This window comes from Bidens hawaiensis, unplaced genomic scaffold (genome assembly GCF_021521415.1).
Source record: "Bidens hawaiensis isolate Kalapana, Puna unplaced genomic scaffold, B.hawaiensis_p1.1 tig00027968_1, whole genome shotgun sequence".
NCBI classification, from domain to species: Eukaryota; Viridiplantae; Streptophyta; class Magnoliopsida; order Asterales; family Asteraceae; genus Bidens; species Bidens hawaiensis.
In genome coordinates, this window is record NW_027494532.1 from 2,888 (window position 1) to 74,976 (window position 72,089).

General features: G+C 37.9%; 1 protein-coding gene across 1 annotated transcript; it reads right to left on the reverse strand.

Annotated features, from left to right (window-relative positions):
• Positions 1-30,210: 30,210 nt before the first annotated feature.
• LOC143576084 (uncharacterized) lies at positions 30,211-34,086 on the reverse strand (the record flags this gene model as incomplete). The annotated part of the gene is made up of 4 exons (XM_077060274.1): positions 30,211-30,843; positions 31,191-31,789; positions 33,351-33,494; positions 33,579-34,086. Coding segments are annotated over 4 exons (1,866 nt in total), but the record flags the coding sequence as incomplete, so codon positions are not given.
• Positions 34,087-72,089: the final 38,003 nt, after the last annotated feature.

A 72,089-nucleotide genomic window follows, 5' to 3' on the forward strand; every position in this document is an offset into this window, starting at 1 on the left:
CTTCTTCTTAACAAACAGTACTGGAGCTCCCCAAGGTGAAAAGCTTGGGCGTATGAAACCCTTATCCAAAAGTTCCTGTAACTGATTGGATAGCTCTTGCATCTCAGATGGAGCTAATCGATAAGGCGCTCGGGCTACTGGCGCAGCTCCTGGGACCAAATCAATTCGAAACTCGATTTGTCGCGGGTGGCGGCAATCCGGGCAGATCTTTAGGAAAAACTTCTGGAAATTCGCGCACTACAGGTAAGTCTTCAATTCTTCGCTCATCTCCCTTCTCTATTACATGCGCCAGGAAGGCGTAGTACCCTTTCCTTAGGCACTTGCGCGCCTTTAGGCACGAAATCAGTTTCGTCGCAACTCCCTTTCTTTCCCTTGAATCATCAAAGTTTCTCCGTTCAACAGTGGAATCCGAACCTGCTTCTCATGACAAACAATCTCCGCGAGGTTCTCGACCAACCAATCCATACCTACCACAATATCGAAACTTCCCAAATCTATTGGCAACAAGTTTATATTGAACTCATGACCTCCCATGACTAATACACATTGCTCAGTCCTTTCATTCGCGCATAACTGCCTACCATTGGCTAGTTCTATAGTATAAGGTTTGTCTAGCCTACTGGTCGCTAAGCCCAGGGAGTTTTTAAACTCATGGGATATAAAACTTAGGTCAGCGCCAGTATCAAATAAGACAGATGCATAATGACCGTTAAGCAAAAACGTACCGGTTACCACATTCGGCTCTTCCTTTGCTTCACCCGCGCCGATCACAAAAGCTCTCCCGCGAGCTTGGTTTCCTTTCTGTGGGCAATCCCGACTGAAGTGTCCAGGCTTCCCGCATGCGTAGCAGCTGTCGCTCGATCCAGCTTCTCTGATGCGACAATTCATCGCCTTGTGTCCTGGTCTGCCACATTTGGCGCATTCGATTTTTGCGCATTCACCCTCGTGGTGATACTTGCATTTGCTGCACCATGGGCGAGGCCCGCTGTATCCTTTCCTTGATGGTTCCGCGGCTTGAATCGCGTAAACCCTTGTGCTTTCCTGCTTCTTGGGCGGTGGCTGCTTGAAGTCTGACCCTCGGTGGGAGTTCCATTTCCTCTTGGAGTCAGAGGTTCGCTGCTCGTTCAAGCGAGCGGTCAACATACCCGCACGAACCGTATCCCTTGTAAGGGTGATGGCTCGCGCAACCGCCTCGTCAAAGGTCGGAGGTGCGGCGGCGTTGAGCGGGACTCTAACGACAGGAGGTAACCCAAAGATGTACCTCTCGATTTTCTTTTCTTCTGTGTTTGCCATGTCTGGCACCAGCTGGCAAAGCTCGTTGAAACGATTGGTGTAGGCATCGATATCCGTTCCTACCATGGTGTGGTTCCAGAATTCTTGTTGCAAGCTCTGAATTTCTGCGCGAGAGCAGAACTTTCTCATCATCATTTCTTTCAATTCTTCCCAGGTCTTGTGAAGAGCAACTTCTCGCCCCAAAGTCTTTACTTGGAGCTTCCACCAAGACGAAGCTGCTTCTTGGAACATGCAGGTCGCGTAAAGGACCTTCTGGTTTTCACTACATCCGCTGATGGAGAGAACGGTCTCCATCTTGTCAATCCAATTGTAGAGCCCAATGGCTCCTTCGGTGCCTTTGAACGGCCAAGGCCTACAGGCCATGAATGTTTTATAGGAGCATCCTTTGTTCAAGGCTCCTGATTCGGGTTCTGGGGTCTCGTTCTCTTGGCGACCCTGACTAGATTCGGCCTTGCTGGCCTCATGCGTTGCAATCGCCTGCGCGATTATTTCTGCGAGCCCCTCGGGTGTCATGGTAATTCCCTTGGCTCTGGTTGGAGGCATTCTTTTCATAAAAAGAAAATATAACAAACTTAGCGCATGTACTCAGAGCACATAATGTTCTTATCTCTAGACACTGTGACCCGTGTTCCTAAGTGCGTGTGTGATTTTTCTTTTGAAAATATTCTTTTGAAAATATTCTTTGAAAAATATTTCATGCGATTCCCCAAAGGTTATAGTCTAGGTTAAAAACTTCTTTTCCTAGTTCGCTATAACCAGTGCTCTGATACCAATCTGTCACACCCGGCCCTGAGCGGCGGAAACAGCCGGGCGCGCACGAGTGGGGATTGATAATTAAGCACGGGCCATTGCAAAACATTCAAAGATTTTTATTGCGCATGAGAAGTTTAGTACAAACACATTACATTGTTCAAAGATTACAAAAAGAAACATCCAAGTATAACACTGAAGATTTCCTCGCCATATCCCCTTGCGCGGCGGGTAACCGTGCGCATCGAGGGGATAAAACCAAAATCTTCCAAAAAGCTTGTTTTAGATGTTCAGCGTGTGGTGCTCTAAGTGTGACTCCATGCGCTACCTAGTTATCTCCTGAAAGACACGTAAAAACATTTGAATCAGTATAAACTGAGTGAGTTCACAAGTTTTAGTAACTTGATAAAATCATTCTGAAACATTTCTGGCAACCTCATTAACATCTGCTTGGTAAAATCGTATTAACACATAATTCTGACAATATTCTGATAAAAATCGTTCCGCGGGTTACGCGTGAACAAATTCTGGATACGGTGCTCGTCTATGTAAGTGGCGCAGCCACTACGAGCTAAAATAACGTAAAACCGTCCCACGAGTTACGCGCAGACGTTTCTGGATAACTATGCTCGTCTATGCAAAGAGGCATTGCCCCTACGAGCTAAGGATACTGTCCCGCGGGTTACGCGCGAACAATTCTGAGAAACTGTGCTCGTCCATGCAAAGAGGCATTGCCCCTACGAGCTAAGGATACCGTCCCGCGGGTTACGCGCAGACGTTGTGCCGGAAAACAAGGCGCTCGTCCATGCAAAGAGGCGCGACCCCTACGAGCGGGCTCAACCCCATAGTACTGCCCCATGCCAGGCACTCGTCCATGCAAAGAGGTGCGACCCCTACGAGTGGGCGGATCAAACCAGCAGTCCCTACCCTTAGAGTTCCAATGGTAAAGTGATCACTTACTCGAGTTCTAGCGCACATACATTGAAAACCTTAGATAACCGTTCGCATTGTTCATCATGAAACATAACTTAAACACATAATCGCTTGCATAGCTTGTAAGTATACCATGATAAAACATTATTTAAGTACGTGTCCCTCGCCCCGAAAGCAGTTTAAAAACAGTGAAAACAGTGAAAATAGGGGCTGTGAGACTCACCTGTGGTTCTTGTTAAGGGATTAATCGAGATTCGGGTTTTCTTGGTGTTGGCCTCGGAATCGAAGGTCTAGAATACGATTAAATAACAAGTATATATATTAAGATCAAGAAATAGGAGAATATAAGGGTTGGATAGTAGGTCTCAAGGTTATATTCTTGGCTTACCTAGTAACAGGATCGGAGCTGGAAACAACGGATGCTTGGGAAAAGATTAGTGCAAGTTTGTAGTTCTTTGAAGTGTGTTTTGGGTGATAATTTAGGCTACAAATTTATAGGCAAACTCAAGGGAACACAATCCCTTGCTTTAGGGGATTGAAATCTTTTCATATCTAAATGTAATGATGATAAAGTATGGAAGTTATTATTATTTACTTAAGAGTGGAGTGGTGGATAAAAGATTTTGATTTGATTTGGACAGAACATGCAGATCTGGGGTTGGTGAGAATAGGGTGGCTGACAGTTGACTTTTCATGTTACAGTGTGCTTTTTCAGGTACTTTTGTCAGTGTACAGTAAAAAGTGGAAAATCTCTGAAACACGCTACTGTTTCCTTTCGGGCGGGAGTAATCTCCTTAACTGGAGAATAGACCAAGTGTTCTGCGCGTATAACTTGGTGCGCATAGCTTTCTGCGTATAGGACATGTTTTTGCTGCGGGTAGGTGCGTAACCTTCTCGCAGTTAGGGACATTTGAGTTTCATTTGTAGATTCTCCAGGTGGTCTTGGTATTTCAACATAGTGATCAGTCATGTTGAAGTCAATTCCATCTTGGAGCTTCAGACAAACTAGCTCTCAATGTTCCCGCCATGCGGGTAGGTTAGTTCCCTTCCGCACGCGCATAAAAGATGTAGGATGCACCCGCCTTAGCATCATGCGGGATGGTCAACCCATAGACAACATAACGTTTAAGTTACATGAGAACATAAAGCCAAATCATTCACGCATGGCGCATATAACATATGCTCACGCTGGTTCTTAACATGGTGCGCTCGCGCAGGGTGCATATAACAAATGCACGCGCTTAATATTTACAATCACCTAATTATTAGGTTGATTACTTAGCATATGGGTTTGGGAAATTACCGGTTGTCACAAGAACACTACGTCTAATGTCATAACTTATAGCCACGACTCTGATACCAATATATAACACACGGTTAAAGCGGAATACAGCCGAGTATGATGTACAGATTGTCCAAAGCACATGTGCCACTATTAAGTGATATTATTATCGTTATTTCATTGATGATTCAAATAACAAGTTGATGTACAAGGAAATGAAACATATCAAACACTTTATCAATAATCCCAAGGCTAGTGTCTTCACTTGTTTCATCATCTAATAAGCATACCTGTAACATATGTATAAAATAATGTCAACTTACTTTATAGTTTGTGAGTTCACACATTTTTATATCATACATAAAAATCATACAATTCCATGAAAACTCGTGGAAAGAAAATAAGGTCATTTCCCGATGGAAACAAGCAACGTACTCTGATAATAAGGCATTTTTCCGCTCATAAAAACAAGGGCGTAAAGGGGGCGTATGATCATACTATCTTGAAGTAATCTATGAGCAAGTAATATTGAGCAAGTAACAAGTAAACACATAAGTCCATGTAGGGAATTGTAGTTTGTAAGCAAAATCATAAGTAATTCGATTTTGTAAGATACATATGTTACCCCCCAAAAGTAATAAAAGAGTAACAAAAAACCGGGTGTGAGAAACTCACCTTTGAATATGGATGACAACTTGGAAATGAAACGAAAATCACGTTATATGAAATCAAACGATCGAATCTCAAGAGCTAAAATAATAAACACGAGAATTACTAACTAAATAACGAAAATAAACTGTTGGGTTTAAAGTTCATATGTAATTATTTATATATATACTTTTACACATTTTAAAGTATATTATTTTAAGTCTAACGGATTGTAACGGTGTATTATTATAATATTACTTATACGATTAAATTTGAATATAATATTGTTTACATGATTTTATCGTTACCGTTATATTTTATTTTAGTATAAATATTGTCGTTTGGAATTTATAAAGTTTACGACGATATTATGATATTATATATATATAGGATGAGGTTAAAATAAGAAGTGGGTTATGTCTAAAAAGTGTAAGAAGTAATCTGGTGCGTTAGATATGTTGATCTGACAGTGGATATGGAAAGTGTGTTTATTGTGCGGTGTGTTTTATTAGATCTAATGGTGAAAACACACTTTCTACACTTCTTAGAAAAAATCTACTTCTTATTATAACCTTGCTCAATATATATATATATATAATATATAACATATATATATATATATATATATATATATATATATATTACGAGATTTAACGAATGGTTCGGGTTTGTAAGAGTTTCGTTTTTTTTGGATGAAAATGCTAGAAATAATCTAAAACAACTTTTATTTAACTTAAAATGATTATATTTGATTTATAATAATTTTCATAAATTTTATTTGATTTTTAATAATAAAGGAAAAGGTTTTAAAAAAAATATAAAACACACATGCACTGACCAGGGTTTAAACCCGGGTCCCTTGGACCACACTAACCAGACATAACCACTAGACCAAACCTGTTTTGTGTATAAAAGATGGAAACAAATAAATATAAACAAACTTTCAACTTCATCTTCTTCCTAACAAACCCTAGATTCAATTCCCTTAATCAATTCCATGTTTTCTTGATTTAGGTTAGGGGTTTTGCGGACGCTTAAAAACAATTCGAATGCTTATAATACTTACTTGATTTGGTGCGGGAATGAGGGTAAACGGAGCTTGGCCGGTGTAAAACTTGGATGAACGATTTGATGATATTAGAGAGTTTGTTTGTATAATTTTATGTTTGCAACAAGTTGAGATGAAGATTATCATCCTATTTATAGCTTCAATTGGATCGTTTGATAAGAAATTCGTGTTATTAAATCTTTGATTATATTCCGACGGGTTGGTGATTAATACGAGTTAATTGATTGTTAAATGATGAAATTAATCAGGTAATAATGTTTATGATTAGTGGGGAAGTCGTTTGGGATGATCTAACGGATCAAACGAGGTGTAAAACGATGGTTGGGTTATCTCCGGCGCCGGTTTCCGGTCGTCGGAGTTCTTCACCGGAAAAATGAACGGGGACGGGGGTTGAGGGCTGGGTTATTTTTTTATTAATTTATTTAAATAATTTACACTTTAACCCCTAAAGTATCAAAACCTTTAGGTTTGGTGTTAATAAACTTTATTTACCCTTTGAACCTCGAACTTTGTAAATATACAAAACTTGATTAAAACCTGATATACTTTAATAACTTTCGATTGTTTACGTTTTATACTCGTATAGTTTGAAACTTTTATTATTTTATAAACTTTTAAGACTCGGAGATTTCTTTTAAGTAACATGCTAGAACTTGAAATTTAGATAATGAATTACACGAAATAAAACTTGAATGAATAATGATTATAAAACGTCCTAATTATTATAAATCAACGGAATTTAATTACGAATACGTTGGAGCATCAAAACATTTCGGTTAACGAACATTATAAAGATACATAAGAAAAAACTTCAAATATACATATTTATATTGATACACGTTTTTATAAATAAATAAAACCGAAAAATTAAAACGGGTTGGATTTCCGGGTTTGAAAAGTAACGAATGTTACAAATCCAAACCTGAGTCATCCAAGATTGCCTCTTTCTTAAACTACCGCAACAAGAAGTGAAAGAACTACGCGCTAACCCAACAAACCGCACCTCAACCCCAACCAAACCTTGCACCACCTCTTCGGAAATCGTAAAATGGACCCCATCCATTGTGCAACGCCTGTCAACGTCACCATCCCGCCTTTTTCGGTTTTCGTCAATGCACTCGTTGAAACTATTTTGGGCACCTTAGTGCCACTTTCCGGGAGAACTCTGTCATTGCTCCTCCAAGGTTGGTTCAACCAAACCCCCGTTCTGTGCCTTATGCCCAATCAGTGAATCAAGTGCGAGCTTTCTACCATTGTGGTGATCCTAACCACTTTTGCAATGCGTGTCCACGACTCACAACTGTGAACTCGCTTCAGCTTGCTCTAGCTCCGCTATATCAAGCGCAAACTTATCAAACCCAACCAGCTTACCAGCCACAGGTTCATGCACCACAAGGTGGCAAACCGTTCAAGATGCTCAAGTTCCTCAAGATACTTGTGGGCGTGCTTTCACGATTAACGCCAACCAAGCTCAGCAATGTGGCGGCGTGGTGAATGCTATGTTCCTTGTAAACGACCGCTTCGCATCTATTATATTTGATACCGGTTCCGATATGAGCTTTTTGTCTTTTGAATTTGAACCTTTGCTTGCTAAACCCAATCTAAGCTTAGAAACTCGTATTTTGTTGAGGTAGCTAATGGTAAATCTGTATCAATTGACTCGGTTATTCGAAATTGCAAGTTATATCTAAATGGCCGCAAGTTTTCAGTCGGTCTCATTCCTATGCAATTAAAAAGTTTTGACATCATAGTAGGCATGGACTGGTTATCCGCTCATCGTGCCAAAATTGTATGCTTCGAGAAGTTCATTCGTATTCCCCTTGCCGATGGTCAACTCCTTCGTGTCTCTGGTGAAAAGCTTTCTCCCTCGAGCATAAATCTTATCACTTGTTTTCAAGCCCAAATGTACTTACGCAAGAAGTATGTAGCATTCGTAGCTCATGTGGTGGAAAAGAAGGAATGAAAAATTGAAAACATTCCTGTTGTTCGCGAGTATCCCGAGGTGTTTCCCGATGATGTTTCCGGTCTTCCTCCTATTTGTGAAGCTGAATTTTGAATCGATCTTGTGCCTGGTGCAACCTCGATTCCTAGGGCTCCTTATCGTCTTTCACCCTCCGAGATGCAAGAGTTGTCTAATCAGCTCCAAGAACTTTTAGACAAAGGGTTCATTCGCCCTAGTTCATCTCCATGGGGCGCACCCGTTCTTTTCGTCAAGAAGAAAGATGGATCCTTCCATATGTGCATCGATTACCGCAAGCTCAACAAGCTCACAATCAAGAATCGTTACCCTTTGCCTCATATTGACGATCTTTTCGATCAACTTCAAGGAGCTTCCTGCTTCTCAAAGATTGATCTTCGTTCGGGTTATCACCAACTAGGCGTGCATGAAGATGATATACCCAAAATCTCTTTTCGGACCCAATATGGGCAATACGAATTTAGGGTTATGCCTTTTGGGCTAACCAATGCACCCGCAGTGTTTATGGACCTCATGAACCGCGTATAAAAACCTTACTTAGATAAATTCGTAATTGTTTTTATTGACGACATTCTTATTTATTCTAAGTCCAAAGCCAAGTACAAGAAACATCTTCATTCCATCCTTATTCTCTTAAGAAAGGAACAGCTTTATGCTCAGTTCTCAAAGTGCGAGTTCTGGTTGAAAGAAATTCTATTCTCATGGCATATTGTAAACGAAAAGGGTATCCATGTTGACCCAGCCAAAATCGAAGCCATTAAGAATTGGAAAACTCCAACCTCTCCCACCGAAGTTTGTTCATTTCTTGGTCTTGTGGGTTACTATCTTCGCTTCAATTTTAATTTTTCCAAGATCGCTTCACCCCTAACCGCTTTAACTCACAAGAAAAAACCTTATGAATGGGGGCCAAAGAAAGATGAAGCTTTTCAAACTCTTAAGTGCATGCTTTGCGATGCATCGATCCTTACACTCCCCGAGGGCAATGAAGATTTTGTTGTCTATTGCGATACTTCCAATAAAGTCCTCGATTGCGTCATTATGCAATGAGGTAAATTTATCGCTTACGCTTCACGACAACTTAAGGATAATGAAAGGAATAATGCAACACACGATCTTGACCACGGTGTCGTATTCACCAACAACAAGAGTCTTCAACATATTTTCGACCAAAAAGATCTAAACATGCGGCAACGAAGATGTGCCGAACTACTTAGCGACTACGACCGTGAAATTCGTTACCACCCTGATAAAGCGAACGTTTTTGCCGACTCCCTTAGTCAAAAGACCCATGTGTAATTAATTCTACTTCATAGCATGACCGTTCAAACCGATCTCCAACTTTGTATCTCTGAAGCCCAACATGTCTCTATCACCGAGGGTAATATGTACGATGAAATGTCATGTAGTGCTGAGAATCAACTTGAAACTAAGCGTGATGTTTTGTTTTATTACCTCAATAATTTTTGGGTTCCTAATAGTGTCGATCTTCGCACATTCATCATGGACGAAGCTCATATGTCTCGATATTCCATTCATCCCGGTGCGGATAAGATGTATTTTGATCTACGGTCCACATGTTGGTGGCCTGGTATGAAAAAAGACATCGCATTATATGTGGGAAAATGCCTTACTTGCACTAACGTTAAGGTCGAGCATCAATGACCTCCTGGTTTGCTCGTTCAACCGCACATTCCCATTTGTAACTGGGAGGATATTTCTATTGATTTTGTGTTGAAGCGTCCGACTACTCGAAACCTCCACGGCGGTATTAGGGTTATAGTCAACCATTTGACTAAATATTCTCATTTCATCCCGATCAAAGAAAAGTTCTCGATTGATCAACTCGCTCAGATTTATGTTCAGCGTATCATGTGTCGTCATGGTATACCTTTGCGTATCATTTCTGATCGTGATAGTCGTTTTACTTCTCATTTATGATCATCGCTTCAAACCTCGTTGAAAGCTCGATTGGATCTTAGCACAGCCTATCATCCTCATACCGATGGGCAATCCGAGCGAACGATTCAAACACTCAAAGACATGCTTAGGTCATGTGTCATGGATTTCGGTGGAAACTGGGATTCTCACCTTCACTTGATTCAGTTCTCTTACAATAAGTCTTCATTCGAGTATCGGTATGGCTCTGTTCCAAGCTCTCTATAGTTAAAAAAATCCATTCTCCTATCTGTTTGAGTGAGATCGGTGAAACCCAAATCACCGATCCAGAACTTTCTCAAGTATGACAAAATCTCTTAGCCGCTCGTAGCCGTCAAAAGAGTTATGCTGATAACTGATGACGACCTCTCGAGTTTTATGTTGGTGACCGTGTTCTTCTCAACATATCCCCTTGGAAATGTGTTGTTCGTATTGTCAAGAAAGGCAAGTTATCTCCTCGATTTGTTGGACCTTTTAAGATTCTCGAACGTGTCGGAAGTGTGGCTTATAGTCTCGAGCTTCCGCAAGAACTTTCGAACATTCATCCAACGTTTCTTGTTTCTAATATAAAGAAATGTCTCGCTAAGGAAAATCTCCACATACCACTCTATGAAGTGCACGTTAATGAAACAATGCGCTTTGTTGAGAAATCGATGGAAATTATGGATCACAAAGACAAGGAAACCAACCGTAGTCGTATATCTTTGGTAAAGGACCCCTTGGCAATCCAAACGTGGCACTGAATTCATTTGGGAGCGGGAAGACCAAATGATAACTAAGTATCCTCATCTTTTTTACACGGATTCTTCTACTTAATTTTGGGACGAAATCCATAAAAGTAGGGAATGCTATGATATTTGTCGATTTTTATTCGTATTCGTATTTGTATTTGTATTCGTTAAACCGATCCGTTGTGTTGTTTCAATGTATTCTTATTTTTCGTTAATTATTTATTATTAATTACGACGATTAGTTATTATTCGTTCATTTTCTCTTTGTTTTGTTCATATAGCGAAACTCTGGGATTTAAAGTTAATAAATAATCAATCTTCAAACTATGCGAGTATAATATAAAAATAATAAAAAGATATTAACTTTTATCCAAGTTATATAACATTTGAAAGTTCAAGTTTCATTGGGTAAATAAAGTATAGAATCAATTTATATATTTATAAAGTCCAGGGGTTTAAAGTGTAAATATAATTTAAAATATAATATAATAACAGTAATAAATACCAACCCATCTCCCCGTTCATGTTTTTCCGGCCGTGAATCCGGCGACCGGAAAACAGCTCTGACAATTTTAAAACCACACAATCTCGCGTCCTTAATTCAATTGATAGCTTGTAAAACCGTTTGACCATAACGGCAAATCATAATATTCGATTTATAACTCGTAATAACATCTTAAAAGGTACGATTTGGCCGGGGAAACCTCCGAATATTATTTAAAATCAATAATGATCAATCAATTAAACTCTATACGCTCCAATTAGAATTATAAATACGGCGCATAATACCAACTAAAACTGTTACCAACATCAATTTGTACAAACGAACTCTTTATAATCATCAAATCATTCGTTCAAGATTGTATTCCGGCCAAACTCCGTTCATCCTCTTTCTGGCACCATTCCAATTAACATTTATATGCATTATAATCATGTTAAGCTGCAAATCAAAACCCCTAAACTATTTTTATCAAACATTGAACATAGATAATCAATTTGAGATTCTAGGGTATCAGTTGATAACTGGTTTGACAACCTAACGTACCCTATACTAATTAACACTTTTTTGAAAATATTAATTAATCTTTTAAAAAACAAATATGGAACACCCCGCACCTCCTTGCATAATATATTCAATTTTGTCAAACTAACATTCAATTCTCGATTTCTTTGACTCCAATTGTCTTGACTGTCGACGGCCACCAGCAACCATAGTTGTCTTCACTTCAAGTCACGTTCTAGGATCATCATGATTGTCACTAAGTGTGACAGCCGAAAAAATTATTGGTAAATCCTAGTGTTGTAATCATTGACATAAATCATAATTACGAGTTATTTAGGTTGATTGCATTTATTTTCAGTCATGAAGGTAGAGAAGAACATTCGTTTATATATAATTTCATTTCATGCAATATGCGTATTCCAATGCAGTACAATACTCGACATGTATACTGCCAATAAATATTAGAAACCCAGAATATAGTCAGTAAGTTAGAAAATTCATAAATTAATATGTTTTGTGAGAATATATGTGGTATGGTGTGAAAAAACTTGTGTTAGTTTCTTTCTATTATGTTTAAAATTTGTGTGCATTGCCTGTCTACACCGGTTGTTTAGCCAATATATGTTGTCCAACACCTAGTACAAAGATTAATATGTTAAATATACATAAAATTACCTATTAATAATTCCATGTATATTTTCAGTGAAAATGCCAAAAACCGAAAGGATTTATAAAAAAACATGGGATAGCACCCGCTATAATACTTATTTTATATTATAAAATTAGTGGACCCTACATGTGGGACCCACCCAAAACCATTGGCCACTATCTCATTGTTTTTGCATAACCATTTCTTCCACATGAAGCCCATGCAAGTGCCTTCTTCCACTTTTCATCCATGAAAGTGTTATAATCATTGCAACGCGTATTTCCTTTCCTGTAAATAACTTTATTGCTATCAGAATTCAACACCCTCACTAACTCATCCACATCTCTCCCATAACTCCACCAAACAACCCCATTCCATTTATGCAATATGCCTTTATGACTTACTTAAAGATCCACACTGGTTTCACTTCATTACATGAAGTATTCAACCCCAACTGATGCATTCTTCACCTTCGTGTCAGAATCGGAGCTACATTGTTACCTAGCAGTATCTTGTTGTTTTGAAGTATCAAACTAAGTCCAAATTCATTGATTTTTTCCCTACTTTTAAGGACTTTTATTGTGTTCATCTGGGTCTAGAGAAAGAACATGAAGGAGCCTCTGAAGCAACCTTATTTATGCCTTCAACCGAAGAGGAATTTTCTAGTAAATCTTTTCATCATGCAAGCAAGCAAAGATGAAGTGATTTGAAGGTGTTCTTGATGGATTAAAGCCACAATAAGCTCAAGCAAGAACAACCACCTTTGTTAGGATCTTGATCACAATCTAATCTAATGAACACACTTACACTAAAGAAGCAGTAAACACTTGATCTAATCCTTTGAGCGTATTAGTATCACATTAACTGAATACGTACTTGAATTATGAACTAATTAGTGTCGTTAACTCAGATAAGCAACAGTAATCATAATGATATTTGAGGTTTCATATGGAAGAAAAACTTTGCATTAATTATAATCAAATGATTACAATCTATTGCTCCCCCTCAACCTTAGCTCATCATTCACGCTGATTTTCTCGTACAAGAGTACACTGATCAGGTGAATTTTGTAATGTGTAATGTGCTAATGAAGAAGAGACTCTCTTCTTCATTATATACATGTGTGAAACTACTGATGAGCTAAATGTGAAAGTGAAATCTAAGAAATTAGTGACAAACTACTAATGAACAACGGTCTATTAAAATAATCATATGCTAACTATTGATCTTTGCTGAAACAGTTAATGTTTGTGCCATAAGTTGTTTGGATCTTCAATAGTTTGCTTGAGCGGTCGTTGTCTCTTCAGTTCTTTCATGTCAGCTGTTTATAGGGTCAGATGTTTGGAGCAGTAGTTTGACGAAACACCATATGGGAGAATATCATTAGTTGTTTGGCTTTTGGGCATCAGTTCTTTGCTAGGTTCAACAATCTCCCCTGAACCGATGACGCCAAAACCATTTACTATTTTACTCCATTGTATTATCTTGATAGTCTTCTCTTGGTTGATTCTTTAATAAACTTCACAAATTCATCACCCAGACTATAAACATTCTCAAAACATCTTCTTCCAACATGGGTACATCTTGCAGATATACCCTTTTTGATATACCCTTTTTGCAGATATACCCTTTTTGATATGCCAGTATCAAATTCCAAAGTCATGAAGGAACTATTGTTGAGTTTACTCCATTTGATAACTTTTGAATCTGATTGACTCTGATCTCTAGTTGGTGAGACAGTAGATATAGTCAGAGATGATGAAGAAGGCATAAATTGAATGTCATAATAAAATCCCATCTTGGCATCCCTATGGATATCCTTGATGGTTTGAAGTTCTTCTTTTTCAGTCAGCCTCCTTCTCTTTGCTTCCAGGGCCAGTTTCCATGCTTTAATCCCCTCTTGTGCTGATATAGGTGCGTTTTGGTGAGTTTGATTTCTGATAAGGCTTTTGGCGCAGGGAGTTTTCTTGGATTCTTCTTTCTTTGTTGTACAAGATCCCTATAAGCAACCCTAATATTATAAATCCCCCACTTGGAAGTCTCTTTTCTTGATGGAAATTAGCCTTAGCTAGTTCCATCCTCATCTTTAGAATTTCTCTCTCCTTTTCTTAACTAACCCTTCCTTTTACAACATCCCAATCAGGTTCATGATGATCATGATAAGGGTCTTCTTCAATAAGTTTATCTATTCTTTGACATTCAGCTTAAATTTCTTCATAGGTCCAACCTATGATAAAGACTTTGTAATTAGCATGCTCTTATGCTATAAGAGAGCAGCTTTCTTTGCTTAAATCAATAGTTGTTTGCCAGCTATTGGTCTTTCAGAGACAATTAAGCATCTTTTATAAGCTTGTTGTTCTAGATCTCTTGTCTTTAGAAGCTCTTGTTGATATATCATTGCAGCTTCTTCATCCAACATGATACTCGCAGCCTCTACTAAAGTTCTTGCCGCCTCTTGCTATTGATGAGTAATTAGATCTTTAGCATATCTAGGCTTGAACTTTTTGATACGAGAAGATGGTGGTGAGTCATCTCCTGTAGGCAGGATCAGCTTCTTCTCAAACAACTGTCAGAAGCCTTTTGATGAGCATGCTTTGATTTCAAGGTATCAGCAACCTTTGAAATGGTTGTCGGTTCTTGTGGAACCTTGGGTGCTGTTGGTGCATGATGCCAGTAGTTCAGTATCTCGTGTTTATTTGTGTATGTAATCGTTTACGTTGTTCGTTTTGTTTTGAACGTGTTAAGTTCGGTTTGTGTTTAAGCAAACTTGGTAAAGAAGCGAAGTTAAGACAGCTTCGCCTAGCATGTTAGGCGAAGTTGTCGTGATATATATATTCCTAACTTCGGCTTCTTTGGAACAACTTGAACGGCTGGTTTGTGACACTGTGTGTTACGTGTTTTGTTCTTTGACTATTATAGTTTGAAATATAACAAGTATTATCTTACTTACTCGTGTGATTTACTTTTTAATCGTCTCATCACTCGTATCGTATACGTGGGGATTCCGCACGCTCGTGTTACGAGATACTCCTGTGTAGATCCGGCTGGGATCCTACAATTGGTATCAGAGCCAGGTTGCTCGTGATTGTGTGGTTCGGGATTATCACACGAGTGTTAAAACTCATTCCGTTCAACTATTCATGGAACTGTTTTACGTAGAAATATTGCTTCTCTGTCAGTTTCTCAACAATACTCATCAAATACACCATCCTATCACATTCAAAACCTTCAAAAATAGCCGTAATCAAACCTGTAAAACCATCCGTTCTTCTGGCGAAGTTGCCGTCACCCAAACTAGGGTTTTGGCGAAGATATAGGGTTTCTGCGAAGTTAAGGTACTGGACAAGTTGTGACTAGCGAAGTTGTGTAGCCAGCAAAGTTGTGTAGCAAGCGAAGTTGTTAAGTAACGAAGTTTATAATCAGCGAAGTTATCCTTAGCGAAGTTGGCAAGCGAAGTTGTATTAACTTCGCTGATTACTGCACACAGAATCTTGTTTTTAAGTTCTAAGTCTCGTTTCTTTCAAGTATGACTTCGATAAACATCACTGAACTGGTAAAGATGGAGGTTGAAGCTGGTTCAGCAACTAAAGCTCCAAAATTGCTTAAAGGTACTGATTTCGTTGCACGAAAAGATAGATTTGAACAGTTTGTGAAGTATCAAGACGCAAATATGTGGGTCTGCATTCAAGATGGGTACATCCCACCAACAGCCATGTTTGAAGGTCGTGAACAGATTAAGAAGTACAATAAGATGGAGGATGATGAAAAAAAGATGTATGAGGCAGAAAGTAAAGCACATGCAGCTATAACAATAGCACATCCACAAGAGATTCTTCATACTTTTAAAAAATACAAAACTGCTAGAGAACTATGGGAAGCACTAGAGAATCGATATGAAAGAAATGTTGGGATACGTACCTCCAAAACAAAGCTACTTAAAACTCAATTCTCAGTGTTCAAGTACATGAAAAATGAATCACTTAATGACATCATCACACGATATTATCATCTTATGACCTAGCTGAATAACTAATCCATTGAATGCAAGGAATAAGAGATAGTAGAAAAGCTCCTTGATGCTCTTCCACCAAAATGGGAGATGTACACAGTGCTGATGAGAGAAGATAAAGATTTTGAGAAGAATGATTTGGAAACGGTGGTAAATAAATTACGTAATTTTGAACTTAACATGACTCAAAAAGAGACACCTACTGATCAGGTTCAGGATCCGGGAATGTATGGTGCTAAAGTCACTCCAAACTCAAGTTCAAAAACTGAATCCACTGCCTACTACTCAAAGGGGGAATCAAACGGCACTCAGGATGGTCATATGGTACTTAATATGGATGGCGACGTATGTTTTGTAGAAGGAGGTAGTAGTTCCTCAAAACCTCAAACCACAGCTGGTAATTTCTCAATCAATGCTTCTAGCAAGAACTACTCACAGATGCCAATGAGTGTGAAATCAGCTGAACAACAGTTTGCTCTCGATGCCTCGTTCATTGCCTCTTATGAGAATTACATTAAAGGAAAAATAGTCGACCCTGCAACCTTGGATGAGGACTATGATCAGATTGATGCTGATGATCTGGAAGAAATGGATCTGCAGTGGCAGATGGCTATGATAGTTAGAAGGGTAAAAAGGTTTATGAAGAAAACTGGTAGAAAGTTTGTTGGAAAAAGACCGGGGTTTTACAAGTCAAAGGTTCGTTGTTATAACTGTCAACAAAATGGTCACTTTGCTAAAGAATGTACAAATGAGAGAGTCGAACGAAGTCAGAACAGGCCTACTCAACAGAATGGAAGTGGAAGTGAAAACAAGGCTATGGTATCTCAGCAAAACGGTGGATACAACTGGAATATACAAGTTGAGGAGGTGTTCGAACAGGCAAATCTGGTAACTATCGAAACTAGAAGAAGTGACAAAGAGACAGGGGAAGATCAAGCATACATGGCAGAAGTGAACGATCAACTCTCAGAGGTATATTCTGAATCTCATTGTGAACAATGTGAAAAACTTTCTGATCAATTGAAAGCATTAACTGATCAGTTTGTTAGTTTGAACACTCAATTTAAAAATTTAAAAGAAGAACATCACTATTCAAAAACTAAAGAAAATAGCTACTCGGTAAAAATAAAAGCTAGTGAAAAAGATATCAGAAGTCTTAAAGCCACCCTAGCTGAAAAATACAAGTAATTGATCTTAGCTATGAAGTGTTAGAAGAAATGAAAAAACTAATAGCTGAAAAGGATAAATAGATAGCTGATTACCAGGTAAAAGTGGTGGAACTGAACAGGAAAATTGAACAATTTAGAAATTCTTCAGCTATGCTGGACCACATTATAAGTGTTCAACGTTCCCCAATTAAAAAGGAGGGAATTGGGTTAACAGAAGTTCCACCACCTTATAACAATAACTATACATATAATCCTAGTAATCAGCAATCCGTGAATGTTGAAATTAGTCAGACAGTTCCAATAAAAGTCTCTGCTAAAGAAACTGAATTAAATGAGAGTGAAGCGAGTAAGACAAGTACTAATGTCACAAGTTCTGTCATAAGTTCTGTCTCGTCAAATTTGGACAAATCGTCCGAATCAGATGAGATAAAAGAAGAGGTCGTGTAACTAAAACGAGGGGAGGACTATAAGTTCGATGAAAAGAAATCTTCTCTAAATCCGTTTGTCCCACCATATGTGAGGCAAACTGATATGAACACAACCTCGACATCTACAGCAACTTCTGAGACGAATGCTCAAAACAACAAGAATAAATCGAAAAAAAGTTGTTTTAGATGCAACAGGATAGGACACTTTGTCAGTGACTGTCCTTTGAAATAGAGGAAATCTAGAAATATGAGGCCAACTGAAACTGAGAGTAAAACGAATAATAAATATGATGCTGGTAAGAATACTAAAACATCAAATTTCAATCATCGGACTAATCCAAGATTTCAAATAAACCAGTCTCGTTTTTTCCCAGTGAATTACCAAACCAACAATTATAATTCCATTAATGCCAGAAATTCACGAAGGTTTGGATGGCCTCATAGCCAGTTATCTAGATGTTTTCCTTACAGAACTTATAGTAACTCTCCTAAAAAGAACATTGGGCAACCAAGATACTGGATGCCGGATAACAGGTTTAATCAACCCAAGACCAGTAGGTCTTGGGTCCCCAGATTTTAATATATTTCTTTAATTGTGCAGGAACAGTCGAACAGGTCTGTAACCAATATGTGGGTTGTTGACAGTGGTTGCTCCCGGCACATGACTGGTAACAAGAAATTGTTACGTGATTGGAAGCCTGTTCAAGGAGAAAGGGTTAGTTTTGCAGGGGAAAGTGGAGGAAGAATTACTGGTATTGGGACTGTGACGAATGGAAGAATAAAGTTCGAAAAAGTGAATTTTGTGGAAGAGTTGAAGCACAACCTGTTGAGTGTCTCTCAGATCTGTGACAAAGAATACACTGTTCATTTTACTAAAGATGAGGCACTCGTACTTTATCCTGGTATCAAGATAACAGAGACCTGGATCGTGATAAAGGCTCCAGGAGAAAGGAACACGTATGTGATGGATATGCGATCAACCGAGATGGCAACTGAAGAGTCATGTCTTCTGTCAAAAGCAACAGAATCTGAGTCAGAGTTGTGGCACCAAATAATAGGTCATATTCACCTTCGCAAGATGAATTACATTGTCAAGAATAGGCTGGTACTTGGGGTCCCCTTGAAGAACTTCAATTTTGAATACCAATGTGTGTCATGCAAGAAAGGAAAACAACACAAGAAGCCTCATCACTCCAAGAAGATTAACTCAATTGTCAGCACCCTGGACTTGCTTCACATGGATCTCTTTGGTCCTGTGAATGTAAAAAGTCTAGGAGGAACTTCATACTGTTTGGTAGTAACCGATGACTACTCACGATACTCTTGGGTCTATTTTTCTGAAGGCAAAAGATGAAACAGTTCAGTTGGTAATTAACTTGATTACCAAGGTGGAAAATATTGTTGGGAGAAAGGTTAAGTACATCAGAAGTGATAATGGTACAGAGTTCAAGAACTATCAGATGGAGATGTTTTGTTTGCAGAAAGGGATAGAACATCAGTACAGCGCCCCATATACTCCACAACAAAATGGAATGGCTGAAAGGAAAAATAGAACTCTAATCCAAGGCGCCAGGACCATGCTGGCAGATGCTAAACTTCCTGTGGTGTTCTGGGATGAGGCTGTTGCTACAGCCTGTTATATCCTTAATCGTGTTTTAACTGTTAAAAGATTAAAGAAAACCTGTTATGAACTTATGCATGGTAGAAAGCCAAATTTGAAAGGTCTTGAACCTTTCGCGTCCTCATGTTTGATATTAAAGACTAACTCTAAATTTGGTGAGAAAGCTGACGAAGGTATCCTAGTTGGCTATGTTGTTGGGACATAAGAGTCTTTAATCTATCAAACAGCAAGGTTGTGGTAGTCTGTAACACAGACATTACTAGTTACAAATCACCAAGGCCTAGCATGGGACCAGCAGAGGCTTTCGACTATGATAAGCTATTCAAATCTTTTAATGTGCCTTACTTGAATTTTGCAGACACAGATGAGAAAATGGCCACACAGATGCTGTTTGACGAAGAGGAGACCATTGTACAACGCCCGCTATATAATGAAAATCAACCAACCTCGTCAAGTACGGTTGAAAATCCGGCTGTCTCGAATGAAGATGAAATCTACAATCCATTTCACACTCAGCATCACTCACATGAACTCTCTCCAAATCTAGAAAATGATCTGGAAGTCGATACGGTACAAACCACCAAAACTCACAAGAATCATCCCTTAGAAAATGTGATCGGCAATCCTTCTGATGGTGTACGTACTAGAAGAAGTTTGGATGAAAAAACATGTGTGTATGCAAGCATGAAGGACTCTAGTATTATAAATGAATGCTTGTACGCCTGCTTCATCAGCCAGATAGAACCAAAGAATTATCAAATGGCACTTAAGGATAGCTCGTGGGTTGAAGCCATGCAGGAAGAACTGGCTCAGTTTGAAAAGATGGAAGTATGGCAGTTAGTTGAAAAACCACAAGATGTGAACGCTATCGGTACAAAGTGGGTATTCAAGTGTAAGAGAGATGAGAAGGGAGTAATCATTCGCAACAAGGCAAGATTGGTAGTCAAAGGGTTTAATCAACAGGAAGGAATTGATTACAATGAAGTGTTTGCTCCTGTGGCAAGATTGGAAGCAATTCGACTGTTCCTAGCCTTTGCTGCACACAAAGAGATGAAAGTATTCCAGTTGGACGTGAAGAGTGCGTTTCTAAATGGAAAAGTCGATGAGGTGGTATACGTTAAATAACCTCTGGGTTTCCCTGACCCAGATTTTCCTGATCATGTGTACAAGCTGAGCAAAGCATTATATGGGCTACATCAGGTACCTCGGGCCTGGTATGCAACTTTGTCAGATTACTTGCTAGAGAATGGGTTTGAGAGAGGGAAGATCGACAGTACCTTGTTTGTCAAACGGAAAGGGGGTGATTTTCTACTCGTTCAGGTTTATGTGGACGATATCATTTTCGCTGCCTCAAGGGTTACTATGTGTCAGGATTTCGAAGCTGTCACGAAAAAAAGGTTTGAGATGAGCGCCATGGGCGAATTAACTTTCTTTTTGGGATTGCAGGTATATCAGAAGAAAGATGGCATGTTTATTCATCAAAATGAAGTATGTCCATGATGTGCTTAAACGCTTTAAGATGGATGATAGTACCCCGTTTGACACTCCAATCTGCGTCAACCACAAACTGGGTGCTGATTCCGACAGTGATGAAGATGTGGATCCCACTCAATATCGGGAAATCATAGGTTCTTTAATGTATCTAACTACATCTAGACCTGACATTATGTTTGCAGTTTGTCTTTGTGCTCGTTTTCAGGCAAACCCGAAAGAATCACACATGAAGGGAGTGAAAATAATCTTACGATATCTTAAAGGAAGCCTAAGTTGGGACTATGGTACTCGAAAGGGGGAGAACTGGATTTGGTAGCATACACCGATTCTGACTATGGAGGTTGCAATCAGAACAAGAAGTCAACAACCGGTGGATGTCAGTTTCTTGGTGGAAGATTGGTGTCGTGGAAATGCAAGAAACAGAATACATGGCAGCATCCAATTGCTGCTCCCAGGTTTTATGGATACAACAGCAAATGCGCGATTATGGTCTGAATTTCACTCAAACTCCTATTTGCATTGATAACACTGTTGCTATCTCAGTAACTAACAATCTCGTTAAACACAGTTCAACTAAACATATTGACATTCGTCATCATTTTATACGGGATTGTGCTAAGAAAAAATTAATTTTGCTTGAAAAGGTTGATTCTCTGGATAATTTTGCCGATCTTTTTACAAAAGCGTTTGACCGATCCCGTTTTCAAAACCTTGTTGAGCTAAATGGGATGATCAATCCCGAGTAACCTTGTTTTTCTTATTTTCTTAGAAAAAACATCACTATCGCTTTAATTATGTCGGTTGCTCAAGTCTGAAGGACATATTCCATGAATATGTTTGGTCCTTGCATCTACTTGTAGATTATAAGGATAGCCATTAGCCATATGACTGAAAGCGACTGTGGCGGTTTATGATGGGTTTTTATTCTTTCGCTTAAAATTAGTCGTTCATACTTAGTCAGAGGGACACATATTAGTATGGGGTCGGTTCGGCTGATCCACTGGATCATCAGGATAGCCGTTTACCTAAAGACTTTGACTTGATCGGGGTGTTTGAACTAAAATTTCTTTTTGGGGAAATGATATAATATTTTCAGTCTATAACTTCGCAAGAAGTTTCTTTATTGGTTTTAAAAATGAAAATTGATCCAACCTTGGAAAGTGATAGATAAACTGATCCAACCTTGCAGTTGTGTTCTTGTTAAAAAAAATACTTTCGTTATCATCATTGAGCCTTATGAATATTATCTGATTGCATATATTAAGAAAGGGGCAAGAAAGAATACTTCAAAGTATAAGAAAGATCGGGAAGACGAATCGGAAGGTAGACATGTGAATATAGATTAATCAGACACTACGGTTCGAAGTCAACTCGGGGTGACTTGGGGAAAGCCAAATACGCTTTGAGAATAGATAGGAGGCATCACAATCTCTCATGTGATGTCCATCTAAATTTTGAGCTTAATTGAAACTAATCCGTATCACAGAAGCAATGAAAACCATACTAAGTTTTATACCTGCTTACAACCTGTTTCTCTATGTCATAATACCGCTGAACATGGATCTGTGTGACAGCCTCTTAATCAATATGATTCCTGTTCGGATCTTTTTTAAAAACATGCAGGTTTCGATCAAGACTAAAATTTGATCTCGTTTATCCATTTTATTTAACTTTTATTATGAGTTTTGTCTTATGATTTGTTTTCATAAACTCTTGGTTACTTGTTTTTGATCTCATATTTTTTATTTTATTTAACTTAACAATGGGCGAAGTTGACTTTGAGCGAAGTTGTTTTTAAGAGAAGTTGACTTTAGTTTGACTTTATGCGAAGTTACCTGGTTGGGCGAAGTTGCTTAACGGGCGAAGTTAATTTAACTTCGTCCCTGGGTTTTTCAAAACTATATAACAGGGGACTGTGATCAAAATTAGTCAAACCTTTAAACTCATAAACCCTTGGCGAACTTACCAGTAGAATCACACCTTCTGTTTATCTCTTTTTAATCCATAATCAAGGTTGGTCTGATCGTTGCTATTCACAATTCGTATTGCATATTGTTAATTGGTTTTCAAATGATCTGTTTTGAACCCGTGTTTTGGATCAAACCCTTACCTCCTTGTCGGTCCGATTGAAGGCCCTTTTGGTGATAATATGTTACCGGACACTCTAATCGCTTTAATCTTTTCATATTGATACTCTCTGATCAGCCTTTCCTAGACATTAGTGGGTGTCGAATAATTCTTCGTTATAGTAGCGAAGTTAGGGTTTCAGCGAAGTTAATCTAACTTCGCCATAACCTCAACATCGCTAAAGCTACAACTTCGCCTATACCATGCAAGGCGAAGTTGTAAACTGCTACCATACGTGTCTGATTTCATTCGTTTATTTTACAGATATGGCTGCTGTGGCAGGTGCTGGGGGAACTGGTGGAGACGGAGGAGACAATGATAGGAGACAATTTTTCCTGGGTCACAACATGTATATCACCTTGGATCCGGATGCTCGTGGAATTGAGGACTATTGTGAGATCATTTCATTTCTCGTTCGCTCACGTATTTTTCATGCCATTACTACTACTCTTCCGATTTCACGACCAAATATTGAAGACTTTTGGAGAATCGTTGAATACGACTGTAGAGTTGAACCTTCAGTTATGCGTGCCACTGTCAATAACCAAGTGGTACAGTTCTCGGCTAATTAGATCAGGGAAGCATTAAAGTTCGGGGTTGAGACAATTGAGGATCGTACTGAGTTTCTGGCTACGTTCAGAGATGGTGCGTTTCTGCGTATGGGGTATTCGGGTCCGTTGGGAGACTCTCAGAGGAGAAAGGGGTTTTTGTTAGATCAGTGGCGGTTCCTTATGCACGTGTTGATTGTGTGCATGTCTGGTCGCAAAGCTGGTACAGATGGTATGGGTGCAACAATGCAATCGGCGATGACTGCGTTGACTTACAACAAGCCTTACAGCTTTAGTCAGATAATTTTTTATGAGATCGATCGTCAGAGATGCGCGGTGGCTCGGGAAAGATTTTTGATGTACCCAAGATTTTTACAGATGATCCTCAATCATGTAGCTCCAAATCTGCCACAACGTCGTCCCATTTCTTATGTGGAGAGTGTTTCTAAGAGAATCTTCTGAAATGTCGATCTTCTAGTGCACGTAGTAAGGAAGAGCTACGCCCACGGCACACTGCCTTGTTTGGGTACTTATTGAATCCTTCTTATGTTTCTCCTCTGGAAGATGAGTTCTTGATCCAGCACCTCAACAGGCCAATATCCCTCAACCACCTCCTGTGGTTCAACCACCACCTCTGTCGGTCAACCTCCGGTGGTATAACAAGCACCTCTTGTTGACCCTGTGGCAGCTCCAGAAGAACAAGTAGATCTTGATGTTGCCTTTGGTGGGAATGATTTCTTTGATATGGGTACGGTAGATTCTATTGAACTTCCAGCCTCAACGGCAGCAGTGTCTGGTGTAAATGTTTCCATGGTCAGTACATCTGTGGCGGATTCTGAGGGAACTGTCTCTGATTCCTCCACTGACGATATAGTCGAAGCACAGCAAATTCTTGCCAGACAAGAAAGAATTCATGGAAAACGAAAGAAAGACTCCGATGATAGTGAATCAGATTTTGAGGAGGATTTGTATCGTTTGGTATGAAGATCAAAGAAGGCAAAGGTTGGTGAAAGTTCTAAAGTTGGTGAAAGTTCAAGGGTTGTTCAGTTTACTCCACCATCATTTTCGGGTATGTCTATGTTACCGGTCTCTTCGGCAGTTACTTTACCAGTCACCTCCAGTGTACCCTTGGTGACTGTATCATCATCCTTTGGTATTCCTCCAACCACGTTCCAGTTTACATTAACGGGGATTGTTTCTTTACCGCCTCCTACTCTTACTCCATCAGAGGTGGTCGCTAGATTTGTTGAGTCGACACTGGTAGCGACTGCTGGGTTACCTGTCTCAATACCACCCACGGTTACTATTCAGCCTACCTCTGATATTCCAGCTAGTTTAGGAATTCCACCGCCGTATGCTCAAGATATTTCTCATATGCGGTTTGACTTTGATGCTACCTTGTCTAACTCTGAGAGAATCGCGGCTCTTGAAAGGGTTGTTGCTGAATAGTCGCGGATTAATCTCATTCATACACACGCCATTCAGCGCCTTGTGGCAGATAATCAGATCCAATCATCACTTCTCATTGAGCACTGTAAACTCTTTGATATTCTTAAACAGTTCTTAACATCTCAGGGGGAGACGAGTTGCAAGGGTGATGAATTGAGGACAAAGAAGAGACAAGATAGGGACGATGATCCCAATGCATCGAAAGATGCATGTGGTGAGTTGCCAAGAACTGAACAAAATCTTGGGACTTCCACATCTCAGGGGGAGTCTGCTGGTCCGTCAGGCAGTACAGGTGGTGAGAATGTGGTGGTTGTAGACGATGAGAAAGTGGTGGGAAATGATGATGATGATTTAGTTGATGATGTATTGACGGCTAGTGAGATTGAAAAGATTGGGGAACAGATAGATATTGATAGTGAGTTGGAAGAAGGAGAGATAGTTGATGATGGTGTAGAGCATGGTATTCCAAGTGTTGATGAAGTAAAGTTGAGTCAAGATGAAAATGTTTCGTGTGATTCTGAGTGGGAAGAACAGTCAAGATGGAAGGAAGGTTGTGCGCAATGGTTCTTTAAGACTAAGAAACCTGTAGTTCCAACAATGTTCAAGAAAAGTTACAGTGTCAAGGGCTATGCTGAATCAAAGAAAAGTATTATCTGTTGGTTGTATAATGAGCAGCTAAAATTGTTTGTGATAAAGCGATATGATGGGGTTCAGTATTTTAAGAAGGCTTTGAGATTGCTCAACACCTTGCCTGAGTGTGAGGTGAAAGATTTGGCACATCTGAGATTGATTAATCGAAGTGATGACAACTTTGCGAGATGGGTTGGAAAGATCGTGTGGAAGGAAAGTGTGAAAGAGAAAAAGTTTGAGTTGTTGAAGCCTCAGAAAGGGAAGTTGGTCGAAGACAAAGAACGAGGCATGAGGGCTGACGGTAAACCCTGGATGGTAATGAAATACAAGCCAATTCGATGTTTGAAGGAGGTTCCAATGAAGGTGATGCCCAAGGATGTGTTGAAGGATCTCAAGTGGTGGTATGTTGACTGCCAGACTGCTGAGGCCGTGATGGAAGATGAGGATGAACAGGAGATCCTGAGAGTGTATGATCCAATGCACTTGGTTAATTTGTCTCAAGCTGATTTGCATGTACTTAATGATAAGAAGATTTTCTATCTTCCTGCGTGGAAGGATGAAGCTAAGAAGTACCAGAGGGTGGTCTCTGTCTGTGTAAGACAGGGAATTCATGCTTGAAGACGATGGGCACGAGATTTTTGGATTACAAGACACGAGAAAGAAGATAGAGATACGAAGCTACTGCCAAGGGGGAGTCTGTTGGTGCATGATGCCAGTAGTTCAGTGTCTCGTGTTTATTTGTGTCTGTAATCGTTTACGTTGTTCGTTTTGTTTTGAACGTGTTAAGTTTGGTTTGTGTTTAAGCGAACTTGGGAAAGAAGCGAAGTTAAGACAACTTCGCCTAGCATGTTAGGCGAAGTTGTCGTGATATATATATTCCTAACTTCGGCTTCTTTGGAACAACTTGAACGGCTGGTTTGTGACACTGTGTGTTACGTGTTTTGTTCTTTGACTATTACAGTTTGCAATATAACAAGTATTATCTTACTTACTCGTGTTCTTTACGTGTGATTTACTTGTTAATCTTCTCATCACTCATATCGTATACGTGGGGATTCCGCACCCTCGTGTTACGAGATACTCCTGTGTAGATCCGGCTGGGATCCTACAGGTGCATCAACAGTCTCTGAAACTATTGTTGGTTCTTATGGAGTACCAGTAGTTTATTGAATTTCAGCAGGATCAATAGTTTGTGAAACTATTGGTCTAGTATCAGTTGTTGGTGAAATAGCTGTTGGTCATCAGTAGTTTGGGAAACTACTAGTATATCTTCTGATTGACCAGTTGTTTGAATAACAATTGGTCTTTGTTTACCCTTTCTTCCCTTTTTACAACCTTTAAACATACACTTTAGTCTCTTAGACTTTTATAAGCTTGTTTCATTCGGCTTTTCCCTTAGTTACCTAACTAAAGCCTTGTCATTGGCCTCCTTTTCTTTCCTCAGCCTTTTTTTTAACCGTGCAGCTTGTTCAGCAGCTATATTGGTTGTGGTTTCTTCTCAGTTGCCTTTTAAAAGGCTTCAAGAATATTCTCCCCCTTTTGGCATAGCATTAGCTTCAGCTTGCTCCTTTGATATTCATCACTTCCTCACTATCAATTTAGGGTTTTAGTTGTTAATTACTTAACTTCTTGACGGTTGAACTTTCAAATGTCAAGACTTTGACTTTTTGGTTTCTGCCCACTCCGTCCATTTTCCGGGTAAGTGTTGAATATGAAAGATGTTCATTTGTACATTCTAAATGAAATCCCTCAATCAATTTCAATGATTAATGGGATTTCGGTGGTCAATTTCATTTTGGCTTGTTAGGGTTTACGTTAAAGTTACTTTGGGACTTTTCAATTTCACCATGAACTATTCCGAATTAGCCTCTGACCCTTTTATGTTTTAGTCTTATTTCATTTTGGCTTGTTAGGCCTTAATCCAGTCTTATACCAACATCCGGGTCAGTGACGAACCAACACTCGTTTAACTCTAGTTTTCTCCATAACTAGAGTTAGGGTAGGAATTAATTAATAATAACTTTTTTTCGGTTCAGTTCGGTTTCAAAAGGAGAATTGTTGTGTTTTTTATAGAATATTTTATTTTCAAGTCAGTGGGCTCGCTTATTCCTCGTTTTCTTCATAAATGGAGTTATAACTTGTACTTTAAATTAATTTCAGTATGTTTATTCTCGATTTGTAATATAGTTTGTTATTCTAATTTTTAGGGTATTTTATTTAAAAGTGGTCGACATGCTTAATTACACGCTTATCTCATCTTCTCGTTTTTCGCTCGCCTAATTGCCAAGGTGAGTAATCACATCCCCTTTTTTCTATTTTTGTTTTGGGAGCTTTATGTATACACAAAACCCTACTTAGTGTTATTTACACAATTATATACTGAAACACAATTTCAATATTTGCGTATTTGTGCTATTGCTCAATTGTTGTTAATTATTACATGCCTATGTGTTACTGCTCTTATAGTTGGTTGGTATCTCATCCTCATAGTATGATCATATACAGTCGGAGTAACTCGACACCATTTTTGGGTCGATGGGAAATGACACTGATATATTTATGTTATACTAGTTGATGTAATTCACATGTTGCAAGAAGTTGTAATTTTTATTTATTATATTACTTAAAATTGTGGTTGCTCGCTCAACTTTATGTTGACAAAATACATCTATTTTTACACATATCGCATGAGATGATTGAAGATGCAAGACTTAATTGGACCTTAGGTTTTGAATTAAAAATAAAGAACAATGTTCGGTTTTGAGATGATGTAATTATGCTTTTGTTTTCTTTGTTGAGACAATGTGTACATTGATTTGAATAAACTAATTAGTTATTCTCTATATTTATTTAATGTATTTTGAGCTATGATACAAATTATGTCGTACTCAACATGTTCTGTAGTTAGGTTGGGGTGTGACCCCGACGAGGCGGGCTTTTTGGAGGAAAAAAGGCCGGGATCCTAGCCAAATATGCAGACGAGGGCAAGTTTTCTTCTAGTTAACTTATGCAACTTTATTGTTTATTATGGTTTTATTTTAATTTAGCTAGTTTAAGTTTTTTTTAACTTTCTTTATTGGGTTTTTAAATTTTATTTAAAATAAAAAGCTGGTTAAAGCCCCACGTGAGATAGGGGTTTTAAAGCCTTCAGTGCTCATGTGACAGTGACATGGCACTGTCGAGAGGCTTTAAAGCCCCTTCCGCATCAAACATTCTTAGTTTCATACATTGCTAGCAAGATGATTGCATGTTGTTCGCTGTGAATATAGAGCTACAATATGATGATTATAACAAGTAGAGATTTAAAAAAAGTGCATTTAGAGTATAAAGTTAGAAAACAAATTGATAAAATATCTCCGATCTCTACCGTATAGACAATCAATGATCTACTTTCAAACGGTGAAGGTTTTAGAAATCGAAAAATCATATTGTTGAATAGGCTTTGGTTGAGAGCTATTCAAATTTATAAATCTGGTTGTTGTAGATGTTGGGAAAAACGACCACCTAGCCACGAATGATAAATAAAAATTACGGAATTAATTTTCGTTTGGCTAAATTTTTTTCCCGACCCGAATGAACCAATGAGGATGCAAACAAATAAGGGTTATTTAAAAGTAAATATGACACAATAATTTTAGCGTGGAAAACCACTCAAGACGAGAGTAAAAACCACGGTACTACTAGAGCCGCTTCAAATTCACTATCATCAATAATGAGCAATACAAAAGTTCTTCTCTAGGTAAAGCTAGAGGCATACACAAATCATCATATATTTGGTACAAAACAATCTTCAAGTATATGGAATCAAAACTACAAAAGAATACAAAGTAAGAGATATCACCAACGAGAGAATGAATCGATCTCTGGCACGTTTCTTATCTTCACAAAACACCATAGGAATAAAACACCAAAACTTACTTTCTCTTTCTCTGATGTATTCGGCAGTAGCAAAAGAAAAAAATTCACACCAAAAACCTTGTGAAAAAACAAAACCAAAATCACCAGTTTGGTTTTTTTTTGGTGTATGTAACGTAAAGTAACAAAATATATAGTATTATTATTTTTTTTTCTTTTTAAACATTATAATAATAATAGTAATAAATCCAATGATGGTTAAGATTGTTGTTAGGTTTTCTCATGGACAAAAATTAACCCAATAGTAGATACACCTTAACTTTAACTCATTTGCTTTGCGTTGAATCGAAGACCTATATTTAGGTCCTCAAGAAAGTAACATGATCCAATAAACATTTATACGACGTGACATTATTTAACTAAACAAATGCAGGGAAAATGGACATTAAACACAGATTTGTTTTCTATCAAAATGATTAGAAGTTAAAGGTAACTTATTAAACAACAACGTTGTTTATTTTACTCAAAATGATTGTAGGTTTACAAAAGAAATAAGCATATCGATCAAGACAAACGTGGGTGAAAAAGTACGTGAATGTTAGAAAAAAAAATATAACATAGATTTTACTAGTAAAGGATGCGTTTCTTGGGCCTAAAGAGATGTCTAGATCCATATGTCGAGTAATAAATATCCTTTAGAAGACGGAATTGCAGTATGGCGAATAGAATGACCGGCATGGCAGCCAAACTGGTGATAGTGATTGGCACCCACTCTACCTTTTTATCATAAAGTACAAAGAAGCTCGCACTAAATGCAATCATCATGGTTACAATAGAGAGGAAGAGCGTCGCAATACCAAACATTAGTTTATTTGGTAAAGAAGCCAAGTAATCATTTTCAGCATAACGTGATGTGAGGATAGATAAGAATATGAGGATCGAGGTTGATGAGGATATTAAAGAAATTGCGTCTGAGATCACAAAAATTATGAGGGCTGGTTCTTTGCGGAAGAAAGGAATACCAGTGCCCTGGTTGTATCCACCTGGAAGTGTAAAAGCGGCTGCAAATACGATGGTGGCTATGAGGGTTGCAACCACCATACACTGAGATGCCGTATCTTTCATCCATTGCTCGCCTTTGTTTACCAAGTCTGCATGTTTCTTGGTGAATAACTCTCGTGGCGTTTCACCAGCATTATTCTTCCTCTCTATGTATTGAGGTGGGATCATGTGCTCTACCTCCTGTAAAATATATTAAATCATCTATTCCAAACCTTTCCCTCCATTGGTGTCCATCAAAACAGTTAACATATCATATCATATCAAATTGGCCTACAAACATTCTTTGTTACTTTAAATTGACGTAAGTAGTGTAGGTATTATATATTTACATATGATTTACTAAACTAATTTCTTAAATAAAATGATTTAGAAGGTTATGTGAATAGTATATATTTATTTATGCTTAGGTTCTATTTTTTGAGGTTTGAGTTTGTACAACATCATTAAATGTTTGGCATCTAAGTTGACCTTACGAACATATGTAGGAAGAAAGATGTTATGCAAGATAAAAAAAGATAAAGACGTACCTTAAACCATAATAACTCTCGTTGCATTTGTAAGGCAACTCCAGAAACTTCTTGAAATCGAGTTTGCTTACCACTCTTTGAAACCATATGCAACATGTTATTACCGCTTATGTCTTTGATGGAAGTTATTAAGTCTTTCATTGCACCAATCTCATATAACAAATTATAGATCTTTGCATGACGACGTTTGATCGCCAAGTGAAATATAGTTTTTCCTTTATCATCTATTTTCCATATCGCATCAGGATATAAGCGAATGAGCTCGGTTATAAAATGTATGTTGCCCTTTTTTGCAGCAACAAAAAGTACTCGGGAAGGGTAGGTATCTGTTGTATTTTTTGTTTGTATTTGTACTTGATTTTCCTTTTCAATCTCGATCTTAAGCTTTGTGTCCATTTTCTCCAAAAGTTTTCTTAAATATGGCAGAGCTTCACATTCTTTTTCTTTATTTTCCTTTTTAACCACAACAAGCGGTCCTCGGAGTATATCATCAATATCCTTTTTGGACAGCTTTGCAGCTTTTCCCCAAATTATTTTTAATAATTGTAGGGCTTCACTTTCTTTTTCTTTATTTTCCTTCACACCAACAACTGCAAAAACTAGAAAAAGAAAAAAACAAGAAGACTATCATCTTACATAAAGGTGGCAAGATTAGGTTGTTTTTGTTGGATCGGGATGAATGCAGGTTATGAAGTGCCATTTAAAAAAAGGTTATGATGAGTTGTGATCAAGATGGGTTAACTTTTAACTTTTTTTATTTTTGAAATGGCGATTAACCATCTATTATAAAAATGCTTACTGGTGCCACGGCACGAAGTTATTTGTCACACGCGTACGTACCGGCGCTGGGTTATGCATTACGCATGTACCGATGCCGCGTTAAACACATATATCACGCCGGGTGACACGCTCTGATGCCACGTTACGCGCGTATTGCGTTGTTTGACTGCGCTCTACGCAACTACGCATTAGGTGCGTACCGGCCACCCAACTGCGCGTACCCGCGTTCTGGATAATTGCTATGGACGTACTGGCACCGGATTACTTTCTATGTGCGTAACGGGTCGATGACGGTTGGTGACAGCAGTGAGGATGGCCGCTTACGATGACTACGTTGGTCTATTGCGGTGGCCATTGACCCGCTGAATTCAAATTTCAATTCAATTGAATTTCTATGAATTCCTACCAACGAAACAGGCCCTAGGTCTAAATTATTTTGTTCCTCTTGACCCATGAACAAAAGTCAGTTTTATCTTGTCAACCCATACGAAACTCGTAGAGAATTATTAAAAGAATGTGTATAGGTCAGGACGGGTATGGGTCATGATAAATTTTTAAAATAGAGGGTTAGGATGTGTATGGGTCAAGATGGGTAAAGCTAACCCATCTTGACCCAAGTGTAGCTTAAAATACAAAGGGTTTCACAAACCTCTCAAAAAAATTAATAAAAAAAAATAACTCAAAGTATAAACCAAAAACGCAAAATGTAGAATAACTAAAATGTTTCCCCCGTCATCCTCGTTCAATTAAAAAAAACACAGTTTTGTGTCTGTTCAGGTTCAATTTTTTTGGTTTTTTTGTTCGGTTTTTTTTTTTCATTTCGGTGGTTTGGTACCTGTTCGGTTTCGATTTCTCGGTTTCGTGGGTTTTGTTTAAAACAAAATTGGATGGAGCTTGTTTTAGTCCATTCTAAGTTTCTAACCCATAAAGAAACCCATTCTAACCCATAACCAAAAGTCATTAGCATTTCCCCAACCCATCTTGAACTCACTGAAAATTTCTTTTGATCCATCCTGACTCATTCCACTTTTAAAAATTATCCATATTGACCCAAAACAACCCATTTGAGTTTGTTTTGCCACCCTTACTTTTAATCCATCCTTAACCATTTTACTTTTCAAATTACCCACATTGAAACAAAAACAAACTCAAGGTCTTGTTTTGTCAGTCACATACTTTTGAGAAAATTTACACTTACAAGTTATAACTACTTGAAACTCTAGTCATCCACACACAACCCCTGACCACTTTCTTTTTCATTCTTTGGCTGTATACTCTATTAATCTACTTAATACCAGAAGCATATGCATATATAATGAGTGTTTATGGGTTGAATGTATAATGAAACAAAGAAAATACAGTAAGAGAGCACAAGCTTACATGACTTGATGACTCTGAAGACAACATTTGGTTTTTCTCCTTCAAACGCCTTAGTCTTCCCAGCCAAAGCTAATAGAATATCTCGAACTAAGACCTTGTTTTCTAGTACGTTGGGGATCTCGTTAACTATTTTTATAGCAACATCTACAAAATAAACGATTTTGTTTATGAGAATAATTGCATAGGTTGATGCATAGATTAAATGGACCTGTAAGAATTACGACGTACCGAAGATTTCAGATTCAACACATTTTTGAAGGACCCAACCCCGATTAGTAACTGTCCAAAAATCGCCCGCCATTTTTTTCGAGATACCATACAAATGCCTTACCATCTCAGGGTAGGCAAACAAAGCTGCCATATAGAGCGGCATAAGTCCTTGTTTATTAGGGATGTCAATCAATCCCGGATTCTTTTCCAGCATTGTTTTTGCTATTTCTATATTTCCCGCTACGGCTGCTAAACTGAGGGCGCTATCGTAACTTTTGTTTTGTACTTCCAAATCATCTCTTTTCATAAATTCTACCAGATTTTTCACAAACTCCACAGCCATGGTGCTTTTTGCTGATGCAGCAATGTGAAGCACTGTTTCATGGTTTTCTGTGATAGCAAAACCTACCAGAGCTGGCCAGTTTTTAAGAATGGGTTCAGCAGCCTTCCAATCTCCTTTGAGTGCTGCTTCATAAAGCGGAATACCAACATTGATGTATTCTTCTCTACTATTTCCTTCATTAGAAATTTAATTAATTATTCAAACAAATGTTAGCTCGTTTCGGGTTTCAACTATAGATTATTAACCACTCTATATTATATTCAGTGAGCGCTTAAACTCAACGTTACTTCACATATTCTCTACTCTTTCCTTCCATATAATATAAACAATGTAGCAAACACACAGTTAGCCTCATTTTGGTTTCAACTAGAAGCCCATATTGTTTTGATCAATATAGGTAATTTAAAAAAGTGAAATACTTCAGGATTGATCACAAGAATTTTGAATTCTTCAAGGAAGCCAGGATGGATGGAAAAGATATAAGGTAATGTGTAGTGGGGCTTGGGCTTGGGCGATTTTGGGCGACAATGAGCGCGAACACCGCCCCCTAGGCGAATTGGGGCGGGGGCGGGATGTTTTTGTCGCCGGAAGGAGGGGGGAATATATTATTATTTTATGCATATGTGTGTGTAATGTGTTATATATATACATATATATATATAATATACATATATATATATATATATATAGGGTTAGTATCCTTTAAGAACTCTAAAAAAGTAAGAACTCTTAGGAACTCTAAACAACCAAACATCTTTAAAATTTTTTTTATATATTAACATTATTTAAGAGTAGTTTTATCATATTTTACATAAAAAATGTTCATTACATATATTAATCACAAGTTTACATATATGTAATGTTATGTACTAACAAATTTACATAAATGTAAAACAAAACATAGATATGTATAAAAACTAATTTTAAAACTGTAATCGTAAATATAGATATAAAAAATGATAAAGCTACACTTATATAACATTAACATACAAAAATTTTTACAAAAAACGTTAGTTTTCAAGGGTTCCTTAAAGTTCTTAAATAATTTAACAGTTCTGTAATGATACTCATCCTATATATATATATATATATATATATTATATTACTATTTGTAGCCCCTACACCATTACACCTCAAAAACAAATTCTTACCCTTTGCTGACTGGACGCCACACGACGCAAAACGCCCCATTTTATAGCCCCTCCACTACGCATAGCCTAAGAGACTTTTGTTTACGGATCAAGGTGGGCCAAAATAATTCCAAATCCAGGGCCCGCTGGTTGTTAGGAATTCATAGAAATTAAGTGGAATTGGAATCCGAATTCCACGGGTCAACATCACAGACCACTGACGTCATCGTCAGCAGCCAGCCCCGCCAACGCCACCAAACGTCAACAACGGTATGGACGTACCGACTAATCCTGCGCTAGTACGCGCATAACGCCTAACCAGGCGACCGTACACTTGAAACCCATAACCAGGTGCCGATACGTGCAACCGGGCATTGCTACGCCTTAAACACTTAACTGAGCGCCGGTACGCACGCAACACGTAACTTGGGCGCCGGTAACGACTAATCCAGCGCTAGTACGTGCGTAACGATAAACCAGGCGCATGTACACTCGAAAACCGGAACCAGGCGCCGCTGGGTGCATCCGGGTGTCGCTACGTGCAAAACGTGTAACCAAGCGCCGGTACGCACGCAACACGTAACTTGGGCACACGAAACCTGTAACCAGGAGTCGGTACTTGCGAAACGCCTAACCAGGGGCCAGTATGCGCATAACACGTAACCTGGACGCTGGTATGTGCGCTACGCGTAACCCAGGCGACAGTAGGCGTTTTTATAATATATATATATATATATATAGGTAACTGCCATCAAATAAAAGTTAATTTAACCCGTCTAGACTTGGGGTGTTTGGGATTCCTTATTTTACCTCCTTATAATTTTTCAATAAACTTTTCCCTCACACATCATAAGCAATCCCAAATACCTTATTCATTTAAAAAATAAATAATAAGTTATAAGTTGGTGAAAATAAGCAATCCCAAACACCCCTTAAACCAATCATAACCTTTTTTCTATATAAAATGGTTCATACCCGTCATGACCCAAACCTATTCCGACCAGCCAACCCAAGCCATCCATCTTGTGACCTCTAGATTCAACTATAGAATATTGAGTATTTATTAACCATTCTTTAGTCAATGCTTCATAAATTCAGTCCACATAACAACATTTAAAGAAAGAAATAAAAGAAGAGCTGATCGAGAAGTAGTTTCGGTGGTGGCCGCGACGGAGGTGGAGGAATAGAAATAGAATGGTTCTCCGGAATTGTTGAAACTGCAGGACCAGAGCTTGTACTTGGTTGGCTCATCCTTTCCGCTGCAATGTCATATATATCGATTATATAGTAGATAACACTTTGAATATACCTGTCTGTCTGATTATTAGAGTTTCCTTTGAACTCCGGTCAAAGGGGTTCTTTCTCAGTCTCTTGTCTCATCCAATGGCAACTGAACTTCCACTAATAACTACAGTAATTATTGACGAACTAGTGGACAAAACTATTAAATAAGAAAAACATTATTCAAATCATTTGTTAAATATAAAATAAATCAAATTTAGTTTTCCAACACCCTACCTCCGGCTCCGGTTTGTTATTAAACCACTTTTTCCACCAACTGTGAGGGTTAGAGGTGCATAAACCGGTTTAAAACTCAAAATCGGTTTATGTTAAAACCGGTTTGGTTTAATCAACAAAACTTAAAACCGGTTTATGATAGGTTTCGGTTCGGGTTGAAACGGTTACATACCATGTTACGATCGGTTTTGGTTCGGGTTTTGACCTGTTTCGGTTCGTTTTGACCGGTTTTGGTTCGGTTAACCGATTTGGAACCGGTTTTGATAGAGAAAATTAAAACCGATTCCAAACCGACGGTTTCAATCGGTTCCAAACAAGTTTCTACATAATCGATTTCAAACCGGTTCTGTTTCGGTTTGATTTTCAGGTCGGTTCGGTTAACCCGTTTATTTGCCCACCTCTGGTGGGGTGTTTCCCCGTGTTACTTTTAAAGTTAAATATTTTAAGAGTATGTGTTTTTGTTAGGCCCATTCTGTAATTAGTCTTTCGTATTTGTATTTTATGTTTCGTTTATGTATTTGTTAGCTTGTTGGACTTTTATTTATGTATGTTTGGGCCCAAGGCCATTTGTATTTGAGCCCATCGGGCCATTCATAATCAATAGAAAGCGTGTGAGCACACACACTATATATAGTGTGTGTAACTCATACACACATAACATTTTTGTCAATCTTATCCTCTACAACTCTCAAACTCTCTCTTTCTCACGACAATAATAAAAACCAAACAAGATCCGAGATCTCGGTCCTCACTAGTGATTTCCGCTAGCTAGTTTAGAGGTTGATCCAAGTAAACTAGTAATAGTGTTGTTAGATCTGGTCAAAGGACCAACAATTGGTATCAGAGCTTTCGGGCTGTACTAGTTGTAGATCTTGGGTCACAAACTTGGATTTTGGTCTTGTTTGTGTTGAATACGGATTTTCAAGAAGATTTGTGGGTTACGGGTTCATAAAAGTGAAGAAAAGTGTTCATAAGTTCATAATCTTCAAGTGTTCAAGATTTGGGTTCAAGTTTGTGTGTTAAAGTACAAGATTCAAGTGATAAAGTGCTTAAAATCTTCAAATTTGGTGTTTAAAAGTATTATGTTATGGATAATACTTAGATCCATAAAGGGTCAAGGTGATTGAGGTGACATCCTCAAAAACGGCAATCTTGGAAATGTGACCGAAAGTAGCTTTTGTACTTTCCACAAGTATAGTGTTCAATCGAATAGAAAAGCGTGTATTCGAATTGAATTCCGTATTCGATTTGAGTCTCAATTGCAATGTAATCGAGTTCAAGTCTAATCGAATATAATCAAGTTAGCTTAATCGAATCGAATATCAAAGTGTTCTAATCTAATCACATTTGTAATCGAATCGAGTCCAGATTACATTCCAATCGAATCACAAACCTAATCTAGTCGAATCACCATTCGATTAGATTAGGCCATTCGATTAGATTATAATCTTATTCGATTAGATCCATTCATTCGATTAGGCTGTCAAACCATTCGATTAATTCATACTAAATCATTTTCTCAGAAGTTACTCTCCATTCGATTAACTTGTATTCGAATACATTGCATTCGATTAGATTACTCTATACTTGTGTGTTTCAAGCAAAATCAGATTGTGTTTGTGTTGATCTTGAAGTTGTTTAAGAAATGGCCAATCCAATGGAAGAAGTTAAAAATAATGTTGTAAGAGGTTACATGATATTTGAGAACGAGGCTGGAACTACCAACAAGCCTCCAAAGTTGATGAATTGGGATAATGATTTTGAGGAATTCAAGTGGCGATTTAAGAACTACATTAGAATTCTTGATTATAATCTTCTTAGACCACTTGAGCAAGGTCCATACAATCCCATAACTACTACTTCTGATGGTCAAGTTCCTAAGCATGCTACTGCCTATGATGACAATGATAGAAAGTGTTTTAGTGATGATCAAAAGGCCTTTGGTGTTCTTATTAGTTGCCTCTCACACGAAATTGCACTAACCTTGAGGGATCACACCACGGCTAAACGTCTTTGGGATGCCTTGGTAAACAAGTTTGAAGGAAATAGTGAGATGCAAAATAGCAAGAAGGGAATGTTGAAGGGAGAATTCAACATGTTCAATTATGTACAAGGACAATCAATTGCTAATCTCATCCAAAAATTTGAAACCTTGATTACTAAGGTCAAAAGTGCTGGTATGGAATATGATCAAATTTAAATCAATGACAAGTTGCTCAACTCCCTTCCTTATGCCTGGAACAGTAGTGTCATCACAATCAAGAGAACCACTAACTTTCAAATCACCCTTGCGGACCTGACTTCCATTATCAAGTCATTTGAGATGGATGACAAGTTGAGGATGGGAAATCATATAAGTTCTCTAACTTTCTCACCCAAGCTAGAATAGCTATTAGATTAGGTGTAAGCACTGCATTCCTGAGTCAAGCATACCCCGTTGTTCAAACTGCTAATTCTGCTCTCAAGACTACCCGCACCTCAAGCACCATCAAGCTCAAGTTCCTTTCAAGATGCAGTTGACAAGGCCGTTGCACAAGCCCTAAGAGATCATGGGATCAAGAAAACTGCAAGCAATCAAGCTCACTCTACTCCTCAAACCATTTCACCTGATGACTCCAATGTGACACTGTTTCATGCCTTTATGGTAAGCCACGAGGATTTATTACAAGGAAAGTTGTTTCCTCCTTCTTTTGAGCAAGGAGACCTTCCCGAGATCAACGAGAAGGATCTCATGAAAATGGACATCAAGTACCAGATGGCCCTGGTTGTTCACCGAGCTTCAAACTTCATGAAAATGTATGGGAAGAACAGTTTCAAAGATTGTGATGGGAAAAGTATTGAGTTTGAGAAAGACAGGTTGTGTTGCTACAACTGCAAATGAGACATGTCACTTTACAAGAGAATGCACCAATCCACTGATGGCTATTAATGACATCAAGATCACCGAGATGTCTGACAATGAGGGTGCTAAGAGACACGAAAAGAGGCCCGTTCCAAGTTACTCCTTGAACTCAAGAATCCCAAGAATCAGTCAAGGAAGTGGATTTACGGGAAACTTCGAGTCGAGCTCAAAGGCCATGATTACAAGAACTGCTGAATTAACTCAACCAGATTGGGAGGATGACCAGTTTGAAGAGCTGAAGAATCCTCTGACCTTTGCTGGAATGACCTTCACTGATCAAGCAAGCACCTCATCAAGCCCTGTTGTTGGAACACTGGCACATACCTCTGTCATTCCCGTGGTACTTAAACTTTTCTCTCAAACTTTTATTGATAAAGTTATGCAATATAGAACTCATAATTCTACCATTATTGATAAAAACCTTAGCCTTAGATGTCAAAATGATGATCTTAAGAAAGCTGAAAAGATTTATGCCACTAGGATTGAAACGCATAATAACAATATGGCTAAACTAAATGAAAAACATTTCCAAGCTGAAAAACTAGTTGAACACCATGAAAAACGTGTTGTGGAATTAAATGCTAAAATTGACAAACTAGAGCTCGATTTAGCAAAAAGGAAAATAGCCGTTGAGAAATGTGAGTTAGCTTTTGATAAGCTTAATAGAATAACTGGAGCACAGATTGGGTTGAAAATAAAGACTGAGATAGGTTATGATCATACTGCTATTCCAACTCCTTTTAATGATAACTATACCAGTCTTCCTCACTTTAGCTTCAACACCCCACCTGAGGATGAAATGTTTTATGGTATTGCTCATGTGCCAAAACCAAAGACATTTGTTCCTGCTTTTCCAAAGACGATTGATCCAATTCTTCCTTCAATTAGTCTAAGGATAGTTCATCTTTTTCGGCAGGTCGTGTAGAAGAAAGTTATTGTGTGGAAACGAACAAGGGTGTTGGAGACAAACAGATTTTAAATTCACTTTTTGATTCGTGTGTGAATCTAAAATCATCTTTTGATAACCCGGTCTGTAATAATAATACTTTAAAAATTCTTTTAAACATTCATCTATCTTGTAAAAAGTATTGATGTTGGCACTTCTTATAAATGATGTTTATACTTCTGATAGTGACTGTGAAACTATTTTTGATGAGATTGTTCATAATAGAAATGTGCAAGAAATGGGGTCTGTTGAGACAAACAAACCTAGCTGTTCACCAAGTGATTGTAAAGTGGAGGGAGATAAAATTAAAGAATTTTGTTTTGATAATGAGAAACCAAGTACCTCATGTAAATATGTTCCACCACATAGAAACAATTTTTATCAATCAACTAATCATGCCTATCATCCTCAAATATACAATAAATTTGATAACAACTAATATGGCAGTCATCAACAAGATTATATCAATTCATTCTATTCATATGTTTTTGATGACCGGGGTTATAAATCTGATAACTTATTAGTACATTTCCAAGCATCACCTTATTCACCACCACCAATGTATCATATTTCTGACGAGTTCTATAGGGATAATAGGAAAAGACTTTTTACGTTTGTGTTAACCTGATGTGTGTCTAATGAATGCTATTTCTATGGAACTCACAACTAAGCTTTAAATTTAAAACAAAACTCCTAACGAATCCACACACAACCGGAAAGTGTACCGATCACAAGTAGTATAGATCTAAGAAGTCCGAGTATCGAACACAAGGATACACGAGAACGCCTAATGATAACTAAACCCTAGACGAGACCTTCCTAAGAATAATATTTTTTAAATTGTGTTTTAATAAATTAAACTACTTTGACCTAGATTACTTTGACTAACTTAATTAACTTAACTTACTTAACTTGACGAAACACTTAATAAAACTTATAAACAATGGAGAAAACGTCTGTCTACCTAGGTAAGAATCAAATTGACGGTCTAACAAGCTAATGGATTGAATGATCTCACAACATCGGTATCTAAGGATGACACAGCTAAGGTTCGCTCAAGAAAGCTAGATAACCTCTCGGTCTCACAAACAAACCCTAACTTACACTTAATTGATTTTAAGAACAAACCGGGAAATGAATGCAAAGGTGTTCTAATGTCGACTCTCCTCTCGGACTCACCGACACACACCCTAATGGAAACGAATACTACGCAACCAAGGATAGAGGAACAATTTGTTTTAACATGACCTAGAGCAACTAATCGCTCACAAACCCAAACCCAACAAGAACCGAACCCGCTCTCGCGCAATCCTAATCCTATCAAGTAAAAGCTATGAGACGACTTTACTTCCTATCACCTCTCGGTCTCCAATAAGATTCTCACCCACTGAATTATACCAATTAACAATCTCAACAAAATCCTACAGTTGTTCCTACCACAAACAAACTCTAAACACAAAGTAAAGGCTTGAACATACAACTATCAATCAAAACAAATTCAATTAATCGAAGTATGAGATTATGAGATAAAATCAATAATATCACAGCACTAAATATGATGTGCGAAAAAATATATATATAAATAAAACACAAGTCGCAACTAAGCTTTAAAAACCAAACAACCTATCCTAGTTCACACAAACGGCAAGTGTACCGGTCGCGTATAGCACAGATGAGGAAAGTCCGGATATCAAACTCGAAGACACGTGAAAACGTTTATAATCACTAAACTCTAACCAAGACTCACTGAAATATTTAATTGATTTTTTTTAGATTTGATTTAACTACTTAACTTAACTAAATGAAAACTTTTAACAAAACTTCGGAAACTTTGACTGCAGTGATAAAAACGTCTACCTAGATTAGAATCATATTGAAGGAGATAACAAGACAATCGATTGGAAACTCTCACGACACCGGTTCTAAAGGATGACACAACTAAGGTTCGCTCAAGAAGGTCAGATCACCTCTCGGTCTCACCAACAAACTCTAACTTATTTTAGTTGATTTTAAGAACAAACCGGGAAAACAAATTATTAACGTGTTCTAATACCGACTCACTTCTCGGTCTCACCGACACACTACCCTAATGGAAACGAATACTACGCAACCAAGGATAGAGGAACAATTCAACTTAACTTAAACTAGACCAACTAATCGCTCAAACACCCAAACCCGACAAGAACAAAACCCGCTCTCGCGCGATCTTAATTCTAACAAGTAAAAGTAATGAGACGAGTTTACTTCTTATCACCTCTCGGTCTCTAAGAAGGTGTTTCACAACTGATTTTATCTAATTAATTTACCCACTTATCCCTACGGTTGTACTTCCCGCAAATAAACCCTAAACACAAAGTAAAGAGCCTTAAACATGCAACAACAAATCAAAACCGATTCAATTAATTAAAGCACGAGGTTATTAGGTATAATCAAACAAAACACAGCCACTAAACACAATCTAATTTACTATTAAATCAAACTTTACATTAACAATTTAAGCCATGATCATTAACAATCCATATTACTAGTCAAAACCTAACAATATTCATAAAACCTAGGTAGAACAAACAAGATTAGCTACTCATTAAGTTTGGACAGCCATTAACATTCAAGTAAAACATCATAAACATCAACATAAACATAATCAAACTCATTCATGATCCAAGAATAACTAAATCAAAGTTAAACAATCAATTACTTGCAAAACAATCCAAAGAAAAAGATCAATTCAACTAGTTAGGGTTCTTGAACAAAAAAACAAAGTTTAAAGATGATTACTTAAGGTTATTGAGCTGAGTTTATGGATGTATTTGATGCCTAGCAGCTGCACAAGACTCTCCTTGGTGTTCTTCTTCCTCTCCAGCCGTCACAACAGCCACCACAGCCGCCACAAACTCTTTTTTTTTTCTTCCTTTGCTGCTGCCGATCGCAACCTTGGCAGGAGTTAGGGTTCTTTTTTAATTCGGGATTTAGGGCTGGTTAATGGCTGAAAACTAAGTTAATTAACTTAATATAATATCATGTAAGGCTTCTAACTTGTGGGCTTGGGTTAGGCCTTGAGTTGTAGCTTTGAAACTTGACCAAAAAGGCCCCTAATGTCTTCCAACTTAACTCTTTTTTCACCATCTTTCATAAACCTACAATTAACATTTAAACTTTGTAAATTATTGCACTTAACCCCCAATACTTTCATAAAATAAGCAATTAAGCACAAAAACCATGAAAAAATCATAAGGAAAGTAAGTGTGTTTTACAACACATCAAAATACAACCTAATTCATTATTAAACCAAAGTTTTAATAGCAATTAAAGTCATAATGATCAAACAATCCACTAAACTCATTAACACCAAACAAAAATCATCTAACCTAGGTAGAACAACAAAGTTTAGCTACTTATAATTTTTGGACAACAGCTATAACTCAATGTAAACATCATATCAATCATCAAAAACATAATCCAAATCATTCAACAATCAATTATAATTAATAACAACTCAATCCTTAATTCAATTGTCAAACAATTTAACTTTAAAGTTCAAAATCACAAGAGTTATGAACACTACCAAGAACACAAAGTTTTTGGATGATATACTCTTGCTTGGGGCTGACATAAATGATGAGAAACGACCCTAGTTGCTGTCCCGAGTAACCCTTGTTGTTCTTCTTCTTCCCCTTTGCCGCCACTAGCTCCACAATATTTTTTTTCTTCTTCTTGTTGCTGGTCTGATCGCAAACTGCCAAGGGTTAGGGTTTTTTTCTCTTTTTTGTGTTATAATATAATATGACATGAAAGGCTTTCCTCTAGCGGGCTTGGGTCGGGCCTTGAGTTTGGTCTTGTAAACTTGATCATAAAGGCCTCATATGTCTTTCAAAACATGATATTTTTCTCTATTAAAACTCGTAACCTACAACAAATATTAAACTTTGTAAGATCATGCAAAAACAATCCATAACTATTATTTATTGGATAAATAAGTAATAATAAGATGATAAAATGGTGCAAAAAACAAGTGTGTTTTACCACACATCAAACATCCCCACACTTAAGACTTTTTCGTCCCTGAAAAAGAAATCTACACAGGATCATAACAAAGTGAAAAACAACAAACTCCCAGATTATTTAACATTATTAAAGCACAAGAAACAACTCGACATATTGACCGTGATTGCCGGTATATTTGTCCACTTTAAACCCTACCACTAACCAATCAAGCCCCCAATTGTATTAAGCGTTTTAAGTCCAAAAACTACCCCATCTCAGACAAAGAGAGCTAGAAGAACTAGAGTCGAAGCAGAATGGTTCGACAAATCACCATAAGCCAAGGACTCGTTGATGGTACTAATTAGATGTACTCGGTAAAATTTGATGGATGAATGGTCCTGTGGAGGTCGTACGAGCTATTCCAAAATATTATTGGACTTTATCCTATAAATTCATAATTTAATATTTATTGACTAAGAACCTTCTAGCCCCAATAGTGTATCCTCAGAGTCACTATCCCCTTGGTGTCAGGTCCCTCGATTTCAGTTGGATCTTACTTAATCATGTCATAACTCACACAGATTAATGTGCCGACAAGAGAGTTAATGACGGGTTGCTATATTTAGAAAGATATTCGTTTGTTAAAGGCGGAATCAATAACAAACATACGGTTGCAATGAATAATCAAAGGTAGAAAGCACACACAAGATTCACTCAAAAGATTTCCATCTATATAATTTTCATCATACAAAGTGGATAATCGATTTAGGGTTTTAGGAATCCTAGGACAGCCGTCACACGATATATTCTATCTCAATAAATGTGTCTGTCTATCCTTTTTCGCGTGTGTTGGGCGGCGTGCCCTAAAACATTCTATTTATAGGCCTGCCACCCTATGACAGCTGTCATTCCTTCTAGAAACCCTAAATACAACGTACATATTCAAATTACATATTCAAAATAAACTAAGTGTAAAACAAGTCTTCCGGGTAGGCTTTACAACATTCTTCATTCTCCGAGTACGCTTTGTACTCTGCCATCCTTTGGACTTGGTAACATAGAAGTGTGCTCGAAATCAGTTTCCGGGTAGACTTTACTTGAAGTGTATTTTACCAAGTAAAATACTCACCGGGTAGACTTCAGTCTTCTTGGTTTTATCAAACTTTGCCCAACAAATCCTTACGAGCAACCTTGTTCTTCAATGATCCATTTCAACTCTTTGCTATAAAATAACTTATTAGCAAAGTGTACTCGGGAGTACTGTTCCTTGCTTGAGCTGAACCTTGCCCGATATTACTTAGAGATATTCCTTTAGATCATCAAGCATACTTGGACCATACTTATTAATGAATACCTTGCCCGGTCTTCCAATCACTTGGCTTCTTGGACTTGGTTAACCAAACCTTAATCGGAAGAGTAATATACTTGGCTCTGAAGAACAGACTTGCTTGATAAAGTGAACCTTGCCCGGATTTACATAAACTAGTGTACCTTGCCCGACAATGCACTAACTTGCAAACCTTGCTCGGATATCCACTAAAGAAGACTTCTTGAAGTAAACCTTTCTCGATAGACAAAATATCGTACCCGGCTAAGTAAAACCTTGCTCGGATGTCTAAGGTGTGCCCGGATCCATACTTAGTGAATTCTGAGGAGGTTGAGAAGATTCCAATCTTCCATATACTTCATTCTGGTCAAATCTTTGACTCAACAATCTCCCCCTTAGGTCAATTGTTTGACTCAACAATCTCCCCCTAGATTGGAACACCTCAGCTGACCCAAAACATTTCTATAGTTACTTACACTTAGCAAAAAAATACACATCAAATCAAAAAATCAAAATTACATATTCAAATAACATAAGAAAATTACATAATCAGAAAGTTGTCCGAAGACATTACAAAACAAAGCCTATTCTATTGATTATGTCTCTTTCTTGCATTATGAATGGCTTGTCTTCGATTGATTATCTCTGAAGCAGCTTTCATTTTGAAGATATTAAGGGCTTGTTAGTGAGTGTGACTTTCTGGTATAGCCAAATCCCCTATATCCATTAGATCTTCATTGTGTAGGCAGGTCAAGTCTTCATCCTTTTTAATGATCCCCAGAATTTTTCCATCCGAATTCCTCAGTACAAAATGATTAACATTCTCTTTGAATTCAATTTCAGCTATAATCCCATTTTTCTATACTGTGTAATTGGGGCGTCTCATTCTTCTTCCCAGAATTATACATGTATTCAAGTTGGACAATGGATTCTCATCTCTGAAGGTCATCTGAAAGTCTCTTTCAGCTATGTCCATTCTTTTCAGCTTTGCAGTCCTTTTTGACTTGTGAGACTGAATCAACCTCCAGCTCCTCTTTTCTTTTAAGAATTTGAATCCTTTTCCAGCTTCTTCATACAAGTATTTTGACAGATCATTCATCTGTCTACCTGCCATTTTGCTTCTGTCTCTGTAATCATACAATTTGAGAGTGGCCATTCTATTCAACTGTTCTTCATTGTAGTCACGAAAGTCACTCCTAACCACAATCTCTCTCAGCAGTCTGCTTTCCATAATCACTTTTAAAGACTCAGTAACTGAGTCAAAGTACAGTTCCCTAGGAAGATCCACATCAGACTGTGGTCTTGTTGTTCTTTGTTGTGCAGAACTGCTTGATTCACCTCTTCCTCCTTGACCTCTTCCTCCTTGTGGAACTCTTCTTGAAATAGGAGGTCTGAAGGAAATGGATACTTTGGTTTTGCAGGACTCAAGTTAAAGACATTAATGTATATAGCCTCAACCATCTCTGTTGGTAGATTGGCAAGTTCAACAACATTGTGTCCTGCTGCTTTAAGTTCTTTTAACATTATATCCATGCTAGGAGTTCTTGCCAATCCAGCAGGTACAAACCTACCATCAGCATAATATCTTGGGTTCTCTCCTTCCCTTAAGGCTTTCTCCCATTCATTCTTTTTAATATAAAATAGGTATTTCAAATCCTCCTTTTCCAAGACATTGAAGTCTGCTTCAGTCATTCCTCTTTGATTTATCATATGTTTCTTAGATTGTTTATCATTTCTTCATTTTCCCAAGGGAGAAATGGTTCATCCTCAGGTTCAGGCTTAGGTTCCTCTGGGATGGGTGTTTCAATAGTAAGCACTTCATCTGGTTTTTCCTTTTCAGCCTGTTTCTTTTGTTTCTCCCTCAAAGTTTGGATTCTTCTCTTCTTTGCTTGAGGTTCATTAGTTGCTTCAGCCTGTTTGGTAGAGCTCTCAGCTTGGACCCTTTTCAATTTTTCTTTTCTTTTCAGTTTGTTGTATTTGTCCAACACTGATTCTCTGGATAAATGTTCAACAATCTCAGGCTTCATACCTCTCTGCAGTAAATAACCACACATGCCTCCAAACTTTTTCTTCAACTCCTCAATCTTTTCCAGTTTCTCATTTTCTTTCACACATTTTTCAATCACCTTTCTCTTTCATTGTTATAGAGATCTTGGAGTTTATCAAAAGTAAAGTGAGACAAATCCTTTTCAAAATAGTTGTTCCTTCTAAGATAATCTCTGTATTTCTGGGCATCTCTATTCTTTTGTTGCATAAGCTTCTTAAGAGTATTATTTTCTTCTTCTAATCTCTGCTTCAATTCATCATCATTCATAGCAGCCAGAGTTTCAAAGCTTATACCAAATCTTCTTAACTTTATCACCAATGGATTTTTCCTTTTAGCTTCCAACACACTCAGCTCAATGTTTGCCCTATGTTCCTCAGTCATTGTGACTTGAGGGGACACAACATTAGCAGCTTTCACATTCATTGCCTGATCATTCTCAGGGTCATCATCATTATTATCAGAATCTTTAGATTCATCCTCTCCTTCAGATAGATCATTCATAGCATCAATCTTTGGTTCATCAGAGGATGGATTCTCAGGGATTGATACATCTGGCACTCCTTTCATGTGTTCATCTGGCCTTAAAGTCTGCAAAGGAATTACCCTTATGGGACTTACTTCATCATCAGGGGTTTCTACAAAGTAGTTGTTCTTATCATCCCACTTGCCCCTCTTAGTAGCTCTTTCATTTTCAGTCTGCTCATATGTCCTCTTTCTCCTCATATTGGTCTTGGCAAACCTATTGACTTTTTCAGCAAATTCTTCATGAAGTTTAGAAAGTCTTTCTCTTTTCTAGTTAAGTGTTTCATGAGGCTCAGGCAAATTTACCCTTTCTGACCAGCTGTCAGTGGGGTTCTTCTTCAGATCTTCCTTTACTTGCTCTGCCCATTTCTTGGCAGCCATTGAAGCAATGGACTCACCAATCTCTTCTTCAATCATGACATCAGTATTCAAGTTGGCTGGTTCAGCAGTTTCATTTGTTTGACTTTGAGTTTGAAACATGCTAACCACCATAGCTAAGGAATTGTCAGCCTCCTAACATCTGTTCATCATAATCAAGGTTTCAATTGCTTCTTGATCAGCCACATCATCAATAATTTCTTTTGCAAATTTGGCTTGATTGATCAAGTTTTCTTGCTCTGCTAACTCAACAGGGTCTGTAATTTGGACCAAAATTTCTCTGTCCCTTGTTTCTCTTAAAATGTTTTCTTGTTCCCTTAGAGCAGCAGCAGCAGCAATAGCATCATCTCTAAATAATACATCCTTTTCAGGATATGCCTTAACAGGCTCTTCTTCTGTAACCTTTGCCTTACCTTTCTCAATCCTTCTCCTCACATCCTCCTCATCTTCAGACTGTACTTCCAGTTCTGGGTCATGCTCTATTCTCTTGGAACTTGCTTCTTGATCAGTTTCTGGTTCAGTGTTTATAAGTTCCTCAGTAGCAGCATTTTCATCAATGATTTCTTCAGTTTGAGCATCAGTGACATCAGTAGCTATGTCAGTTAAGACATCAGTAGCAATTTCAGCAGCTACATTCTCCTCAACATTTGTCTTTTCAATCTCATTCACTATCTCAACATTCTCTACTTTCCTTTACACATTTCTCATTTTATCAATATAGTCATAATCTTGTTCTGCACCCTCAGACATATAACCTTCATATTCTTCTTCATCAAAAATTCTCCTCTCCTCACTACTTTCCTCTCCATCATCATACATATTCATAATCATCTTTAAATTGTCTGCAGTCTCAACAACTGCTACAGTCTCTTCAACATTCACATTTGAGACAGTTGGCCTAGATTCATTCTCCCCCTGTTTTTGGGGCAGCTGAGGTCTTCTCAACCTCCTGCACCAGGGCTTGAATTCTCATGTTAGCTTGAACCAACTTCTCTAACAGTATCACATTTTCATTGGTCACCTCCTCATTTCTTCTTTTCAATTCAGCATTCTCTAACATCAAATCTAGATTTCTCTGGAACAGGTCTGTGTTAGTGAGTGGTGATGTGGGTGGTGTTGTGAAGAATGTTTCATGTTCAGGTTGTTCTGTGGTGTGAGTTTGGTAAGTGGATGGTGGTGGTGATTGTGTATGAACTGGGCTTGGAATGAGTGAGTCTGTGTGGGTTGGGCTATATGTAGGTGGTGTTTGTGGTGGTGGTGATGTATGTGATGAGGTTTCAGGTTGGCTAATGGTTAGGGTTTGAGGTGGGGATTGAGTGGTTTGATGTGTTGGAGTTTGTGGTGGTGAAGGTACAATGGGTTTGTCAATGTGTGGTGGTGATTGTGGTGGTGTTGTAATAGGTTTTTCAAGATGCCCCCCCCCCCCCTGAACAGGTGCATCAATATCCATAGCTACTCAAGCTCCTCCTCCATCTCCATCAATATCATCATTTTCATCATCAGAACCATCATTATCACTCTTAACATCATCTCCTCCTTCCTCCTCTGAGCTTAACTCAGGCACATGCATCTCAACCAAGTCATGGTTCAACAACCATGGCAATATCTCAAATGGGACATTTGAGTTGTACACATTTGAAACACTTGGATTCTTGATTCTTCTGTATGTATCAGGGTTTTGCAACATGTGTATAGTTCCAACAGTGGGTAGATCTTGGAGTTAACTGTTGAAGATTATCTGTAGGAACCTTGGATATTGTAAAAATCTCTTCTTTTCTTCATTCTTCAGGTTTCCTACTAATCCTTTAAATATCATCTTTGATAAATTGAAGGGCAAATCATATATAATCCCAACTGTGGCATTTGCCAAGTCGTGACTCATCAAGGTCCATGATCCCTTCCTTGGAGCAAATCCATGGATCACATGGTGAATAAGAAACCTGTACAACATAGGGAACATACCCTTCTGAAACTGTCCATCATGAACATTTTCTTGATAACCCATTGTTTCTTCAAATATTTTCATCAGGTGGGGTGTGCTGAAGTTTATTGAGTTGTGATCACCATCATTCAACCGGAGACATCTTCTTATCACTCTCTCTGTAATATGTATCTCTTGTCTAGCCACGGTTTCCTCGATTCTTTTACCATTTATGTCCTCAACCAGTTCTGCAGATCTCCAGAAATCCAAGGAGTGATTTCTGTAAATTACAGGGCTTTCAGTGAATGCGAAACTGACATTGGACCGAGACATCCATGTTATCATCCTAGCCATCGGCTCATTGTCAGGTGTGACTTGTAGAAGTGCACACATATTATGTTTTGGTTCAAAGACATACTTGGATTCATCGTCTGCCATATCTGAATCACATAAACAAACATATTTAAAGTGAAATTAGTCATAAAGTTCAGTACTTTAGATAATTTCAAGGTATAAAAATGAAGAAGAAAGAAAAGAGAGAAAATCATCAAGAACCTGTTCTTCGACAAATTTATAACCTAAACACATAAACAGAGTATTAGTAATCAGATATATAATCAAAGCCCATTATAGTCTAATCGTGGTAAAAAAAACACATTAATGTTGCTTACCGAGTCGGAATTATAGGGCTAATTCAAGTTAGGGTTAGGAATAATAGAATGTGATAAGTCGGTTAGGTTTATTTGAGAGTAAGCAGTTTGAAGTGGAAGGAGAGAGAGGGAAAAATAATGTTGAAAATTTTGCCTAACTCCCTCTTATATACCTTTTGAAAGTGAGTTTTAAATGCTTTTTGTCATTTTGTGAATTATTAGCTGTCAAACAGTAACATTATCCACTTGATATTAAAAACAATATTTATCTTTTAAGTTATTAAAACCTTACTCAGAATTATTCTTTTCAAAGTCTACTCGGTATACATCCACTTACAAAGCTTACCCGGTCAAACTTTGCTTGGAAAATTTTCCATTTTTGAATATACAAAGTTTGCCCGAATCCTTCTATTTATAAACTTATTTATAAACCTTGCTCGATCAAGCTAATTAATTTAGAGTTAAGACATAATGAAGAAAGCTTACCCGAAATACAAGATTTCTTGAGAAATTAATCACAAGGCAAATAATCAAGTATAAACATCAAATAAACATCCTTACTAGGAATGATATGATCTAGCATAAACCCTAACGAAATAAGAATCATAATCAAACAATCATACTCAAAACATATACATTCAAGCATACTTGAAAACATAGTGTGCCCGAGCAACCATTCAAGATAATAGTGTACCCGAATAACCTTCATATAGTACAAAGTGTGCCCGGAAAAGGATTTCTAGTAGATAGTGTACTCGGAAAGTTAAGTTTTGAAATTACCAAGTATATTGAGGGAACAAAAGTGTACCCAAAATATAAAGTGTGCCCGGAAAACAAAGTTTGCCCGAAAACACTTGTAATTTCAAAGAAATCATAAACACACATATCACAGAGCATGCTCGGAATGAAATTAAAACACATAAACATTTAAGTGTGCTATAGGCTAAAATTTGAAAGAGCTTGCCCGAAAATCCTATGTTAGCACTAAGCTTGCTAGGATAATCACATTCAATCATCAGGTATGCCCTTACCCGAGGGATTTCAACATGTCAAACCATACACGAAAAATGACAAACTTAAATAGTAATATCTAAGCATGCCCGGAAAGATTAACAAACCTTTCCTAACAACATATTCACACAAATCACAAAATTTACTTGATGTACTTGACTAAGTTCATAAAGTTTGTTTGGAATCACAATCAGCATATAACATGCATAGCTTGCCCGAAATAAGAATTTCTTGTTAAAAGCTAGCTATAACAACAAATAATCATCTCAAGACTTCAAGCTTGCTCGGGAAATGAGTACAACAGTGTACTCTACCCGGAAAGTGTAAACACTTCAAAGCATGCCCAAAAATCATAAAGTTAGTCAAAAATGACTAAGCTTACCCGGAAAGGTCATAAATCATCAAACTTACCCGAAATATCATATTCAAACATATTCAACTGTTTTGTGCCCGGAAAGGTTATAAAACATTAAACCTTACCCGAACTTACATATTCAGCCAATTAAAGGCAAAATGCAACACTTTTTGACTTAAACCACTTTGTCAAAATATATTTTTCATTTCAGATCATAGTTTAAGAGCAAATGGTGCATTTAGAGATCAAATTTCAGTTATATTTCTCTTCAAAACAGTTTCTTCCATTTTCTGAAAAGATCTCAAGAATGGGATCATATTGACTAAGTAGCTATCTCAATACTTCACTCTCAGCATTATTATGACAACATAGATAGGTTAACAGCAGGTGTAAACTTAGCATGAATTTCATTTCTTTGGTGATATGATTAAGGTTCAATTTAAGCATAATGCATTAATGTTCAACACTGTGCTATGATGCCTCATATCTCTTCTCAAAGCTTATTTGGCTTTCCCCAGATCACCCCAATTTGACTCCAACCTCCTGTATTTGGTCAAAAATAGTTTTTGTATGACAGAACTTATTGTATTTTTGTATTTTTGAGATTCAAACATATATAGAGGTTGAACGTTGGACTTACAGTTAGTAACATGCCTTTCGTTCAAGATGAGACAGATTTTGTCAACATCTTTGTTGTTCTTGTTGTAACCCTCTTGTTTGATAAAATATTTAAAACATTTATCAACTTTTGGTTGATTTATTCATTCTCCCCTTGTTTTTGATATTTTCTCAAATTTTCTTAAAGCATGTTCTTTGTCATATATAAAGATGTTTCATTTTTGGTTGACCAAATAACAACAGGCTCGTGTATGACTGAGTAATTACTTTTCTGCCATATCATTAGGAGAGATTTATCTTGAGACATGCAAAGACAACTATGTATCTCCACATAAAGATCAACATATTCATTATGTTTATATCACCTAAGATTTTACATCATCATGGGAAAGCAACCATACATGTTAATGACTATACTAAGGTCTTTTTAGCCTATTAATTCCATATGATCAGCTAAGTAGTCAATGTACTATCATTTCCCATTAAACACAGTTTAATATTCAATCACCCCAATATCTCTTCATTGTCAGGTTATTGGCTATCCTGTTTGACCAAAAGTGGTCAATAGGACCAAACATACATGTGAATATATGTCCTTTCAAAGTTAGAGCTATTGACATAGTTTTAAGTGAAGGAATAAGAAACAAGTTATTATTGCCCCAAATGCATTCAGTTTTTCAGGTCAATGGCTATCCTTTGAATCTGTAGAGATTTAAGGACCAAATATACACAAGTGCATGTCCTTCCAACTGGGCAAATGACATAATTTTCAGCAAAAACAACTTCTTGAGACTTCTCTTAAAAAAAAAATCCTTCTTTTAAGCTTCTTTTAAAGCTTGAACTGAATAATCTTATCATATCTCTACACCATTAACAACATGCTCATGTTTTGATCAAAATAGAGTATTTATGTAAAATTCATTGGAAAATCTTCACTTCATCACTTAATTTTGACATAAAACACATTTTGAAACAAACAGTTGTAACATATTCAAATCTTAATCAAACATGAAATCATCAAGACAAGTAGACAGTACTAACAATCAAATTCTAACTTATCTTAATAACATCAGAAGATCAGATAAAGCACATATTCAAGCAATTAAGCAATGATATCAGATAAGTTTACATCAACAAGTAATTCATAACAAGAACTCTTGTCCTGACATCACAAATGCACATCAACTGATAATCATGCAAACCTATCAATCAGATCAAACATGTCAAATTTTGCATTCATACGCAGTTAAAGCACATAACAGTTAACATATTTAGTAGCATATTCAAATATCATACTTAAGTAACATAATCAAGCATATTCACTAAACATTCAATATGTGTAATCTTTAACAAAATAATCAGTTATCACAGAGAGACACACAACCAGGCACACATCCTAAATCAGATTTCATCAGAGTTGATCATTCCCAGGGCTTTCAGAAGAAAGTTGAACTTGGTTCTTTCAAGTGGTTTGGTGAAAAGGTCAGCCAAATTGTCACTTGTATAAACTTTTTGCATTTCAATCAAACCTTTTTCACTGCAGTCTCTGATGAAATGATGTCTGATTTCAATGTGCTTAGTTTTGGAATGTTGAACTGGATTCTTAACAGTAAAATATGCAGCAGTGTTGTCAATAGGAATAGGGGTGTTCAAGAAATTCAAACCATAGTCCAGGATCTGATTTTGAATCCATAGAACTTGTGCACAGCAGGCAGATGCAGCAACATATTCAGCTTTTGCAGTAGAGATTGAGACTGTAGTCTGCTTTTTGCATTGCCATGACACTAGCCTTCCACCCAAAAGTTGACATCCTCCTGAGGTTGACTTTATGCTCATGTTGCAGCCATCATAATCACTGTCTGTATATGCAATCAGATCAAAAGATTGATTCTTTGGATACCAAATCCCTAGGTCTGGTCTACCCTTCAAATATCTGAATATTCTTTTAATAGCATTCATGTGGGAGACTTTTGGATTTGATTGGAATCTTGCACACACACATACAGCAAACATGATATCTGGTCTTGTTGCAGTCAGATACATCAGAGATCCAATTTTGGCTCTATATTCATGTTCATCTATAGGCTTCCCCTTTTCATCTGCAATCATCTTTTCTTTGGTATCCATTGGAGTTGAAGCAGTCTTGTACTCTTGACAGTTGAACTTGTTCAAGATGTCCTGCACATATTTGTTTTGATGAATGAAAATCCCCTCAGCCTTCTGTTGAACTTGCAATCCTAGAAAGAAGTTCATTTCTCCTATAGAACTCATGTTGTATTTGGACTTCATTACCCCTTCAAACTCCATACACATTTGTTCATTTGTAGAACCAAAGATGATGTCCTCCACATATACTTGTAACAGAAGCAAGTCTGATCCCTTTCTTTTATAGAAGAGTGTCTTGTCAATGGCTCCTCTTTTGAAACCATTTTCAAGAAGATGATTTGACAGCTCATCATACCATGCTCTAGGAGTCTGATGCAATCCATAAAGGGCTTTGTTTAACTTATACACCCTGTTTGGATACATTGGACTCTCAAAACCTGTAGGTTGAGCAACGTACACCTCTTCATCAATCTTTCCATTTAGAAATGCAGACTTAACATCAAGCTGGAACACTCTAATGTTCTTTGAGGCAGCATATGCAAGAAAAATCCTGATAGCCTCAAGTCTTGCAACAGGTGCAAAGACTTCCTCAAAGTCTCTTCCTTCTTCTTGAAGACATCCCAGTGCTACAAGTCTAGCTTTATTCTTAATCACCAAACCCCTTTCATCCCTTTTGTTTCTAAAAACCCATTTGGTTCCAATTGCATATCTGCCAAATGGCTTATCAACAAGATCCCACACATGCAGGTCTCTAAATTGTGCCAATTCTTCTAGCATTGCTTCCACCCAACTATTGTCTTTTAATGCTTCTTCTATGTTCTTTGGTTCTATTTGGACAGAAAACAAGAGTAAAGACAGATGTTTGCAATTTCGGAATGACTTCTTGTAACTCTTTCATGCAAATCACCAATGATGTTTTCAGAAGGATGATTCTTTTCCACATAAGGAGTTTGTACAATCATATCTGTAGACATGTTTGTGTCAAGATTTGTTTCATTGAGTTCTGGATCTTCAATGATCAAATAAGCTTCTGCATCATGAAATTCTGGTGCTTCATCATTATTTTGTCCTGAAGTAGATGCACCATTATTTTCTAATTTTAATCTTTGAAATAGATCTTGAAATTTTGCTGTAGATATAGATTCTTCTCCACTTGCTTGGTTGCTTGTGTCACCCTCATTCTGAATTGTATCATTCTGTACATCTGGATTGTCTTGATTGTGCTCAGCATGATAAAGTTTATCAGTGTTCCATGAGGAATTCTTCAAAAAAGAATATTCTTTCTCTTTTCTAGCAACTTTCTTTCATAATTCTTCTAAGTCCAATGTTTTCTTCTTCTTTTCTTCAACTACACTGGTCTTGTAGAATGAGTCATCAAAGTCTTCAGGAAAAATCTTGAAAGACCTTATTAATTTCTCATGGTCAAACAGCCATGCTGCACCATCAACTGTATTGAATTGATTCTCATTAAATATGATGTCAGATGATTCTATAACACTCGAGTGATCTTTCACATAAACTCTGTAGGCTTTTGAGTGTGTAGAATATCCAACAAAGAAGCAATCCAGGGATTTTGTTTGAAACTTGTTCAAATAGTCCCTTGTATTCAAAAGAAAACATTTGCATCCAAAGGGCTTTAAAAACTTGATGTAAGGCTTTCTGTTTTGAAATATTTCATAAGGAGTTTTTTTATGCCTTTTGTTCACAAGTACCCTGTTCTGAACATACCAGGCTGTATTTATGGCTTCAGCCCAAAAAGTGACAGGCAGATTAGCATCTGCTAACATGGTTCTTGCAGCTTCAATAAGTGTTCTGTTTCTTCTTTCTGCTCAGGAGTTCTAGGAGCTGAAAATTGTTGTTGTATTCCTTTTGCTTCATAGAATTCTTGCATAACTCCATTCTTGAACTCAATGCCATTGTCACTTCTCATCATCTTGACTGTCTTATTCAACTAGTTCTCAATCATTGTTACACAACCTTTAATCAACTCTGCAGTCTCTTGGTACTTAGGAAATAAACCCAAGTGTATCGTGAATAGTCATCAATGATCACTAGACAATATCTTTTCTTCCCAATACTTGGTACACTCACAGGACCAAAGAGATCCATGTGAAGTAATTCAAGTACTTGATCAATTGAGTTGATGAGCTTTTGCTTATGAGTATATTTGTGTTGTTTTCCCTTTTGATATGAATCACAATGATCTTCCAACTTGAATTCTCTTGTAGGTAAGCCTATGACATGCTCACCTTTGACAAGTCTATTCATGTTCTTCAAGTTCACATGACACAGTTTCCTATGCCACAATTTTGACTCATTTCAGTGGCTTTGGAAACAAAACATGCACCTCCTCTTGAAATAGCTTCTTTCATATTCAATTCATACAAGTTACCATTTCTTGGTGCCATCATCATAATCATTTCAGGTGGAATTACAAACTCAGGTTTTAAAATGAAACAGTGTGAATCATCAAAACTGACTTTGTAACCCTTATCACACATTTGTGATATACTCAGCAGATTGTACTGAAGAGCTTCAACATGAAATACATTATCAAATGAGACTTTTCCATTTGTTAAGATTCCGTTTCCAACAATCTTTCCACCATTCTCATCACTCCCAAAAGCTACTGGACCTTCATACTTTTCTTCATAATTGACAAGAGATCTCTTGTCACAAGTCATGTGCCTAGAACAAACACTATCCATATACCATATGTCATTTAGAGGAGTGGACTGTTCCTGCACATACAAAGAAAGTTTGATTAGTTAAGTGATGAAGTGCAAGCCTTATCAACTTGCAGCTCATCAGATTCAGTTTCAGAAACAACTTGGGAAGTGAGTGTTGTTGGTTCAGGATCTTAATGAGTCAGTTCTAAGTTGTCTGAATTATCAGTTTCATAACCACACTCTCTTGGAGTTTTAACAAGTGAGGTTGGACACTGGTATTCAGCTGAGTCAGTGGCACACTCCTTTATCACATAGTCCTTCTTCTCATAGTAGTCTCTCACATCAGCAACTTGCTCAACCTTACTCTTAGTCTTAGGTTTCCAAAGGAAACCATGTGGTTCATATCCATGCTTTAGTAGAAACTTCTCATCACCAGTGAGTTCTGTTGGTTTCTTTCTAGAATATGCACCTTTTCTTCTTGTCTTCTCACTGCTTGATGATCCTTGAGAACTATCAGATTTGACTGATTGAGTATCTTGTTTGATTCTCAAAAGCTGATTGTTCTTTTGGTCAATTTCTCATGCTTCTTAGGAGATTTACTTCTTCTTGCTAATTCAGCTACTTGCTTCTTTGTTGTTACTTCAGCTTTCTTCTCAATCCTTGTCTCCTTTCCTTTCTTCTTCCTAGGAGATTTCTTTTCTTCTCTGTTCATGTTTTCATTTCCACACACCTTTTCTTTTCCCAGATATACATCATACTTCTGTTTGTATAGGACAAAGTCTTGGCCATACTTTGTTCCATCTGGGACATGAAATGGTTGAAATTTCAATCTCTCATTGCATGAGTCTGTGTGGTGACCATATTCATCACACCTTTTGCACCAAACCTTGCCTTTGAATATTTCATGTTCTTTTGGTTTCTTGAATCTTTCACTTGGCTTAGGTGACTTGACTCCTAGAGTCTTCTGATTCTTTAAGCTATCAAAGTTAATTGAGAATTGTACAAACTCCTCAATCTTAATGTCTTGTCTTTCAAGTTTGCTTTTAACAAAGAAAACTTTTTCAGTAATCTAGGTTCTTCATCACTGCTTTCTCTAACTCTTGACTTTCTTTTCTCATACTCTTCCATAGTTTCCACTTTTCCAACATCCAACACCTCATGACTAGAAAAGATTGGATAAACTGGGATAAAATTTTCTGTATCAACTTTTTCAGCACCATCTTCCTTTTGTTGTTCTGCTTTATCCTACCCAATACAGCCTTGCTTGGTGGTCTGACTGCATTGTAGTTTATCTTCCTCCTTTCATAAATGTCAAAAGAAACATGTTCTCTTTTCATTTTATCATTCTGTTTCTTCAATCTTGGTGGGACTGGTGGATACTTTGGAAGTTTATCAACAGATTCTCATTTCTTATATTTTCTTCCTCTTTCAGCAACTTTGATTTCCTCTTCAGTAATTTGATCACTCAAATCACTCAAGTCATCTTGATCCAATTCAACTGAATCAAAGTCATCCTCAGAGACTTGAACTCCAATTGACTTATCCTATTTTACTTCTTTCTTAATCACAAACTCTCCTTCTTCATTCATTTCTACCTTTTTGTACAAATCAACAAATTCTTCCTTGTCTTGAAAGACATCTCTGAATTGTTGCAAGTATGCATCTTTTTTCTCTTTGTCAACTTTTGGCATGAAGTTGTTGTTGAATAGAGGTGGAACTGATTTGTATTTGTCTTGGTCCTTCACCTGGTTCAGTATACCACATATGTTGCCTGTTGAGACCAAATTCTTCAGAAATTCAGTTTCAACCTTCAGTCTTGTGTTTTGCACATTTTCTTCAACCAACATCTTCTTTAATCCATCAATCTTAGTGATGTATATGGTTTGAGTTCTGTAATTGATCATGCAATCATCTTCAAGGCTTTTAATCTTTTCTTCACTGATCATCTCACTTGCCTCATACCCATTGATGATACTTTGTTTTCTAAAACACTCACTTTCTAGCTTGCCTACTTTTGTTTTCAATTCAATGATAAGTTCATTTAAATCAACAGTAGGAGCAGAGTGTACCTGAGATGATGATCCTTTTTCTTTCTCAATTATGGCCATGAATGCCACATTTGCTTTCTTGATATCATCTGCAATGTCCTCTTCATGATTGCTCCAATCAAAATTTCCTTCATGCTGTGTAGCTACTGCCACATTTCCTTGATTTCTGATCTGATTTTGATTTGCTGGAACGGTGTTGTTTGCAATATTTTGAGCTTCTTGAAGGTTTTGATTGTTATTCATTTGAAAACCTTGAGTCTGTTGCATACTTTATTGTTGATTATTCATTTGAGGCTGAAAGTTGTTAAAGTTGGGGTTGTAATTGTTGTTGGGATTGAAGTTGTTGAATCTTAGCTGATTTTGATGGTAATGCTGCTGACCTCTTGGTTGATTTTGTTGATATTGCTGCTGACCTCCTGGTTGTTGATTATGGAATTGATTCATTTGAAAGTTTCTTGGTTGATTGCATTCTCTTGCAAAATGACCAGGTTGCTGACAATTGTAGCAGATTGCTTTTGACTTGTCAAATCCAATCCTGTCATTAGGACCAGAAACCAGAGACCTACCAGGTATGTTATACAACCTCTTACTTCTCAAGGCTAACATTGCAGCTTGCCACTTCAAATCCATGTCCTCCAAGTCATCTGCATCAATTTGCTCTAAATCATCTTGTATCACACTTGTGTGAATTAGGTTCTTTGCAACAAATGCATTATATGACTCAGTAAACATAGACAACAATGCATTTGTTTCATTGTTTTGACCATTTACACCACTAGAGTGATGCACATTCCTACTTGCCATTGAGGCAGTTTCAGTATCATCAATCAGTTGCACATTGAACCTCTGCTTCCTTGATTACTTGTGCTACCTCCAATGAAAGATTTTGGAGTAACAACATTATGTTCAGCTGGTTCTTCCATAATGGGAATTTGCTGTTGATTCTTGGGAGATAGATTTCCCATAGGTGCAATCAATGCATTTGAAACATTGAAGCAGGGTCTATCTTCCTTAATCATCTCATTCTCTATCATTTCAAGTTCTGCAGCCTGAAGATAGCATACTACATCATCCAATTTCAATTCATTGAAATTATGCTTCTGAAGGATGAACTTGCAAGCAGTATACCATTCTTTTGGCATTGAGTTGAGTAACTTTGTATTTAAATCAAAGTCAGTCATTACATAATCAGTTGTCCTCAACTCATTCACAATACTTAGAAAACGTTCTAGTATTGATTTCAACCTCTCTCCTTCCTTATACTTGAAGCTTTCCAATTGTTGCTTCAATCTTTGCTCCTTTATGTTCTTTAGTTCAGTATTCCCTTTCATACATCTCAAGGATGGCATCATACATTTGCTTGGCAGTTGTGTGATGTGCCACCTTGGTCAAAATCTCCCAAGACAAACCTAGCTTAATCATAACTAAGGCTTTGTCATCCACCTTTCTCATTATTTCTCTTACTGCAGCAGTTGCAGCTGCATTTGCACCTTCTTCAACAGCAGCTTGTGGACCATTCTTGATGGAGTTCCACATATCAATATCATTGTATCATACGGCTGCTTCAAAGAGTACTTTCCACTTGGTAAAGTTTTCCTGTCCATACAATCTTGGTATCTTGTTAGTGGGCACCTCTTGTTCCTCATATCCAGACATTTTGAGAAATAAAAAAATCAGTTTCTTTGTAAAAGCAGAGTTTCAAAATAATCAGATCTGAAAATAGAATGCTCAGATCTGATGTGTCTGATGTGATTAGAACAGGATTTAGATATAAAGATTAGAACTTTAATTGAAATAAGGAAGAGAAAACACCGGTAGATTGTAGATTTGGAAGAAAAATGAAAAACAGGGCTGCTGACGTCACAAATCAATGGAACAGTGGTCTGCTTACGTCATTCTTCTTCAAATCTTCAATCAGCAACAATCTTTCCAAAATAGCAGTAACAAGCTCTGATACCACTTGTCAGGTCCCTCGATTTCAGCTGGATCTTACTTAATCATGTCATAACTTACACAGATTAATGTGCCGACAAGAGAGTTAATGACGGGTTGCTATATTTAGAAAGATATCCGTTTGTTAAAGGCGGAATCAATAACAAACATACGGTTGCAATGAATAATCAAAAGTAGAAAGCACACACAGGATTCACTCAAAAGATTTCCATCTATATAATTTTCATCATACAAAGTGGATAATCGATTTAGGGTTTTAGGAATCCTAGGACAGCCGTCACACGATATATTCTATCTCAATAAATGTGTCTGTCTATACTTTTTCGTGTGTGTTGGGCGGCGTGCCCTAAAACATTCTATTTATAGGCCTGCCACCCTATGACAGCTGTCATTCCTTCTAGAAACCCTAAATACAACGTACATATCCAAATTACATATTCAAAATAAACTAAGTGTAAAACAAGTCTTCCGGGTAGGCTTTACAACATTCTTCATTCTCCGAGTATGCTTTGTACTCTGCCATCCTTTGGACTTGGTAACATAGAAGTGTGCTCGAAACCAGTTTCCGGGTAGACTTTACTTGAAGAGTATTTTACCAAGTAAAATACTCACCGGGTAGACTTCAGTCTTCTTGGTTTTGTCAAACTTTGCCCGACAAATCCTTACGAGCAACCTTGTTCTTCAATGATCCATTTCAGCTCTTTGCTATAAAATAACTTATTAGCAAAGTGTACTCGGGAGTACTGTTCCTTGCTTGAGCTGAACCTTGCCCGATATTACTTAGAGATATTCCTTTAGATCATCAAGCATACTTGGACCATACTTATTAATGAATACCTTGCCCGGTCTTCCAATCACTTGGCTTCTTGGACTTGGTTAACCAAACCTTACTCGGAAGAGTAATATACTAGGCTCTGAAGAACAGAGTTGCTTGATAAAGTGAACCTTGCCCGGATTTACATAAACTAGTGTAACTTGCCCGGCAATGCACTAATTTGCAAACCTTGCTCGGATATCCACTAAAGAAGACTTCTTGAAGTAAACCTTGACCGATAGACAAAATATCGTACCCGGCTAAGTAAAACCTTGCTCGGATGTCTAAGGTGTTGCCGGATCCATACTTAGCGAATTCTGAGGAGGTTGAGAAGATTCCAATCTTCCATATACTTCATTCTGGTCAAATCTTTGACTCAACAATCTCCCCCTTAGGTCAATTGTTTGACTCAACACTTGGTAACATGTAAACTCATAGTCCCTTCTAGTATGTGCATCTTTGGCCTCTTTTACTAACTTTGAGAATGCTTCTTTGGCATTTAACAATACATAAATTTCTCACAATCATTTCTTTTCTAAAACAACTTTTCATAATACACTTTCAAAACATACTTCTTTTTTTATCACCCTAAAGTATATAACTATTTCTAAACTCGTAAAAAGATGGACATGTGGTGGTGTGCTGGTTTGAGCGCATCTAAGTCTTACCATCTCAAAGTTTATATATTATAGTAATCCTCCCTAAGCATCGAAATTCGGTTTCACCGATTTTCAAATTATTAGATATATAAAATTTGTTAAAGAGGACTATCAAAGTTAGTTGGCCTACCTACACATCCAAAATCAGTTATGCAAACCATCTCTTCTTTTATTATTATTATTATTATTATTATTATTATTATTATTATTATTATTATTATTATTATTATTATTATATATTTTTCAAAAGTTCCGAGAGCTTGCTAACACAATGGTAATAATATCATTTCTAGCTTAACGTAGAAGAAAAACAATTTTCAAGGGACAATTTAGTTTAAAACTTTTTTATTTTTTATTATTAATTTCTTACAAATTCAGTCACCCCGGTCACTTTCAGTTTTCGGGTCAATGGCTCTTCCGTATGTCTGCAAGCAAATAACGGGACCAAACATATACAAGTATATACAAGCCGACATAATTTTCAGCGAAAGAACAAATACCACAATAGTCTCCCCAGTTACTTTCAGTTTTCAGGTAAATGGCTATCCCGTATGTCTACAAGTAGATAACAGGAACAAACATATACAAGTATATGTCCCTCAAACTTGAGTAACCGACATGATTCTTAGCGAAAGAGTGCAAAAAGGTTATTATTAATTTCTTTTGTTTTTAAAATTTTTTTTTCTACAACTAAGTAAAATAAATTCTCATCCCCACACTTATAACGAAATCGTCCTCGATGAGAACAAGAAAAAGAAATAAAATAAAACTTAAAATAGTCAAAATGAAAACAGAGAATGGGTTACTCCCCTGGTTTATATGCAGAATCTTCACCAATTGTGTATCATTCGAGCGACCGTATAACATTTCATTCGCGGCCGCAACCTCGGGAGAACTAGTTCCAAAACGCCATCAGAGCTACCATGCGCATAATAATACCTTCAATAACTCAAACTCGCTCGCATGTAGCGGCGTACAAAAAAGAAAACAAAAACATAAGAATAAACATACTTTTGTATTTTTGTATTTTTTATTTATATTTTTATAATTTTTTAATTTTTAATTTTTATTTTTATTTTTATTTTTCTAATATTTTTTTATAACTAACAAAAATAAAATATATAAAATAGATAATAAAGAAAATCATAATACACACAATACAACTCGAGTTGTCTCCCGAGTGACGCATCCGACACGTCTACGTCTCGTTGATTGAGTCAAGGTAGAATACCTCTACTGTCTGATCAGCTACCGACTCGCCTATATAGTGCTTCAACCTATGACCGTTTACCTTCAAGTTCTCGCTTTGATCTTGTATCTCAATAGTGCCATACGGGAAAACCTCAGTGACCGTGAACGGTCCCGACCATCGTGATTTCAACTTTCCCGGGAATAACCTAACCAGGAGTTATACAATAAAACCATATCCCACACTTGAACTGCTTATTACCCTTCAACTTTCTATCATGCAGTTCCTTCGTCCGCTCCTTATATCTAAACGACTGCGCATACGCATGATCCTGGAGCTCCTCTAACTCATGCAGCTGATGGAATCGAGTGCCCTCTATGGAGGATAAATAAGTATTAACCCTCTGAAGGGCCGATGATGCACGGTGCTCCAAATCATCAGGAAGATGACAGGCCTTCCCATAAATCATCCGAAATGGTGTGGAACCAGTCGGAGTGTTGTAGGCTGTACGGAAGGCCCACAAGCATCATCTAATTTGTCGGACCAATCCCGACGATTCTAACCAACTGTTTCCTCAAGAATACGTTTGATTCCTCGATTACTCACTTCCACCTGCCCACTAGTCTGTGGGTGATAGGCAGTCACAAGCCGATGGGTGATACCATAGCGTTGCAACGCCTTATCCATCTACAAATTGCAGAAGTGAGTACCTCGATCACTGATCAAGGTTTTCGGGACATCAAAACGAGTAAAGAGACTCTAAAGAAAACACACTACCACTCGGGCATCATTCGTGGGTAAATCCTTGGCCTCAGCCCACTTTGAAGCATAATCGATGGCCACGAGTATGTATTTATTCCCATGCGAAGATGGAAACGGTCCCATGAAATCAATGCCCTACACATCGAAAACCTCACAAACCTGAATAGCATTTTGGGGCATTTTGTTTTGCGACGAAATGTTGTCGACACGCTGGCAATGATCACTGCTCCTAACAAACGTATCGCGTCCATAAAGATCGAAGGCCAGTAAAAACCAAAATCAAAAACATTTTTCGCCGCCGAACTCGCACCGTGGTGACCTCCTGTCGGTCATACAATGCAATGGCTCAGAATCTGCCATCCCTCCAGAGCATCTACACACCTCCTAATCAGCTGATCAGCACCAATACGGAAAAGACACGGGTCGTCCCATAGGTAAAAGTTAACGTCAGCAAAGAATTTATTCTTTTGCTGGTAAGGCATATTCGAGAGGTACCAGTCAACAAGATAGTTCGTAAAGTCCGCAAACCATGGAAAACACTCCTCCTGTGCCGTAACAAACATGAGCCTCTATGTCGGAAAACGATCGTCGATCCTGACCCCCGAATCTCCTAACTCAGCTCCCTCTAGACGCGAAAGATGATCTGCCGCCATATTCTCGGCCCCTTTTTGTCATGGATATCAATATCAAACTATGAAGCAACAGGATCCATCAGATAAGACGAGGCTTAGCACCTTGCTTGCTGAAGAGATATCAAATAGCAGCGTGATCCGTGTACACAATCGTATTGGACAGAACTATATTGGACCTTAATTTATCGAATGCAAACACCACCGACCAAAGCTCTTTTTAGGTTGTGGTATAGCTCTCCTGTGCACCATTTAAGGTCCGGCTAGCGTAGTAAATTGGATGAAATTGTTTATCCTTTCGCTGTCCAAGATCCGCTGCGACTGCGAAATCGCTCGCATCACACATCAACTCGAATTGTAACGACCAGTCGGGAGCAACCATGATTGGATCGTTAACAAGCTTGTCTTTTAAAAGATCAAACACCTCGATGCGCTGCTCAGAAAAGATGAATGGAGCATCCTTCTTTAGACGTTTGGTCATGGGTTTTGGGATCTTAGAAAAATCTTTGATGAACCGGCGTAGAACCCGAAATGACCTAGAAAACTCCGGATGGATCTCACAGAAGTAGGCGGGGGAAGATTAGAAATGGTCTCGACCTTCGCTCGGTCAACCTCTATCCCCGCACTCGAAATCCGATGCACCAGAACAATGCCCTCACGAACCATGAAATGACACTTCTCCCAGTTAAGGACTAGGTTTGTGTCAACACAACGGGACATCATCCTCTCAAGATTAGAAAGGCAATGATCAAAGGAACTCCCAAAAACAGAAAAATCATCCATGAATACCTCCATGTAGTCCTCAATACAGTCATGGTAAATAGCCACCATGCATCTCTGGAATGTGGCTGGAGCGTTACACAGTCCCAACGACATACATTTATAGGCAAACGTTCTGTAAGGACAGGTAAATGTGGTTTTTTCCTGGTCATCGGGAGCTATCGGAACCTGGAAGTACCCAGAGAAACCATCTAAGAAGTAGTAGTACTGCTGACCTGCCAAGCGCTCCAACATCTGATCAATAACGTGTAAAGGAAAGTGGTCTTTCCTGGTGGCATCATTCGGTCTAAAATAGTTGATGCAGACTCTCCATATAGTCACGGTCCTAGTGGAATGAGCTCGTTCATCTCATTGGTGACGACAGTCATGCCACCCTTTTTAGGGACCACTTGAACTGGACTTACCCAAGCACTATCAGAAAGTGGGAAAATGATCCCCACCTCAAGGAGTTTAATGATCTCCTTTCACAACCACTTGCATTTTCGAATTAAGCCGCCTTTGTGGGTGAACGACAGTTTTGTAATTATCCTCCTTGAGGATTTTATGAGTGCAAAACGAAGGGTTGATACCCTTAATGTCGATAATCTTCCATGCAATCGCCTCCTTGTGCTCTTGTAGCAACCTCAACCTCCGTCAAAGTAGATGCAATAATAACCGGTATCTTCCTCTCGTCATCTAAAAAGCATACTCCAGATGGGAAGGTAAATCCTTAAGCTCTAAGGAAGAAGGAGGACTCTCGACAGAAGTCGGTCCATTGGATCGTCTCGTAGATCCCAGCAGACAAACCAGATTCAGGGCTATGTGACTCGGTGTCTTCTTCTATGGACTGATCGGTCATGGAAACCATCTCAATCTCCCGAATCTCCCTATCGAGAATCTGGTTGTCGAAGGCAGATCCTCCACATATCTCGCTGAAAAACTCTCCAACATGTTCCATGATGGTATCGATGAAGTATAAGGAGTCATCAGCAGACATGCAGTGTTTCAGTGACTGTCGAACGTCAATGGTGATGTTCTCATCCCCAACTCTCAAAATCAACTTACCCTCGCATACGTCGATCAACGCCTATGCAGTGGAAAGGAATAGTCGGCCTAAAATAAGTGGGACACTATCATCATCATTCATGTCCAAGATGACAAAGTCCATCGGGAAGATGGACTTGTCGACACGAACAAGAATGTTCTCAATAACCCCTCGAGGGTATTTCACAGAACGATCAACAAGCTGGATACTCATCCGGGTAGGATATGGTTCGCCTAAGCCCAACTTGTGATACACGCAATACGGAATGAGATTAATACTGCCACCAAGATCCGCGAGTGCATGAACCACCGTATCATCACACAAGATGTAGGGAATCATGAAACAACCTGGATCGGACATATTTTCTAGTAGCTCTCTCTGCAAGACTGCAGAGAAACTATCACTCAATGGGATGGAAGAGACCTAAACTCACTTCTCCTTATTCGAAAGAATATCCTTGAGGAACTTCGCATATTTCGACATTTGAGTGAGTGCCTCAAGGAATGGAATGTTAAGGTGAAGCGGCTTCAAAGGATTAAGAAATTTGGAGTTCTGCTACTCGTCTCTATCCCTGCGAAGTCTCCCGGGATACGGAAGTCTAGGTTTGTAGACTCTCGCTGGTGTGCTGGGTAATTCCTGGTCCTTGGCCTGTGCTGTACTTCTTGGGATGCGCCTTTGATGCACCTTGGCCGGTGGAGACTCCAACTGAATCTTCTCATCCACCTGCTCCACTCCATCGACTGCAGGCTCTTCAACAACTCCTCTCTTCACCTCCTGACTCACGATCTCGCTATGTGCCCCTGCACCGCTCCTCGTCATCACAACCTTCGCGAACGCCTTCGGATTTTGTTCGGTATTACTCAGTAGTGTTCCTGGCAACTTCTCATTCAGACGACTTGCTACCTCTCCAATATGCCGCTCAATATTTTGAATTGACGCTCCCTGATTTCTCATGAACGACTCGTGCTTCCAAAGTTTCTCTTGGGTCTCCTTGTGACGGGAATCCTCTCGAGTCATGAGCTGTGACAGCATCTGCGTCTGCTGTGCCATCATCTCCTCCAAAGTGGGCTTCTTCTCTCTTCTATTAGCTCCTTCACCGAAATCTTAGAATAAACTCTAATGCTGCTTGAAACCAGATTGATTTCCGTTCCTCAAGTTGGAATTTTGGTAAAAATTTTGATTTCGGTTCGGATTACCAACAAAGTCTACCGCTTCCTCCTGGAAACCTACGGGGCACTGAACTGTATCATGCCCTCCTCGACATATCTCTCACAACTTACTCTTCACCTGCAAGTCTTTCGCAATCTTCTAACGACTCAACCTGTGCCGCAAGTGCGGTGTTCGTATCGACTGAATGAATGTCGCGTGATAGGCAGTCGACGGTTTTGGTGCTCTTTGCTAGTAGTCGCTGGTATCCACTCATGGCTAACACGTTAAACAAAGCAATGGACTCATCGGTATCCTTTTGCATCAACAAGTTACCTCCCGCCGTCGTGTCAATCTTACTCTGAGTCACGTATGTCTCTCTGTTATAGCACTTTTCAACAACTGCTTAATCTTGCACACTATGGTTCGGACAGAAAGCAAGTAAATTTTTGAATCTCTCCCATGCCTCGAAGAAGCCCTCACTGTCTTCCATATGAAAAGAATGAATCTGATTACGCAAACGAGCGGCCTTAGCCGGAGGATCGTATTTCTTAAGAAACTGGGTCTGCATGGTGGCCCAAGTGGATATGGAACTCTGTGGAAGGTACTCAAGCCACAAAACTCGCTTGATCAACGAGTGAGAACGGAAAGACGCGGAGTTTGATGGCGTCTTCGGATATGCTGGCAAGATGAAAAGTGTAGCAAATACGTGCAATGCGAGTGAGATGAGATTACGGGTTTTCGTGGAGCAACCCGTGAAATTGAGCAGAATGAGAGATGGTGTTCAGAATTTTGATGGAATCTGCCAATTTGTGTTACCTGCAATGGCTGGTGGAGCAATGCTGGATCTCGCACCAATATCGACCGGACGGGCCTGGTCTGCAACTGTCCTCCTCTGTGGTGTGTCGCCCATAATCCTATCCCTAATGACGGATTCAGAAAAAGTAGGAGAAGAGGATGTATAACAACAGACGACGAAGGAGAACTGGAAGACGGCCTGGTACGATGTCTCTCACGAAAATCTCTCAGGTTCAGAAAATCCCTCAGATTCAGGCGGTCCTAGAGATCGAGTATGTCGCATTCAACTATTAAGATAAATAAAAGAAACTAAAATTAGCTTAACTATTTTAACAAAGCAAAAGAAAAACAAGTAGCAAACAAGGTAGGTCCTAACTCGAATCGTTCTCAATACGCCTCAAACCATCTCCCCGGCAACGGCGCCAAAATCTAGATGTGTGTCTCATGAATGCTATTTCTATGGAACTCACAACTAAGCTTTAAGTTTAAAAAGAAACTTCTAACGAATCCACACACAACCGGCAAGTGTACCGATCACAAGTAGTATAGACCTAAGATGTCCGAGTATCGAACACAAGGACACGCGAGCATGCCTAATGATAACTAAACCCTAGACGAGACCTTCCTAAGAATAATATTTTTTAAATTGGGGTTTAATAAATTAAACTACTTGACCTAGATTACTTTAACTAAATTAATTAATTTACCTTACTTAACTTGACGAAACACTTAATGAAACTTAGAAACTATGGAGAAAACGTCTACCTAGGTAAGAATCAAATTGACGGTCTAACAAACTTATGGATTGAATGATCTCATGACACTGGTATCTAAGGATGACACAACTAAGGTTTGCCCAAGAAAGCTAGAACACCTCTCGGTCTCACTAACAAACCCTAACTTACACTTAATTGATTTTAAGAACAAACGGGAAACAGATGCTAAGGTGTTCTAATGTCGACTCTCCTCTCGGACTCACCAACACACGACCTTAATGGAAACGAATACTACGCAACCAAGGATGGAGGAACAATTTGGTTTAACATGAACTAGACAAACTAATCTCTCACAAACCCAAACCCAACAAGAACCGAACCCGCTCTCGCGCTATCCAATCCTAACAAGTAAAAGCTATGAGATGACTTTACTTCCTATCACCTCTCTGTCTCTAAGAAGATGCTCACCCGCTGAAATATACCTATTAACAATCTCAACAAAATCCTTCAGTTGTTCCTACCACTAACAAACTTTAAACACAAAGTAAAGGCTTGAACATACAACTATCAATCAAAACCAATTCAATTAATCGAAGTATGAGATTATGAGATAAAATCAATAATATCATTGCCACTAAACACAACCTAATTCATTATTAAACCAACGTTTTAGTAGAAATTCAAGTCATAATGATCAATCAATCCACTAAACGCAATAAAACCGAACAAAAATCATCTAACCTAGGTAGAACAACAAAGTTTAGCTACTTATAATTTTTGGACAACAGCTATAACTCAATGTAAACATCTTATTAATCATCAAAAACATAATCCAAATCATTCAACAGTCAATTATAATCAATAACAACTCAATCCTTAATTCAATTGTCAAACAATTTAACTTTAAAGTTCAAAATCACAAGAGTTACGAACACCACCAAGAACACAAAGTTTATGGATGATATACTCTGGCTTGGGGCTGAGGTAAATGATGATAAACGACCCTAGTTGCTGTACCGAGTCACCCTTGTTGTTCTCCTTCTTCCCTTTGGCCGCCACTAGCTTCACAATATTTTTTACTTCTTCTTGCTGCTGGTCCGATCGCAAACTGCCAAGGGTTAGCGTTTTTTTTCTCTTTTTTGTGTTATAATATAATATGGCATGAAAGGCTTTCCTCTAGCGGGCTTGGGTCGGGCCTTAGGGTTGGTCTTGTTAACTTGATCATAAACGCCTCATATGTCTTTCAAAACACGATCTTTATCTCTTTTAAAACTCATAACCTACAACAAATATTAAACTTTGTATGATCATGCAAAAACAAGCCATAACTATTATTTATTGGATAAATAAGTAATAAAAAGATGATAAAATGGTGCGGAAAACAAGTGTGTTTTACAACACATTATAACCCATCTCACCTTGCAAGGCATTGCGAGAACTGACATAGAAGGTAAAAAGAAATGAACAATCAGTTTAATCAATTCCGTTCTAGAGCCACACGAAGCTCAAGAACAAGAATGATCGATCTGATAGTTCTTCCAGTGAAATGGATGTGAATTCCAGAAATAAGAAAAACAGTAAACC